The sequence below is a fragment of the Leptosomus discolor genome, chromosome 7, assembly GCF_034619465.1.
Source record: "Leptosomus discolor isolate bLepDis1 chromosome 7, bLepDis1.hap2, whole genome shotgun sequence".
Lineage (NCBI taxonomy): Eukaryota > Metazoa > Chordata > Aves > Leptosomiformes > Leptosomidae > Leptosomus > Leptosomus discolor.
The window spans coordinates 60,559,556-60,624,575 of NC_141397.1; the positions used below are offsets into that span (position 1 = coordinate 60,559,556).

The window sequence follows — 65,020 nt, forward strand, 5'->3', positions numbered from 1 at the left end:
GTAAGGTGCAACCCCAGGCCATTGCTTTCATGCATGTCTTCTATTTAAGCACTGATCAGGCCAAATCCTGTTTTCAATTTGAAAAATTGCAGGTCAGAGCTGCCAGGCTGCAGGCTGTGTGCTTGCATGCAGCGTGTTTGCTTTTCCCCAATGCTGCCTGGAAATACCCCCACGCCCTCGCAGCAGAAAGCTGACAAGGTTGTTGTTAACAGAGAACTCTTTGTTAACAGCAAACTATTTTCTCCAGTCCTTTAAACTGAGCAGGAAGATTTTTTTTTTTTTTTTTTTTTAATCTCTCTCTCCACCACAATCAACTCGATGACAATTCGTACCTCTCAGATCAGCTGCTCCGTATTGATGGTGTTTACCCAGCACAGCCCATGGGTGGGTGGCATTGCTGTAGGAAGCAGTGGACCCTCCACCAGCATGAATCAGCCCAGCTGAGCCGACTTGCGAGGCCATCGGCTGATTCCTGCCAGCTGAGCCTCTGCCTTCGCCTCCTGTGACTCATCCTCCTCCGAATTAAACAAAGAGCCCCCAGACTGCAGGCTGAGTCACATCTGCTTTGAAGGTGGGAGCGGGGTGGCTTTTGTGTCACCCCTTCCCTGCCTCGGGAGGAGGTTTTCTCTGCAGCAGTGAACCTCAAGTCAAACCTCTAAAAATAATAGCAGGAGGAATATGAAAAGCCTCTGAGAATAAGACCACCCTTTCAGCCACCTCCTGTAACAGCACTTCAATCTGCTTCTGCAGGGGCGGGGGGGGGGCGGTGGATGTGTGGTGCAGGGGATGACCGAGTTCCTGAGGAATGTAATTACATGGGATTAAAATGCACAGCTCTGCAGTTACATTTTGACAGAAAATTACGACCTCAACAGGGGGAAATGTCAGGAAAGGGCACCAATAAAGCAGAACAAGCAGGACAAATTCAGCTCTGATTTAAGCACATATGGCTCCGCGGCTGGATGTGGCCACTTGACGCCCACTGACAGCTGTATATCGCCCAGCGGTCCTTCCTACCAGAGGCAAAACCACAAATTTCCTTAGAGATGGCACAGCTCTGGCTCTAGATTTCTGCTTCGGTGTTGGGTATGCATTTCTTCCTTCCCCACAGATACCTGCTGCTTATCCTGCAAAATGGAGCTGGCAATGGGTTCCCCAGCCAGGCACAGCCTGCCAGGGCCATCGCTCCCCTCCTGCTTGCCCCTGGCCAACAGGAACCTAGGTTGCCCATCCCCTGCTGCCTGCATTCAAAATCATTAATTATCATAAGGAAGAACATCTCCTTTAGCTGCACAATGCCAAATGACTCTTCGATTTAAGCACTCATTTGCTTTCATCAATCCAGAGCTGGGCTCCCACGTTGCTGTGTGATGAGACCGACTGGTACTATTCCGCTTGTGAGTATGGAAATACTCAGACAATCCACTGCCAGCAGAAAATAGTATCTTATAAGTCATGGAAAACCCAGAAAAAATGGAAGAGCGACTTGGATAAGCACTACGAATAGGGAATTGGAAGGGTGGGTAGGGACTGTTACTGGTTACCTTTGAGGAACCCATTAGGCTGAACGTCTGCATTTCCAAGCAAGACTAAACCATCCATCAGGAGATTGGGTTTGCTCAGGTGTTGCTTTAACGTCCGATTTCTTCAGAGTAATTTAGCTTCATTTAGGGAGTTGCAAATGCACTGTTACTTGCTCTGTGTCAAGAAAACAGAGTTTCTTGGGGTTTCTTGCCAAAAAAAAAAAAAAAAGAAAGGAAGGGAAACGTATCTCGTCAAGCTGATGTTCTTTGTTCCCTGTCCCCCTCTCTGAACAGCAGCTGGTGGAGAATGACCTGGGGCAAGTCACCCAGCAGTGCAGGTGATGCTCCACGGCAACAGTGTCAAAGCATAACACACCTCCAGACTAGTAGGAAAAGGGAAATTGCCCTGCTAAACAGCAATTTCCAGAGCGGACAGAGGAAAGAGTGAAACACCCAGCAAACTGCATCCCCTCCTTTATGCTTCAACACCAGGAGCTCCACAGAAACCTCAGAATAAATTGGCTTTGTGGTTTGGTGTGGGCACAAGAGGATAAAAATTGCCCACATGAGTGCACATCGACAATGTATTTAAGGAACCAGTGTTGTTGTTTGCCCAATGTGTGGCATGGGGCGTCAGGCAGCTCGTGCTCCCCAGTGAACAGGAAAGGAAAGAAGGAATTCAAACTGGGCGAAGCCTGTTTATACATAAGTTAGTCAGCAGGGTGGGAGAGGGGGATTAAAAAACTGTTACACACTGTAATATGTGCTATCCTACAGCAAAATTTCATTATGCATAACTTTCCTTACTCCTATTTGTGCAATAAAAACACCCCAGGAAATTCCGTAATGCTAAAAATAGCAGCCAAGTCTGCATTCAGATCTCGAACTAGAAATAGTCCTGGATCAGCACAATGAGGTTGTTAATAGAAGACCAATTTTAATTTCTCCTTAAAGCATAGATCTGCTATGAAAAGCATATTGGTTTTAATCCCTTCTGTTGCCATTGGCACTCCTGTTCCTCCTGCCTGAGCTCAGCCCCGCTGTGGGGCTGTGTCTGCACAGGCAGCAGGCAACACTGAAAGCCAAGCAGGTCCCATTCCCGCTGTCCCCTGGGGTGACCGGTGCCACCCCACAGGAGCAGCTTGTGGGTCAGCAGCCACCGGTTGCCGTTTCCACCAAGGACAAAGCACCTTCCCCACCCTGGTCCCTCAGCTTTGATGCTTCTCAGCAGGAAGGACCTGGTAGCCAGCCCCAGCTATCTGGGCTGCAGAAAAGGCAGCGCTGCACCCGTCAGCTCAGCACTGTCCACCAGCACGAAGGGAATGGCCGTAAGAAACTGGGGATTAAAACTGTTTTTATTAGGCCGGTGGGAAAACACTGAAGCATTAGCATTTTTTAATTGCTTGTGATACTGTGTCTGTAAAAGATGATGATGAATGCTAAGCAGAGGGCTTTTCCTCCTTCCCTTTGTAGTGCTACATGATTTCTCTCCTGCTTAGGTTTGTTTGCTTGCTTTCTTGTGCTCCTGCATGGTTAAAAACTACCTACCATTAGTTTTGCCCACCCCGCCAAGCCCCCAGGACATGCCGTGTGTCCTGAGCCTGGCTGGGGCACCTAGGGCCCTGTTGTCCCCACAGGAAGCCACTGAGCTGCGACACATCTCTTTTCCCCGCAGCGAGGCAGCGAGCCCACAGCCTTGGCTCGTGGCTCCGTGCAGGTCATCAAAACGCAGTTCAAATACTGTATTTCCTGCAGGCCGAGTCCAACACAATACTCAAAATTCAGGAAGACTGTGGATGAGGGCAACCGCCAGGATTGTAAACGCCATCTCCAGTGCTGGGTGGTGAGGACCACTGAAGACTCATGTCTTCCTCAAGGAACTGGAGAGGGGATGGAAGGAGGAGCTTTCCCTTGTTTACAGGGATAATTCTATAACCAGCACTTGTATAAGCTGTGAGAAACATGATTGAATCATATGCTTCAGAGTCCTTGCTGATCTCTGTTCTCATAAATCAAGAAGGTAAATATAGATCTGTTATTGCCTGGGTTTATCAGGGTATATTTGAGCAGAAGCCGGGCCATTGATGCTTTATGTGGACAGTGAGGACACACCCCTAGAGTTAATCTGGTTTGTCTAATTGATGTGTTCGTTTCTCTTTTGCTGTCTGGATACAGAAATTACTCATTCGCTCCTCCTGGTTTTTAATTGAAATGTACTTTACTGTACTCAAAAGCAGGAAACAAAGCAAAACTCTTCATTTTCCCATGTGCTCTGCACAGAGGAGATGGCACCAGCTCCTTCTTCAGCATTCATTTCCATCTCCGTTCACTGATGATTTCAGGAGACTGAAAACATCACCTCGGATTAGGTAAACCTTTTCATAAAAGCCATTAACTCCTTTGTAGAAAAGCCCAGTGGATTTTTCCATGAGACATAATTTCTAAAAGCCTGTCTTTATAAATGTGCAAAGTTAAGGGCCAGGAAAATAACAATAAATTAAAAAAAAAAAAGCCGAATGAGTCAACATAAACAGCATTTTATTTCGGTGCAATCCACCAGATTTCAAGAGCTTCATGATGTCTGTACCTGGCTCACTCCAAAACCTGTTCCTCAAAATGTGTATTTTTTAGTGTTAGCTCTAACTGCATTAGAAGCAATACTATTATGTGTTCAGCATTCTGAATCAGCCTTTTTCTTCTCTCTGCGTACTAGTAGAAAATCTTATTTTTTCCTCAACTTTCCAATCCTTTCCCTGCGTTGTAAGAGCCGAATCTTTTTGCACACTAGCTGGCATGTCAGTGATGAAAAACACGCTGCCCTAATATCCTCCCCCAGCACTGCAGAAGCTTGCTTGAAACCTATTTACTGCTAGGATGTGCATATTAATGTCTTGTCTTATTTGCATCAACAAACAGAAAGGAGGCTATTTTAAGTTACTAGAAGAAACACAAACTAACTGAAAATCCAATCTTCATTTTCTAGAGAAGCCATCTGGTTCACGTTCCCTCTTTTAGTTTTAAAGCACCTTTGGGGTACCCTTATGGACAGCAAACCCCGATGTATCAAAGGAGGGTCATTAAAGGATGGTTCCCCCATGCCATGGGTACGCCAGAGACTGGACACGTGGCAAGTCACTGCACCAAAGCCAGCGGAGGTGGCAGCCCACAGCTTGAGATCCCGTTAGCAGCTCATCAGTGAACCAGGACCCTGATCGCTGGTAATGGTATAATGAATACCAAATTAAAACCTAAAACTATGCTGCCCACAGGCTACGATCTTATCAACCTCCCCTGAAAGCTGAGCTGCATCAGGCCCTGCGGTTCCTGAATAGGAGATTTCAACTAATATGCGGCAGGTAATTCAATCCGTGCCACTCCGCTCTTTCAAGCAGCAGTCAGCCAAGGCTGCATTACGATATTAAATCCATGGTGACTTCAGAAGTGTAGGCTTTGGCTCGTCGTCCTTCAGCTGAGACACAGCATCAGGTTGAACAGACCTGGAATGACCTAGCCGAAATATCTTGGCTGAGCTTCAACTGAGAAATCGCGTTTAGTCCAATGAAAACTTCACGGTGGTTTCATCTGGGTAACGGTTTCACCTTCAGTGCCCACGCTTCCCAACACTGCCCTTTGTCTTTAGCAGTAAGAAATCATAGGGGAATAGTAGATCAATAGAAATGTCAATGCAACAAACTATCAGATCGATACAGTCCTCCTTTCTCTGCAGTGCTGCTGGTTTTGGAGCAGATGTGCAGTGGTCTCCTGCTGAATAGCTGATGCTACTTAGCTTCAGTGCGTGGCATGTTCACAAACCTTCCCTTTCCTGCAAGGCCTGCTCCTGGGACAATAGCAGTTATTCTAGACACGCAAAAAGCTACATTTTTTGTGAAAAACAAACAACAGACAATAAACCCTCTTATTGGCATGCAAAGCAAATGCACTCGCACAAACAGCAGCCTCTCTTCAAACTCCGGGATAGGCAAAGCCCCGTCCATTATTAGCAGCAAGATGGATAAATCAAGCAGCCAGTTAAAATGCCCAGAGAACATTCACATATTTTTATTTTCTTTTCTCCTCGGAAAAAAATAGTTTACTTTTTTTTTTTTTTTTGTACTTCAAGCAGAAATAGTTCAGTCTGGGTAAAATTTGGCAAGTGAATGCTAAAATACTCTGAAGACCACTAATTTTGACCTATCACTCTCAGCAGTAGTAAGCAAGCTATTTGTATACAAAACCAGAACAAATTCTGTGGCTTAACACTGCTTTTACTAAGGACAACAGAAACAGCTTCTCCTGTGGGTGGGCAGCCCAGCAGAAAGTAAGCTGGACCTGTCACCGTAGCGTGTCACAGTGGGGACAAACTGCACTCCCCAGGCCTGTGTGCAGCATGGGGGTTACCACTGCCCACCCAGAGCCCAGCTCTGCCAGCCACGTACAGCAAAATGTAGGCGATGGAGAGCTGAAATGAGTCCAGGATAGGGGCAACAGGGGAAAGCAACAGAGATCATACACAGCCTGGTGTGTGCAACATCCCAGCAGAGCAAGTCAGCCCCCAATAGCCTCCCAGAACAAGCAGCCCTGCAGGAACACATCTTTCCTGCCCCCGGCTCAGTGCAGGTGAACCAGGCTACACGTCCTCTTGCCAAAGCCTTGCCCTCAAAGCATTACCACACTTCTAGCAAAACCATTTACGTTGTACTTAGGGACATGGGTTAATGATGTTGTTAGAGCTAGGACAAAGGTTGGACTCCATGATCTTGAAGGTCTCTTCCAACCAAAACTGTTGTATGATTCTATCTGCTTCTACAGCAAAGAAAATAATTTCTCTCTGAGCTCTTTACTGATAAAGTGAGTTTCTGCCTAAAACTAGCCCAGCACAGCTCCTGCTAGAACGACAGCTTTATTGGGATGAGTAGGTGGCTAAGCCAAGCAATCCTCTTCAGCTAGGGAGGCATCTCTTTAAGGGGCACTTGAGGGGTGACAGACACTGTGACCCACCACTCCAGACTAAGCACTGAACCACCGGACAGATGCAGACTACATGTCGTACGTTGCATCAAACCCAAGGTGGCTGGCAGCTTTTGGAGAGCTTAAAGATATCAAATAGGTGCTGCTCTTCTGGGGAGCACCCAACGGGAGTCAGACTCACGCCTAACACAGTCAGAGAAGTTACCCTGTGGTGACTCTGTATCCAGAGTCATGTTCTGCGTGCGATCTGCCAACAAATCCGTCGAAAGTCCCTGCGCTGGTGTCATTTTTGTGCTATGGTACTTTACCCGTTACTCTCAGAACAGGTAACTAAGACCAAATCCTGCCAGCAGCCGCACCCCTGTTACTTTAACTGAAATCCAGAAGAGCTAAACCCATCTGCAGGACAGTGGGAACTCAGCGATGTATCGTTTCGCTTGATTAAGACATAAACATCACAGCATAAGTGGTGTGACCTGGATGGGCAGGTTGCACTTACCAGCTACGCAGTGGCCCAAAACACTAATGTTAAACTACAGGATGAAGAAAATGAGAAGGAAACAAACATGCTTCTGCCCGGTTTTGTCATTAAAAGCAGTCTTCTCTGGATAAGAAAAAAATAGCGTGTGGTCCTTTAAATAACGCAGCAGCTTCCAAACACTGAATCATTTAATCCCCTCTGGTCGGCTGCTTTATCCCAGCCTCCCCCTAAGGCACATCTGCAGCTCTGCTGCAGCCCCTGTCCTGGTGTGGGAAGATGAGCCCCATCAGCGACTCCAGCTCCCCAGCCCCCAAGGCGGGGTGTCCCCACATGTACCCCCACCCCATGCAGCCCCCAGCCCCGTCACACAGGTCTTTCTCTGCTCATGGCTGAGGTTAACCCAGCTGTTTTGGTGCCAGTGGGAGCTCCCCGTTGGGGATGGTGATGGCACAACCAAAGGGCATTGCTTCCTTTGCAGGTGCCAGCAACAGCCTCCAGCCAGGGGAGAGGTCACAGCTCATGCTGGGGCTGGGCTTGGGCTGTACGTTCACATACGGCTTTGAAAGGGATTTCTTTAATGCTCCGTCACCCCATCTCTAGCTGAACTGGGAATGTGTCTGATGGATGCATTACCCGTCTTCTCCACCCAACCTGGCATGGAGGGTGTGGAGCCAGAAAGAAAGAGGCTGGGATAAATCTTAGCTGGATAAAATCAAATGGCAAAGCACCCCCAGGCTTCGCTGTGCTGGGATTTTACCCCAATTTCTCTTTGTACCCACACACCACTGAGGTTCCCCTCCCATGCAGGGGGGAAGTGCCCTGGTAGGGGTTTATGAGAAACATCCACAGAGCTGTTTTCTTTTAACCTATCCAAGATGCTACTTAACAGGGCAGATTAACCCACTCCATTGCCCTAAGCAGAAATTAAGCCCATGGCCACCTCCACTACAAACAAGTAACTTTAAATAATGAAGAGGGTGCCTCGTGATGGCTGGGCTCACTCCCTGCCCGGCTGTGTCAGGGCTGCAGTCCCTGTGCATCAGGATAAGACCTCACGGGGTTAGGGAGGAGGGAGGTACAGCTGCCCACTCCAGGCATGTTCTTTAATCTGCCCAGCTCATTGCATCTACCCAGCTGAATTGCCCCACTGAGGTCAGAATCCCATAAAGCACGTAAAGACAGTCCCTCACCCAAAGAAATTACAGCCTGTGCAACCAACACACCCACTGAGACTGGGCAATACTTTCACTATCATTTCACAGCATCGGGACTGCAAAGAACAACGAAGATCCCACGAAACCTGTTGCAGAGACAGTAACTTGAGTGAGGTTTTCTAAGTCTCAAGTCAGAGCTTTAATTACAGGACTATCCTTCCTCACGCTGGAATTCAACGTAGCACTAGTCATCAACAGGAGAGGAGACAACAAGATTAATCCCTCTTTTTATCCTCCTACACTAGTGCCTCCATCACTTTGACCCCTATAGGGCACTCACTGAGGTTCCAACTGATGCAAAAGACAGAAGAAGAGTGGTCAAGCATTCTGGCCACGTTTCTAAAAATATCAGCCCTTCTGCAGGACTCCATCTGGTCTCTGCTCAGAGGCACCATCAAGTGAATTTTGCACTGGATGTCTGGGATCTACTGCTGTTTGGTGAGCTATCTTGTAATGCCCCAGACTAAATCGGAGCTAGGACGCTTGCCAAATCCCATGGACATGTGTTATCGGACATGCAGAGCAAGGAAGTGGAGGTCTAACCAGCTCCCATCACTACATCCCAGTGGCTGCTTAATAGGATGTCTCTGTGCAGCCTGGTCCTTGCAGAAAAAAGTGGTGCTTTTTTATGAAATATCAATCTTTCCTAAAAGCCAGCTGACACTCTCCAGCCGCCTTCGCTAAATGATGAGCGTGTGATGGCGACTGCCTTCAGCCTCGCTCATCTAACAGGAGCTGCCGGAGGGACCGCAGCCAGCGCACGTGGACACAGAAATGGCGAGGGAAAGATGCTGCGGCTTCTCCCTGTTAGTGCCCAGTGGAGTTCAGGAGGGCGCATTTGAAAATACATAATGATTTCCAACAAAAGCGAGACAGGGTGAAGAGCCAAACCTGATGGGTTGGGAGCTCAATGTAAATCCAAGGGAAACCCAAGCTATTTCCTTTGAACAGCCCATTGGTCAGTTTTGACTGTGTCAAAACATTTTGAGAATCAGCACTAAGGAAAACTCATCAAAATAAAAGAATTAGAGATGAGCCTTTCCTTTCTGAGAAGGTTTCATGAAAGGAAAGAGGGCCCATGAAGTGAGGGTGCTGGAAGTCCTGGAGGAACTTGGAGGCCAGCAGGCCAAGAGTATGTCAACGGCCCTAATAAAAAGCTCTAGACAAAGAAACAGGGCAGAAAACTGCAGGAAAGGTGGTATTTAAATGGCACAATTAATTAGTCATGGATGAGACAAGTATGAGGGGATTCTAAGAGAGGTAAACACACATTTTGATAAAGGGAAGAAAGAAAATCAACTGGGTGGCTTCTGCCCATGCATATTCAGAGTCACAAAAAAGAAAATTATGTCCCATGAAATTGGGAAGGCCATATTTGATGCTGGTAAGCAGAGTATCTGAGATAATGAGGTAGCAGCTGGTGGAGATCCCTGCTATAAGGTGTTACTGAGGCCAAAGCCTTGGTCAAATTCAAAATAGGATTAACTGTCTAAATGACTAGTCAGCCAGCCACTTGCTGTTACAGTAAAATGGGCAGAAATTGTTTTGATTTAGAAGCTAGGCAGTGCCTGGGGACAAAGGAAATTCTGACACACAAGTTTCCTCGTGTGCTTGGCTGCTACAGGAGCTCTCACCCTAATCTGGGGGTGATCTCACTGATGGGACTTGTCTAGAGGGTACCTTGGCCTCATCCAGTTCTTTATCTAGATGGCAGACTTGCATTTAATCAACTTGAAGAGCACCATTAGAGGGGCAGTTGTAGAAATTTATCTTCCTGCAAGATGGGAAGTTACAAGACTCATGAGGATTAATGAGAAAGAGCTGAAGTGAGCCTCTGACAAAACATCTGCACCTTTTATTACTCGAGGCTGTGGCACGTTGTTGCAGTAGCTAATGCTGGGTACCACTGGATAAAACAGAGGCGAATGTATAAAAAGTAGATCAAGGCTGGGCTACAACAGGGTCTGGAAAACTATTATACAGCGAAGTCTGCGGGCGGAAGAAGTCTGAGCAGTAGAGGAAAGGTGGAAGGCAGGGGTGGTATCCTGGTACTGCACAATGATTCGTACCAGCTTGGGTGCCACGAGTATTTGCTAAGAGGACACAAAAGCCCCTCTCTGCTGATACCAACCAAACTGCAACGAGCCAGATGTTCTCATAGCACCAGCCTGTGGGTCAGCCCTTGGAGCGTGCCACCCTGCACCTGCCCCAACGAGTGAATACGACTTGAATGACTCTGGACCCACACACGCAGATAAGCCCCATTAAAACTTGGCCACGCTGACAGTCATGTCAGAAACACACACCCCATGTCCCTTACACAGCTCGCAGCCACAGAGGAGTCAGATGTGAGCACATAACGCTGGCGGTGCTGTCAGCTAGAGTCCGCCACGGTCTTAAAAGTGCTGTGAAACAAGATGCAATAGCAAATGAAGAAGCTTTTCTCTTTTGCTCAGATTCAGTCAAAGGGAAGCTCCCAAGATCAGCCACCCACAGCTGCGTCTGGTGTCCACGGACTGTGCAAAAGCAGCTGGGGAAAGCCAGTGAGTGAGAAAAGAAACAACCATCAAATCGGAAGCATGAGGACTACGGAGAGGGGCAGGAGAGCAGCTGCAGCTCTGAGTGTTGCTTTCAGGCAATCAAAAAATAAGGGAAAGAACAAAAACAGAGGTTTCGAAACTGCCAGTTGTGAGGAGGGCAATCAGCGGGCTGCACTTTGGCTCCGGCGAGGCTTTTTCTGCTGTGTGGTGTGATGTGTGCTGGCCAAAGCGGCAGGAAGGGAACAATGGAGCACCGTGTCAACCTGTGATGACACCTTCTGCTGACCAGCAGTAACCTGGGAGAGGTCTCTTTTGTTCCTATTTGGAAAGAGAGGGGCTGCAAAGACACCGCTGTGAGGGAGGGAAGAGAGGGAGGTAAAGCTAAGCTGGAGAGAGGAAGGAGCCTGGTAAGAAACTGAGAAAATGATGGCACTCATCTGGAAAGCCACCAAAAATGCCACAAAAATCAAGGCTGGAAAGGAAATCAGAGATGACCTGATCCGCTATCCTGCCCAAAGACACAATCATGGACATCCTGGGTAGGTTTATCTGTGCAGTGTTGCTGTCTGCATTTTCCCAGAAGGTCCCTGCCATTGATGCAGTTCCTGTCGGGGTCACTCACATTAGGCAAACATTGGCTTCCCGAACTGCACCGAAGCTGAAGGATCACACCTTTCATTTTTACCAGTAGATGTTTACCTCAGTATTTAGGGAATAAATAGCTTCTCCCCACTTGAGGCGCACCTGTCATCTGGGAATGGGTCCTGTTAGAAGTTATAGCATGAAGCTGTAAGGGAGGCTGAAATCTGTTCCTCGTCAGACATCACTGGAGATGAAACCATTTTGGATTTGATGTCAAAACGCTACGAATACAGACACAGAGAGGGAGTGTTCCTAGAGGGAACCAAATAGCAAGAATTAAGAAATAAAAATGAAGTAGGGATCAACCTTGCACATGAATTCCAGCTATCCGCAAAAGCAGCTATGGATATAAAATATAAAATATACCCTGCACTTAATACCTAACTCCTCCCAGCCGGGCCATGCGGAGAGCTGGACAACACTGCACGCTGCAATACATGAGGCATTATTTTAGTCCTAATTCTGCCTGTTCCGGGATTACAGTATTAGCACCCAAATCTCACAGTGCAGCTCAAGGAGAAAACAAAGCGGGGGGTTCCCCACCCTCTGCCCCTGGGGTGAGGAAAACAAAACCCTGCTCTGGAGGAGGCAGCCAGGAGAGTCATTTTCCAGTAGCCAGGCAATTTGGGGGAGGCCTCCCGCAGCCCTCAGGACACTTGGGCAGGCAGAGAGGACTCGATAGATGGGGACGCAGCCGTGGGGGCGCCATCCCCGCGCAGGGAGGTCTCCCGGGACCGACACGGCACGATTCGGCTCGACCCGTGGGGATTGCCGGGCTGTCACATGCGGCAGGCGGGGAGGGCGCGGAGAGGGGGAAGCGCTGAATAATTGAGGAGCTGCAGCGCCCTCCTCCCTCCCTCCATCCCTCCTCCCTCCATCCCTCCCTCCCTCCGCTCTGCGTGCGCGGCCGGGAGCCGGGGCCGGCGGTGCCCAGCGCAGCGCCCCCCCCCACCCGCCCGCCCCGCCGCCCCCCCGCCGGCTGCAGCAGCGCAGCCGCCCCCGCCGGGGTGCGCGCCCGCGGCGGCTCCGCAGCATCGCCCGCCCGCTGCCCTCCGCGCCCGGCGGTGAGTGCCCCGCGCCACCGGGGAGGGGAAGGGAAGGGGGGTGGAGGGAGGGGAAGGGAAGGTGCTTCCCCGCGCTGCCCCCCTGCTGCCCGGGGAAACGGGGCGGGGGGTGGGGGAGCGGCTCGGAGCCTCTCGGGGTGCGGGGGGGGGCCGGCGGCGAGCCGGCCCGGCGCCCCGCGGGGGAGGGTGAGGGCGGCTGCGTCTCCCCCTCCGCCTCTCCACGCACACGGGGCCGGCGCGGCACGGGGAGCAGCCCGGTTCCTCCGGGCCGCGAGGGACCGATCCCGGAGGAGCCCAGCCCGCTCGGGCATCCCCTTGTCCCGGCCCCTCGTTTATGAAGTGCCGGGGCACTCAGCGGAGGGATGGGGGGGGGGGGGGGGGGGGATGATTCAGGGCTGACGGCACGGGAGTGATAGGAAACAGGGGAAAACAGAGTGAGAGGGGGAAACAGCGGGTGGCCTGAGCGGAGCGGCGGGTCACCGCGCAAAACACGCGAGGGGAAGGTCGGGACGCGGCGGGCGTGGGGGGCCATAGGCAGAAAAGAAACCCGAGCCGATGAACGCGGGGGAAGGACTTGGGGAGCGGGTCCGAGCGGTCGGGGGGGGCGGCGCGGCGGGGGAGGGGGGGGGGGGGCGCTGGCCGGGGCCGGGTCACGCGTGGGGCCGGGCGGGCGCTGTCCGCGGTGCTGAAGCCCCGACGGGGCGGCCGCGGGCGCCGGCTGAAGCCCCGCCGAGCGCCCCCCCCCCCCCCCCCCCTTTCCACCGGAGGCGGCTGGCCCACGCAGATGGACCCGATTTAGGGCTCCGTCCTGTGTGTGTGTGTGTGTCCCCGGCTTGCAAAACTCCCTCCGACTTCACCCTGGTAATGGAGTTAGCTTGCTTTTTACGTCACCCCCGACACGGCGCTGTTTATCGATTCCACACGGGTATTTTGGAACTGCCGAATAACAACCGCCTGCCCGCCTCAGCCCCGGGTAGGTGTGCTTCAGCATCGCTGTGCTGAAAATCCTAATCGCTTTCCTCAGAATTGCTTTCCAGCTCGGGTTCTGTGGCCTGTTAAACGCTGGTTTATACAGACGGACTCAGCGCCTTCCTGTCGCAGGCTGTGCCGCCGGCAGAGCTCTAATGTAGGGCTTCCTAAATCAACACGGGCTCTGGGGAGGAGTGGGAAGCAGTATTACTCTGGTTGACCCCAGAGAAGAGTTTCGGCTCCAAAGGGCCATGTCTGATTTAATCTAGCATATTAACTAATTAATCCTCCCAGTGTCCCTAAGTAGTAGGCAAGTACATTTTAGCATGCCAAGGCATTTGTTTTGTTGCCCAAAAACTGTCATGAGCCTGAAAGTTTGATTGCTAAAGATATTTACATGTGTTCATTTTATTGGTACACATTGCTGAGGCATATGACTTTACAGTATGTTGTTCAACTACGGTAACAAACAAAAACCCACCAACAAGCCAAGAACAATACTCGAGTGAAAAGTTACCTAGATTAAACTGACTAATTATCTGTTCTTGAAACATACTGCTCCATGGGGAATCCTTGTTGCATGAGAACAGAGAAATGAGGAATTCTTGCAGAGTTCCTTCCCATTTTCATCTGTGAAAAGTGCTGAACTTTGCCAACAAAAGAGAGGTTGATGAGTAGTAAATGATGCCAACAAATAATCTTGGGTCCTCTCAAAGTAAAGTCAAATGTAAGTACCTATCTGAGAAGACTGGATGGAGGCAGTATCTGCAACAGGACAAGCTATTGAATAAGACCAAGAAAAAAAAAAAAAAAAAAAAGGCTCGTTCAATTGCTGCTCAGTAAGGGGAGATGTAGGAAGGAAATTTGACCTCAGCCCTTGGAAACTGAAACTGCTAGAATACAGTAGACATCAACAAAAATGACAAGAAAATTAGAAGTGTCCCCTCCCAAAAAAGAAAAACAAAAACAGACAGACAAGCCAAAGCCTGTCAAGGACAGGAGAAAGGCCCTTACAATGGAGGAACTACAGCAACTCACTTCTTTAAAAAGAAAGGTGGGAGGTGACTTGATTCTCGAATCTAAGAGCCTCTACGGAAACAAATTACTGGGCACCGAGTTATTCCTCCATCTGCCAAAGAAAGGCACAACATGAACTAGTGCCGAGATGCTAAAGCCAAAACATTCTGATTTAAGTGAGGGATCACATTTTTGAACAGTGGAGGGCTGATGACCTGATGAAGGAGCTATCAGAAAACCTGCTGGATTCTCCATCTGTTTATGTCAAGACTTGATGTCCTCCCAAAAGATGCAGCTTTGCCAAAACAAGTCATGGCACTTCCTGCAGGAGTAATTGCCTGGAAGCCAATGGCCTGCGATTTTGACAGAATGAGCTCAGTGGACTTAATGGTACCTTTGATCCTTAATTCCCCAAGTTATCCAGAGAGATGTATAACTTTGCTCCCAGGTGCCCCAGCCTCCCCTCTAGACAAGTACAGCGTTCCCAGCAGGTGAGATTTTTGACCACATACCAAAAGCAGAACAAAAGGCTGATCAACTTCTATTTTGAAATTCCCGGTTTTCCAACTTGTTTCATTAACTCTCCCTAAAAAGAATCGCTTTGTGCGTATTGCAGTAAAGTGAAGCAATTTGAAACATAAATCATTCTCCTTACAGAATCAGTTATGAATCCCAAGTCATGACATACTTTTACCCTTCTCTAATTTTTCAGGATCACATGAAAATGATGAAAATTCATGCTTAATGGAGCTTCAGAGTCTCAGATGGGATCGTATCAGAAAGGATTCCAGTCCAAAATATTTTAAAGGATATATTTATAGGCCGACTACTTCCTTCTTGAGCACATGACCGTCTATTTTCTCAGTTCTGAAATCACACACATATAATAAGATTTCATCCATCCTTCTTTGAAGGCAACAGGAGTTTTTATAGAAAATTTGACGAGAACAGCATAACCTCCCAATGGCTAAATCAATGATTTTCCAGTGAAACCCTGAAACATTCAGACAAATAGGATGCATGAACTTACACAAATGTAAATACAATCCTAAGTTTTTCATTAAAAATAAAAAATAAAGAGGATAACAGAGTAGTCTGTAAGAGAAGATACTTAGTCCTTCAGACTTCTTAGCCCCCAATTAATCAAAATCTTGCTTCCAGAGCACCTGAGCTATTAAGAACATCATAAAGTATACGCTTAAGTAACATGTTGTTGCTTGTATTACTAAGAGATTTTAAAATTAAGGATGTAAGAATGTAAAAAAGAATTAAATACTTCTTCATCCATGTGTGGTAGTGGGATCCTCGCGTCACACAAAAAACATTAACAAGTGGGTAACGTTTATGTCTTTCACGTCGATTAAAAAAAAAAAAAAATTAAAAAAAAAAAAATCACTCCCAGACTGGCACTCTCTATAAAATACAAAGCCATGGTCGGGCCTGAACTTGTCATTCTTGTGAGAGACAGTACCTCTAGGCATACCAAAGGATCCAGAGTCAAGGAATATAGCAGGCGTTTTTAAGCTACTTCCTATGGATATGGAAACCTGACCAGAGTCTCGACTTGGTCCAGGGTGAGTCTGCTGGAATCATTAAGCCACCCACAGTGTAAATGGCAGCAGAATCTAACTTAGATCCACAAGCTACAGAGATTCCCAAAGCATTTTTTTTATTTACAAGCAATGAGGTGTAGCTAAGATGGGGTTGTCAACTGGAAATTGCCTTCTAGTACTCAGCAATTTTTCTCTTGTATATGTTTCTTTGGCTCATCGACTCACAGCCCTGCCTCTATACTCTGCAGTCATCAGCACGGGGCTGGGTGCTCTGGCTGGCGTTAACGCTGCCGCCACAGCCCATCCCTTTCTGTCGCCAGGCTGGAACATCCCTAGGAGAAAACTACTTTTCCCCTTGCAGTAAAACCTTCAGAGTGAAGCTCAGGCACTTATGAAACAAAACCAGCGAGGTGGAGCCGCACAGCACGTGACTCTATTGTTTCTGTTCCTCTGCCCAGCGACTGTATCAATAGTTTACTGAAATACATGATACCATAAATTAAATCTACCTAGCAAGTGAACAGAAAAAGAGCTTTCGCAGCGTAGGTTGTTCAAACACCGCATCCTAATTCTGAGAAAACAGTTACAGGATCAAGTGGTTTACTGCCTGTAGGGAAACGGGTTGCTGCTGCCATGCCACGAGTGTCTATGGGGTACCTGTGTCGAAACTTTAGGTAAGCGTCTGTAAAGCCACACGTGTGGGTTTGAGGGCAGCTCCTCAAAGCAGCCACCAACTCTTGCTTGTTGGTGACCATGACCTAAGTTGGTGGTTTGGTCCACTCCTCCCACAGGTGCTCAGCCCCCTGAGTGCAGGCTGCATCTTACTCGACAAAGTGTTTGAATCCAGAGGATGGAGATACCGCCTTGTGCTGAGATACCACTTGCGCATCTGGGCAATCTCCACCCACAGCAGCACGATTAAAACTTAGCTTTAAACGTGTGCTTGAGCATTATTGTACAAGGTCTTAATGGTGGAACTGTTGCATCATACTAAATGAGCAACTGTTCTGTGGTGCTCAGCAACGCCAGGGCGGCCTCCAGGTAGGATTTGGGCACCCTAGTCTGGTAGTGAAAGAAATATATCCTTCTCCTGCCTGTCCTTCAACCTCAGGTGGGAACAGGCACTGGTGACAGGTCTCGCACCGCTCCAGCCCCGCAGCGAGGTGCTCGGGAAGCATTAGGGTATGTCAGTGCCTTGTCTAAGGCACCCGGGAGCCAGCAGGCGTGTTCCACTCATTAACCGGCTGTGGAAGCAACAGGGACTGGGAGATGTGCGATTAATAACTAGGGTCATCAGCTCTGCACAAAGTAAATTAAGACAGAAGGAATATATTGAGTTTCTCTGGCTGAGAGCTCCAGCACAAACAAGAGCTACAGCAACAATATTTCAGCACTTCTACTCTTAATTGCGGGCGGGCACACCAGTTGAGTTATGTTTGCCAGGCAGGGCACTTCACCATGGGGAGACCCTACTTACTGAAGCTGGGAGACAAAGAGTGTTGCCTCAGCGAAAGAGGTTGCATTTTGGGGTCTCACCAGTAAGGGAGGCTAAGAGCTCGTATGCGATTAGCTACCAGGGCTTCAATGGCAAGCAAATTTTAAGCTAAGATTATTCACATTGGCTTATGCCAATTCCCTTGCTACACAAGGATATCTCTGGGCAATGTGTGTACTTCACTCAGGAATATTCTAATACCCTGGGGTTTATGCTATTAGCATTTTTAAGAACATATAATTCTTCATTTAATTGTGCTTCACTAGTACCTTCCTGGATGCTGATTTAGTCTTAGATGTGCATTCATAACTCATTTGCTGGGAAATGTCAAAAAACCCTCATGCTACAACGCCAGGTATTACTCACACTACACGCTGCTTAGGTGTTGCAGTGCATTTGCCTGACTGATGATGATAAATGACTAAACACAGAAACTCTATTCTAAATCATCTTCTTTGATCAACTTGTGCTCACATTACTCATATAATCGTCTGTGTTGAAATGCAGGAGGATTACTCACGTAAGGCAAGGATTTTTTGTCCTAGTGAATAATAAGAATAAGCAGTCAAACATGTAATAAAACCAGCAGGAGCTGCTATTCACTTCCTTGGAAGTGTGCTGGATCTACCTCACGCTTCTGTTGAGGAATTTAGTGACACTGGCTACAACCAGACAAATTACCCCCCCAGCTCTAGGCTCCCCTTTTCATATGCAAAAAACCCCCCATTGATTTGCATATACTACTATTGCTTTTTATGGAGCCTTTAGTAGGCTCGGGATCGAAGAAAGTGTCTTTCCAGTTGTTCTGAGGAAAGCAGTTCCTTGAGAACCTCTCCTGCATTAATTAACTGATAGCCAAAATCATGGAAACAGGGCAGCGAGGCACAATAAATTACACTTGTATAACCACTGATGGAACATGATAACTAATTAATGAGACCATGTGCACATACAAAAAAGAAATGCATTTGAAAACCAGCAAGAGCTGAACCATGTTTGTAAGCCTGATGTGTTTACAGTGTGAAAGACCAGTTTAGACTCCTACTAAATTATTACAGAAATCCAGAAAGACTGCCGGTAAGTGAGAGTCAGCTTTGCGAGGAAAAAACACCAGTTTCTTAGTGGGGAATAAAGGAATGTCTATAAAAACAGCAATCTTCAAAATAAAAGTAGAGGCTTAAAAATAGAGAATTTTCAGATCCTGTATTTGATACACAGGTAATTTTTTTTTTTTTCTGGTTTGGATGACAAAGCCAAAGTGTTAAATCAGTACTTTACTGAAATACTTTTTTGTGGTTTTGCCATTGAAATTCAAAAGGCTACCCTGGAATGAAATAAGTTGTCATAATGATGCATCAGCCAGACTCTTGCAACAGTAAAAATCCATTTTGTTTAGAGAGCCTCACACGTTAATAAATAACTAATTCAGTGAATTATGTCGAATGAAAAATTCTCTCATGGCTGGCCTGGAGCAAACCGTAATGACTTTCATTCTGCGGTGTAAAAGTATGGATCCGCGGAGGAAAGAAAAAGAAAGCACAATGCAGTAATTACAGACACTTTCTCCTGCATGTTGTTAAAGCAAAGACAGTTTTTAAATGAGCATAACTCTAGAAGAGACTGTCTGGTAACCCAGGTTTAACTATTTCAGTGATACAAAGGAAGCCCTTGTCCACTCTGACAATGAGATTTGGTAACAGTAAATGTGTATCTCATCAAAGCAGTAATTACTGAAAGCATAATCCACTACTCAAAAATAGGAAAAAGCCCAGGGCTGCAACCACCCCGCTGAGGCCAGCAGCAATCGTAAGGCTAGAACTGTATCTGCTTAGCATTGCAAACAGGCAACCCACTCCGATCTGGAGAAGACACCATACTATCAGGAAGGTGTCTTTTTCCTCTTGTGACAGCTCAGAGGCTGGAGCTGCTACTGTCAAAACCAGAGGAAAGGCTGCAGAAGGGTGTGCCAGCACACGAGACGAAGCTCGGTTCCCGGGCACGCAGCTCGCAGTGTTTTAAACGCCTGAATTTCAGAGGTCAGCGCATTAGTCCTTCAAACAGCGTGAGCACCCAGACCTGTGAGTACAACTCCCTGTAGGAACTTCATTTGTTTGACCGTGTCGTGGCTCGTGACTGCCACAGGATGGGGGAGGCCGTACCCGCTAGCTGTGAGCGTTGGTAGCAGCACCTGCACTTCAAGTGCCGAATCACGCAGCCGCCACCGATGGGTGTTTGAAGGTGCACAGAGCCACGAGGGTCCTTCTGCAGATGACCATAGGCAGGTACAAAAGCAATACTGTTTTCAATAAGGTATGGCTAGAGGACCATTAATAGTTTTTAGAAGTTTCTCTGCCGCTTCCTTAGAAAACCCAACTGTATTAACAACTCATACACTTCTGTAAGGTAGCTACTTTCTCCATTTTACTGATGGAGAAGCAAATTTACTAATTTCATGTGGTTTCATCACTCTCATAGAAGGAACCTGTCAGAGCAGTTCCAAGAAGTTCTTGGTTCCCCATCTCCTGCTCAGCTCACCCAGCTATTGATTTGCCATTTCCCTGCATCAGAAGTATTGTTATGGTTTTTTAAGGCTTTTACTTTGCCATCTCAAGACAACAATGAAAAACTAGACCTTTTTGAAAATGTGCAAATTGATTATACTTCTTTCTCCGTAATTCTATCTCTTTTTTTTTTTCCCCCCCCTCGGTGATTAAATAGCTTTTTTGCAAACACAAATGGAATACTTCATGCATATTGCATTACTTACAGCTCAGCACTCACAGGCTGTTGTATCTGTCATAAGCACCCTGCACTCAGTCCTACGCCACTCTGCACCATGAGGAATCCTTGGTACCTGGACAAAAAGGGCAGAAAACAAATGGAAAACCAAAATGCCAGGCATAGGACTGCTTCCTATAGGCACAAGCCAGAAAGACAGCAGAAAACTTGATGTCTTGGGGAGGTGGATTTACTGTCTACAGGGAGGCGATGCGCCTGCAGGGATGCCCATGAGCATCTTGGAAAAGGTGAATGGTGCATTTGAGTTTCCATCCCCTGCAGGCTATAAGGGCTATAGGTGCTACACCCAAACACATCCAGCCACTAGGAAGGAGGAAAACACGAATCCCTTCAGCCCCAGGATGTTTCTCACTAGTCTGACACTCCAGAGGATCCCAAGGGACCCTGACAGCCTGGACCAACTGCTTGTGAGGTTGGTGTGTAATTAACCCCGGCAAAATTTAGGACAACCCAGTACCATGGGATCTGCTGGCCTTCAGCACCAGCAGCTCCGATTTCACCTCTGTGCGTGTTGCTTCAGCTCCCACCTGTTCCTCATGCAGGCAGGAAGATGAGCACTCTGTCATCTCAGCCTCCTCGTTGCTCACCTTCATGGACATGCCGCCAAAAATTGGTGCACAAATACTGAATTAGCTACTTAGCTTAGGAAATGGGACCCACCAACTGCAGGACAAAAAAGGAGCTTTGACATCTCTCCCATCCTTCCCTCCATCTTTTCTCTAGTTATTCAGGCAGCCCAGTCCCTCCCCAGAGAAGACAGCGGTTAAACCAGCACACCTTGTCACCTCTCTGAAGACTGGAGAGGGGTGAGAAGGGTAATTTATGTACATGCTAATTATTTTACTGGAATACATGTCTATGCTCTCTTATCTCTTGCACTAGAAACTTAAACTACGAAGTTTAAGAACTCCTGGGGGCTGGCTCTGGATGTGTGGCACCCTTGCCTTATGTCTTTGGTCAAATTAAATATTTCCTCTTTTATTTTGTTTATTTGTCAAAAGAAGATAATGATGTTTAGCCATCTTACAGCAGTGCTAACGTTGGTAAAGCACTTAATGTAACACAGATGGAAGTAACATAGAAAAGTGCTGTTCAACCCCTCCAGTTCCATTTTGCTATGAAGACACACACAAAAAAATCCCTGAACCCATTTTTTTTAGTTGATGCAACGTAGAATGTTGGCCTTAAACCTGAAATACCTCACTAGTTTAATCTAGCGAGAATTTGAGTTTAAATTAACCACAGCTCCACTTGTATTGCTCAAGCAGAGGAAAAAAATGGAAAGATTAAAAATAAAAAGAGCCCAAAATTAACAGCAAAGGCACAAGGCCAGACTGCTGAAGCTGGACCCACGTGAGCGGCACCGGGACTGTCAGGGACCAGCCCTCGCTCTCGGCTCTGTGCCTGGCTTTTAAATCCTGTTAAGGAGGGCTGATGACGGAGACGGAGCCAGCTCTTACAGTGGCAGCCCAGCTGGGGAACAAGACTGTAAAAACAAGGACATAAAACTCCAAATCAAATTGCGCTCGCGATGAAAACATGAAGGTGACGAGCTGCCCCGGCAGAAGGCATCCCTCTGGTTGGCGGCCGCCGGAGCTGCTGCCTGTCTCCCGCCGTGCCGCATCGCGCCGCTGACGTCATTTATCTCCCTGCTGTAGGAGCTGTAATGAAACTCCGTATCTCGTGTCTCTTCGTACAAGTCTGCCTCGCTGTTTCCTAGCTAGGAATTAAAATTAAAAGGGGAGGGGCAGGAGGGAAGTCAGGCTAGCACGTTTATTCCTCTTTCTCTTGTCCTTTCCCTGGGATTGCAGCAGCTTTGCTGCCAGGAGCCATCTCTTGCATCCTCTTGAACCATCTCTTGCATCCTCTTGAGCTTTTGGGGCTCCCTTTCCCCAGGGGCAATGCTGCAGCCCAGCTCGTCACACAGCCCCTACGCGGAGCGGCGAGGGGGTCTGTAAACATCTGTGTCGCTATTTCTGAGGTCCACAGCAGGCACAGCCTCGGAGTTTCATAGAAGCCTGCTTCGATCTCACATTTCTGGGGCACATCTCCGCTGGGCAAAGAGGAAGGGGCTTTCCCCATAAAAACCCCTGCAGCAAACTGGGTGCTGCTGTCCTGCAGGCTGGGGCCAGGACCATGCTGACCCAACTGCTGTTGGGTCATCAGCAAGTTTTCCTCTGTAATAATTACTTCTGTGAGCCATGAAAACCGGAGGAAATCCAACCTCTTCCTCTTAACGAATGCCCCTGCCTGGCTTTCCATCAATACACCAACAGGAGCTCTCTTTTTTAATTTATCACCATCAATGTTGTGTTTCTCGTTGCGTTCCCAGCATTTTTTAGTAGAGGTCTTTGCTTAAAGGATATCCCTATGGACTCCTGGACAGAGGAGAGTCATAAACAGAAAACAAATAAGCCATCCCAAAGCACAGATGAGGGATGGGAAAGCTCATTTGGGGAAGCTGAAGCCATGGGGGGTGACGAGGATGGATGATGCTGGGGGGCAGCGTGCTGCAGCTCACCAGCATGGGGCAGGCACCAGAAAGGAGCTTTACGTCAGGAATCATCCGGCACTGACCCAGACACCAAGGAAGATCCATGCCTGTAAATACCTAGGCCTCTCCTTCTGACTTGATTGCTGTTTTAGTTAATTTACCCTAATGAAGAAGAGTGTTTCGGTACAAACGGCGGTTGCTAACAAGCACGCGGTGGCAGCAGCAAGCGCCAGCCGGGGAAAACCAACCCAGGCTGCATGATGATGGAGAGCTGTGCGGCTCCAAAACCCGGCTGCAGCTCCTCAGTTGGTCTTGCACTCTCCAAGCCACAGCTCCCTTCATCTTCCTGAGTTTATGATGAGGAGAGCAGATAAAAAACACCAGTAAAAACTCGCTTTCCTTCTCGCTGTGTGCTTCTAGCCGGCCAGGGTTAGTGGAACAGAGCAGAAGCAAGCTGTCTCTGCCCCATGTGAATGGTTGCCATCCGTGAGATATTTTTTTATGGTTTCAAATAGAGTGAAAGGATGTTTTCCAAGCTACGGAGCAGCAATATGCTGATCTCGCTTAAACATCTGGAATACTTTCGAATGATCGCTTTAACTGAATATAGCAGCAATTATAGAATTATTTCATTTCAGATGATTTGCAGGTTGTTTTTTTTTTTTTTCCTTAGTGACTTAGGAGGAGCCATACAAATTGCAGGGCTATGTTGGGCTGCCATGCAGGAGGACCTGGTTCCAGCTCAGCCCCTGGCAGCTGGAATAGCTCAGCAGCCTAAATCTGGGCACATCACAGATCCACCAGCCAGTTCCTGCTTTAAATTTAAACCATTTAAAATATTTAAGTTTGTATCATTATTTTAGCAGTTTAAAATTATTCCTGGAGAAGGCTGCCGTGTCTTCCCTTGAAGTTCTTTGCAATGCTGGTGAGAAAGTCATTTCTGTACCCTGACGTGCCTCGAGAGAGAGCTGGGCTGTCTGAGTCAGTCATGCTCAACTCTCTTCAGTTTGGGGGACGCGCTAATTTTTCCAGTTAGATGTGGATCTCTCCAGCAAGACCTGAGCATATGCCACCCTTCCCAAACCCTTCATTAGCCACCCATGGACACTGCAGACAAGATGATGAAAAAATTGCTGATCTCAAGACACATCAGTCCCAACCCCCTTAAGACACAAGGCAGGTCTTCCCATGCCAAAGCCCAAAGCTGCTGATGGGACCAATGACCAGCCCGCAGCCTCAGCACCTCCACCTCACACCATCCTACCTCTTCTAGTGGCCCAGCAGCTCCTCTGCAGCAAGCACAGCCTTCAAAAAGCATCCAGAAATGGTAAAAAGACATCAAGAGACACAAATCGGCTCTTCCCAGTGTTCGTCTCTTCCTATAGTTAATCACTCAGCTTTTATTTGTCCAGCCTCAACTTCCAGCCATTGATTCTCAGTATGCTTTTCCTTACAAGAGTTAAGAGCTGACTCTTCAGTATCTATTATTTTCACCTTGTGATGGGTTTTTGGCATGAGCAAACCAAGGACAGGTTCACTTGGGAAAGATATTTTCTTACAGCTCAAAGTCCCTGAGAAAATTGCACAGAGATAAGAACATCCAAATTGTAACAGTTCAAAACCAGAGAGATACTTCTGCCGGGCTTCTTGGCTAGTTTAAGTCAATTTGGCACAAACCTAAGCATAGCAACCTAAGTCTTTCAAACTCAACTAGGACCATACATGAACTCCAGGGAAAATAATTAAATAAAGGATGGGAAGTGGTTGCGTGAAGCACAGCAAGACCTTTTTGCCAGCCCATGCTTCAGAGATGCTGTGGTTTGGATAAAAGGAAGGTGAATTTTGGGTGAGGGTCACTTTGCTTAGAGGAGCTCTTTTCCCCGTGGTTGTAACACAGCCCTGGCAAAGCAGAGCCACCTTGAAGGTGCCAGCACACAGACACGCTGCCCCAAGGACCGCTCTGCTTCATCCCAGCTGGTGCAGACCCACCGCAGCTCTGGCTCAGCTGCCCTCTTCCAACACAAACCTTCATTTAAACCAGAAAGTAAAACCTAACCTGAGATCCAGCCCATGCCACAAGCCAGATGACTCCTTGAGCAACCCAAAAGCCGAACCCATTTTTTATTCTCAACCCCAAGATGCACATTTGCTCGAGAGCAGCAACAATTTTTCCTTTTTGTTATTCTTAGCTAGAACATCCAGCCTTTCTGCTTCTGGTTGCTCGAGGTAAAAAAAAAAAATCAGCACAATTTGAACTGCGATCAACAAAAACACGAAATGAATGCTGCGTTTTATTTAATAAACTCGAGCAACACAAGGCTGCCTGGTAGACACAACATAATTTCTTTTGGATGTAAAAATGAAGACAAAATGGTTTTTCCAAGGTAATTAAAAAAAAAAATTTTTTTTGTACTAACAGGAAAGAAGCTGTCAGGCTAAAATTCATATTTAATAAACTGTTTTTCCTGTTCCCTTGTATTAGCATGCAAAGATTGTCAATTCTTGTTATTTTGCTCAAAGTCAAGAAGTCATCACGTGTCACTAGGAAGTCGTGGCTGCTGGTATTAGGAGCTCGCCTGAGAACTACAGTTTGCTAAAAAAAACAGCAGAAAGGGAGAGGGTGGGAAATGGCAGCTGCTGAATAGTTCCTGAAAATATGACCTAAGATGAAAAAGCACAGAGAAAGAGCAAAACAAAATCATTTCATTTTTAAGACAATCATGATTTTGAATCATAAGACAATTTTAAGACAGTCTTAAAGCTTCTGCTGAGCTTCTCTCTCAGCTTGCCTTCACTATGCAGAAGCGGGACCCCAAAGCTTGTTGCAGTTACTCCAGAAAAACAACATCTCTCAATTTAAAAAAAAAAAAAGTATGCCTGAAGGAGTATTTAAATAACTACGAAAATGAAGTGATAAATTGAATGAAGAAACCACAGCAAGGACTTAATTTAACCATACAATTCACTGGGGTCTGAACAAGTAGAACCCTTTAAAACTTTCCCCTTTAGGATTCACCAGGATGATGGTAGCACACAAAACGAAAAAAGAACCAGTGTAGCCAGAGAGCTGCAAGAGTCAACTTCTGTAGCACCAAAAAAGTCACCTGTCCCTGTACAGGCCAATTTGTGGTGATCAAGCCCCATAGCCAGCCACAGCCTGGCACAGGCAGGCAGCAGTCTCAACGCACTGGATATAGGAGTAAAGCTGCGGTCCCAGACTCTCCACGAAGCAGATGGAGCACAGTGACATCCCACGCAAGGTCCCTGCATGGCCCAGCATGGTGATGGTGGGCTGACACGTGGTGCCAGCTGGAGCACCCCTGCTGCCGTGCTGCTAACCTTGGAGTCATGCTTGGTCCCCACCAGGACCCGGTGTGCCACGATGGCCACGGCACCTCACGGTTATACACAGCCATCATCGCTTTTGGTGGCAATAAATCCACGTAATGGACACTCGGAGGGTATCAGTTCCATGCTGCTTGTGGGGCTGTATTAGTAACTGGGGCTGAAACCATGCAGACAAACATAAAGGGGGGGGCAGAGCATCTCTGTTGTACAAGACAATTAGGGTGGAGAAAGGACATTTCTCCAGGGCAGCAGCACTGGTGAGAGCAAAGCTCCCCTTGGCCCCCAGAGTTCTCCCAGCACTGGAGTCCTGCCAGAAACTGGCCCAGGGGCCCCTTTTGGTTCCTCCATACGGAGCACATCCCTCTTTCTTTGCTATTTCAGTTAAAAACTGCGTTCCTCTCTTGCAGCCAGGCCGCCAGCGCCGGAGGGAGATGCAGCCGCAGCCCTGAGCGGGTACTGCCAAAACCATCCGTGACCTGCCTCCAGCGAGCCCATCACCAGCCATGAGCAGCTTCTTCTCGCGCCTGGACCCACGGCGGGTGCCATGGGGGGCGGCAGGCCATGCCCTGCGCACCCGCGTCCTGCGCACCAAGCCCGTGGAGTCGATGCTGGAGGGCACGGGGACCACCGCTGCCCAGGGCGCCAGGCTGGCCAAGGTCCTCACCACCCTCGACCTCATCTCCCTCGGCGTCGGGAGCTGCGTGGGCACCGGCATGTACGTGGTGTCCGGCCTAGTGGCCAAGGAGATGGCGGGGCCCGGGGTCATCGTTTCCTTCATCATCGCTGCCGTTGCCTCCATCTTGTCAGGTGAGATGTGTGGGTGGGGTTTTGAGCAATGTGACATCTTGTGTATCCTCTAGCTCCATTCATGGGTGGAAGCCTGGCAGGACCCGTGCTCAGCAGCACAAGGTAGGAGGAGATAGCGACTCCCCCACAGACTAAAAAACCCTTTCACACTGGGCTTACCCAGCTCATGAGGTGCACTGTCTCTCCTTGCCCAAATATCAGACCGAATCTTGTACTGGGAGCAGCCCAAGCATAATTACCCCAACGAGCTGCTGATGGTTTCCCCAAGGATGTGAAGCCTGTGGTCAATACATTTTGAGGGTTTTGCAGTGCGTGCCCCAGGCAGAGAATGTGACACAGCATTGGAGGAAGAGCACAACATGGCTTGTAGGAAACCCTCTTTCAACAGGAAGGGTATCGGTGGCTTGGTTAGCACTGGAGCCAGCTTCTTTTCTTGTGGACATTGCTAACAGTTTAAAAATTCCTCAATTAGTTTTGGAGTTGATTTTATTGGCTCCTATTCATGCAGGGTCTCTCTTTGAATTTCCAAACAAAAAAAAACAACAAACAAATATGCGGAGAGAGAGGAATTACGTATTTCAGTGAAAAGCCTGTGAATTCCATCTCCTCTGTAGGAACCCAGCTGAGCATATGGCTCGAGCTGCGGTTTCCACATGAAGCCAGTACTGCTGGCATTTGTCCTTTCCAGATCAGTGCTAACACGATGATGTGATGTCCCTGCTCAGAGGACTTCGCATGCTGTGTCAGTCTGGTATCCAGCTTTTATCCGCAGGTTGGGTGAGGAAACTTGAGTAAATGACAAAGGGCTTTGATAGAAGACAGGAACAGCAAACACAGCGAAATGACCTGGCTCAGCTTTTCAAGTCTCTGGATTTTTGTAGGGAGAGGTGCAAGCACATCGTGCTCTTTCCCTGGAGCTTGCAGTGCTGATCCACAGAGATCCCACCAAAGTCCATGTGAGTTTGAACCCCTTACACCCCTGCAGCCCAGAGGCACAACCCTGGCACAGCACAGGGATGAGTGTCATGTTCTCCCCAAAGCTGTGCCAGGGAAAGATCCCAGCGATGCTGGCTGGGGACCACCATGCTGACAGTCCTGCCTCCCTGTTCCCCAGTGGCATGGTAGCTTGGACAGATTGACTGCTGGTTCAGCCCAGAACAAGAACTGATAGCATGCAGTGAGATCCAATGCTTATTTGAGATCCCAACACAACAAATGAACAAAAATGCCCATTTTTTAACCAAGACAGTAGATAGCATCAGTGTCATTATCCTCCCCCACTGCCTGCTTTCTGTCTTCTGCAAGGGTTTTGCTGGCCGTGATGCAAGCCAAAAGCAAACGTTGCTTGGGTGGGTCTCACCTAACAAAAACACACTGTCCTCCAAAAGGGGCTTTTTCACCCCAGACACAAGCCCTGCCCTGCAGCGGGGTGCTCCTCCCACGGGAGCCCACACTGCTTCCCGCTCAGCTTTCATCTCCCCTTGCTTTTGTAGCCCTGGGAAAGTGTTTTGTGATAGTCTCCTTGGCTGCTTCCCCACTTCATGGTTGACACTGCTATTGTTTGTAACAGCAACACTTTTTTGGCAAGTAAAACCGAGCAAGGGTTCAGGAGCTGGACGGGCTATCAGGCTCACAGGGGATGTGATTTCAGCTCTCACATCACGATCACTCCTGTTGTGCCGGGCGCTGAGCTCAGGCAAATGAGCACAGACAGATTTTAAGGAGTTTCCTCACAGTTTTAAGGCCAGGTGGGACCACTAGATCACCTGCTTTCCCTTGATGTGTTGAAGATCACAGAGGCACTGCCTGAACAGTGAACCCAAGGTTTTTGGCTAAAAAGCCCCTTCCAGAAAAACTTTTGGCTCCCCTGGGAGACAGCCACGGGGAAGCCCACTGGCCAGGTCCCACCAGTGTGAAACCCCTGCATGTTATTTAGCCTGGTTTCAGATAGGGATTTTGCTAATCTCATCTACCCAACAAATTCCAGATATGCCTTCCCCTAGGTTTAAGCAACATGTGCCACATCAGGGTGCTTACAGACATAGTATAGTCAATTAAACTGATAAATTAAATGAAATCAATCTCTTTCATTCTCTCTCTGGAAGGCCTTTTATTCAGATCTCAATCAGAGGCATTTGCCCAACTTCCCTTCACAAAGCCTCTATCACAGAGGACACCTGAGGCTCCCTCCACCAGCTGCAACCCCTGGGATTCCCCATGCTCACCCCTATGTCTAACCAAAACCCCTTCTTGGCAAAAATGAGCAGTTTGCATCTTACCCAACCCCATTACACTCTCTAGAGCCTTTTCCACCAACCATTGCTCGTCCCTTTGGTGATCTCCTTTCCTAATGTACTACAGCCTTGTTAATCACATTGTGAAACCCCTTACTGTGAGCTCATGCAAGGGTCAGGTCCTCCCCCATGACAGTTACCAGTGTGGGATAGTTTTCTCTGCCACAGGACCCTACGGGCTTCGGTGTCAGGCTGTACAAGGAAAGAAGAGACTCTCTCTCCCACAGGAACCGCTCTGCAACTCCAGCAACCTTTGATGGAGATTTCAAGCCCCAAGCCATGCAGTTTTTTACCACATTACCATGCTCTTACCTGGTACCCACGTGGGAGCAGACTCAGCAACAGCCAGGGTGGATGATGGAGCAGGGCAGAGCTGAGCATGTGCCTCAGGTGCTGCCTGGCTGCAGGACAAGGGCTAGGATGAGGGGCTGCAGCTGCAGCTGATCACGAGCTGCTCGGGTGGTGCTGGAGAGATGGGAGTCCTTTTTCTAAGGAAGCTTTCTTTATGGAGCTGCCTGTTATGTATCTGCACCCGTTGATCATGAAACACAATGGACAGGCTTGGTGGCTTGCTGAAAAGAGGATTTGGCAGTATACCTGCCTCGATAAATTGGCTGCTCTTGGTTAATGAAGGATGGTCCCTCTGGATTTCTTGTGTGGTAGCATGAATGAATCATTGTACCTCCAGCGACACTGAAAGGCCCATCCCCAAAGGCTTGTTTCACCTAAAACATCACTCCCATCGTGCCAGTACCCCATGGGATATCTCATGGTCCCTGTGTGGCCTCGTGCCAGGTGGCAGCGGGAGGGCCAGCATCCACACCACTGCCCCAGCACACCAAAAGCAAGACAGCAGCCAAGAGGGTGCACTGAGTTGTGGTGCTCGCACCAGCTCCTTGTGCCACAGGTTGTGCTGCCCAGCGGCTGTTGTAGCGTTGGGGTTTGAAGTCAGCCGGGGCTTTGTGGTCCCTTCTCCTGCCCTGCCAGCACACAGCTCACCAGCAAAAGTTCCCGTTGGGCAGGTCAAGAAGCTCAGCGTGACCCCGAGCCACCACTAACACAGAAACAGGCACTGTATGGAAAGCTGCTGGCTGCCTCACCTCCTACACCCAAAGAAGATAAACCAGAGAATGGAGAGGTCAATTAAATCTGAAAAATGGAGGTTTGTAGATGGGATCTTGGAAGGGACAAAGTGATGGACCAAACTGCTCAGCTGTGTTTACGTCCTTCTGAATAATGCCAATAACTGTATAATTACACCAGCGTAATGACTGTCACGCCAGTGACACAGTGTAGCTGATATTCGAGGAAAAGAAATGGTCTTCTGTAAAAAGACTGCTCTTCCAAACAACCACTGTGTTGGTCTGTTTTCTGCAGAAAGTTGCAAACACTCTGGATTGAAGGAAAAAAAAAAAAAAGAAATCTGTCTCCAAATTCAAAGAATTGTGGCAGGGAGAGCGTGCCCAGCCTCCGCCTGCAGCCCCGGAGCCAGGCTGACTGCGTGGGGGCACCAGGAGAACTTCATCTCTGCGGGTATCAGGGGACGAGGTGTCGAATAGCCAGGGCTGCCGAGGAGTAACTGAGTAACACAGTTTTATTATGCGGTTGTATTACAACAACAACTACAATAATTACAATAATAACAGTAACAATAGTAATAAAAATACACTACTGATGCAGCAGAGATTAGTAAGATAAAATCTGCACCCTGATAAACTGTGATACTCTCTGCACCCAGATAAAATCTGCACCCTAATGAATGATGATATGATCTTCCCTTTTAAGCAAAAAGGGTAGTGCTGTGAACCCGATTTCTGATGGAGGACCTGTAGCACTGCAAAGTAATTTGATTAATGCCACCCAGTATGGCCAGTGTCAGTTCGGGATGGATGGCAGATCTTGCATCTCATGTCCCCCAGATTGGATACTTCATGCTACAATAAAAAGTAGTTTATTTTCTTAATACATGCTGATACCTAATGCAGATATCCACAATGTGTTGCTGTGTGCAATGCTTAGTGAAAGATTACTCTTCTCTTTTGGGATCCTAGCAATTGAAAACTCAAACATTTTATACATATTAATGTCTTTGCTTTGCCATTATCATTCTGTATCAATAACAATCCTCTTTAAGCCTTATCTTGTCATTGGCTATAAGCAGAACTGCCTCCAAGAAAGATTGTATGATTTTTAAGGCCGTGAACTAGAGAAACTAGATACTTGTCCCCATCAGAGCACCTGTTTCATAAATCATTCAGGCCTGTAGTTATCTATGAATGCCTTACCTTTGCCAAGTGCATGCATTTTTCATCAGCTTTGAATAATGACTCTCTGTGGGGCTGGATGATGGGGGTGCTGCTCCTGCAGTTGAGCCTGCTTTACTGAAATCAAGTTTCGAAGAGTCCCATTGCAAAGCACTGCCAACATCATGCATGCAACTTAAACAGTGAATGGAATATAAAAATACCAAGAAAAGAAGCACCACCAAATTGAGCTTAGGGATTAAATAATTCTGTGTTTGTACTGTGTAAAAACTGCACTTACAGTAAGAGCGGCGACCTCATGACGTTTTTGTAAATTACTCATTCTTCTCTCTATACTGAACTGATTGCAAATTTGAAGCAATTTTTATCTTCTAAACAGAGAATAGTAGTTGACAAAGAACTCAGTCATTACCATGTGTTTACGCAACGATAGTAACTGTCACAACCCCTTAACCTATACGAGCCGAACTGGGGTCTTCAGGGCAGGGGCTTCATCAGCGTTAGACACGCAGGATGCAGTGTGCCCTTCCAGCACTTGTTCTGACTAATATTTGGGGAATTTATGACTAAGTCCATCCATTCCTTTTAAATAAAAGCTAATGGTTGTTTTCAGACAGCAATGTGTCAGGGTCAGGTTTTTATTGAAAAGTGTCCTGACATAGTAAGTACACAAGGAGTTTGGAAAATATTGAAGTCCACTGAAATTTCCTCCCAAACCGTTCCAGTTAAATACTTCTTTTTGCTTTTCTTTTCCTCTTCTACAAAGTCGGTCCTGCAACTATTCTTCAGAATGAGATTTACATGTAACATTTTTAAGTGTTAAAATAACTTACGTTCTCTATGTAAGATGGCTTCAAACTCCTCTTGCATGGGTACCAGTAAGAGCAGGGATGATCAGTGCCTTGCTCTGCATAGAAATAACCCAAAACAGGCATTTGGAGATTGCACAGTCAGGGCAGGGCAGAGGTGTAGCATTGTGTGAGTCCTCCTGTGGGATCTCGCTCTAGGATGAGACTGGGCAACACCGGTCCAGGATCCTATGCAATGGCTATAGCCATCCCTGATCTCCTTGTGCCCCCAAGAAACCCAAACACTGTCCTCTGGCAGGTCTCACTGCAACCACTTCTCCCCTTCAAACCCCAGGGCTATGATGGTTTCTGCAGCCAAAAGCACTGGGAGCTTGTCAGAATATCGATACCATAAATAAAGCTTTTGATAAAATCCCAGGAAAAATAGCAAAAATCATATTACGGTGTCGCTGCTGGATGGAGAAGAAGAGATATCTGTTCACCACCAAAGCTACTGCAGGGAAACGGGTCTCCAAGGACCACACCACCAGTGCTGCCCAGTTCTGCTCCCTGTGCGTGAATTCCCCCCTCAGCTTTGGTTTTGTGTCTGTGGGGCTGTAGTTGGCCATGCCAGAGCATCCCACATCAAAGGCATGCACTTCTGAGAAGGCTTTTCTACAATGGGCTGTAAAGGTTTGGCTAGTTTGAACTGTGTTTCCTAAAAAAAAAAAAAAATTGTTCATCACAACTTGATTTTAATGGGGAAAGGGGCTGGTTTTTAAACCAAGCGATTGGGGAGGGAGGGTCACCATGGCCTCTTGTGATGTCCCTGAGCTCCTGATGCTGAGTACAGCCCTGGACACCTCCTGGCACCTCCAGACAAGGTGGGACCAAGGCAGTTTTACGTTTTTCTTTTCCAAGCACATTTCCCTTACGTTGCTTTGTCTTTTTCTAACCAGGCGTTTGCTACGCTGAGTTTGGCGTGCGGGTCCCCAAGACCACGGGCTCTGCCTACACCTACAGCTACGTGACGGTGGGGGAGTTTGTGGCGTTCTTCATCGGCTGGAACCTCATCCTGGAGTACCTGATCGGCACGGCCGCGGGCGCCAGCGCCCTCAGCAGCATGTTCGACTCGTTGGCCAACCACACCATCAGCCGCTGGATGATCAACAGCGTCGGGACGTTGAACGGACTGGGTGCGTCATGCCATGCGTAGCTACCTGCGTTAATTGGGGCCTCAAAAGTAATTGGAAGCTCGTCAAAAGCCAGACACGGATATTAGGCTTCATTCATTATTTACCATCCTTCTGCCTCTGGTACTTCACCTTTGCAGTCTGGTTCATGGATGGGATTCGAGAGGGTGGGACACATGATGCTTTGAGACCCTTTGGGGTGAGCTGGTGTTTAGTAAGATAAGCACTCAGAAAAATTAGTTGAATGTCAGAGGCTAATGACAGTGCAGGAGGTCTTCACCCAGTGCAAGCACTCTGCTCGGTCCCATTAAGGCACACGCAGAGACTTGTTAGAGAGCACAAGCTGCTATCTGCAGCACTGCTGTGAAGAAACTCAGGGCTGTGATGGCCCTGTATGACCAGCAGTTCCAGCAACAGTCCATGGTTCCTACCGGTAAGTAAAGCAGCTAGCTGTCCTGTACCTGTGTCATGGAAACTTAACATTTGGTTGATTTTTAATCAGTACTTGGCAGATACGTGTTGTGCAAACTGAGACCTGATCATTTGTTTGGTGCCCTCCAAAACTCCTAACAGTGTCTCCAAACAACTTTAGCTAGAGGAGGCAGGGGCATCTGGAGACCACCTTTGCTATGAGACCAAGAAGTTTGCAAAGCCTCAGGGTCTGAAAAGCGTTTAAAAATGTTCCCACAGAGTTTCTGGAAATGCTGACCACAGCTATGGAAGGAGAGTGACGCACCTCTTTTCTCTTACCCAGGGAAAGGAGAGGAGTCGTACCCTGACCTTCTTGCTCTGGTCATTGCTGTCATTGTCACCATCATTGTGGCCATGGGGGTGAAGAACTCGGTGGGGCTGAACAACGTGCTCAATGTCATTAACCTGGCAGTCTGGATCTTCATCATGATTGCTGGTCTCTTCTATGTCAAAGGTGAAAACTGGTCTGAAGGGCAATTCCTGCCATTTGGATGGCCAGGGGTAAGTCCTGGGCGCACGGAGGGACACACAGCACCTAAGCGGTGGCACCCACCTGCCGCACACTCAGCTTTGCTCGTAGTACACACACCCTACTTCCACTGCACTGTCCGAATCTCAGCCCTGCCAAACCCACCTGAGCTTTGGCCAGGGACCTACAACTTCCACCACTGCAGGCTTGGATCCAGACCTCCTTGCTCCACCAAACCCAAATGCTTTGCCCGTAGCTCCTGCCACCTCTTAGAATAAACCAAGAACTTTTCCAAAATGTCCTTCTGGAGAGCCAAACTCCACATGAAAGTGTACACCAGGACATGCCACTAATTGCCAAGCAATGGAGCAAAATGCAGTGGCCATCCAAGACAGGGAGCTCAGGAGGAGTTGGCTCAGCCTCTGCGGAGGGGGAGATACTTGTGTTGGCTGGTTTTCAACAACAATGTTCTCAAGCATTTGTTTTGAGCACTTCATAACGCCACCTGCCAGTACTTATTTTATGGACATTCCCTCAAAGCTTACTGAGAATTTGGACATATTTGGCTTTTTTAGCTTGCTTGCACTGGTTTTTATCCAAGGATGAACAGAGACCGAAAATATCTCAGCTGGCCTAAACCCAAGATAATTTCTCAGATTTACACTGCTCGACTCCATCAGGGTTTTGTGCAGAAAAATAAACAAGAAAGTAAAGTACACCAAGAATCTTGATTATCGAAAGGGTCCCAAGCTGCCATACAGTCCCTGTACCTCCCTTCAGTAATTCAATACCTCTCTGCCATAGAACAACAGTGAGGAGAAGAGCACTGGGGCCCATTTGAGAGCAGAGGCCAATTACCTTTGGATTGTGCTTGGCTTTTTATGCCATACAGTAGGAACGAAAAAGAGAAAACAGAAAATAGCCATTTTGCTCCAATTCAGCTCACCAAATCTCTCCTGGCAAAAAGCCATAGTTTCAAAAGATACATATCCCAAACCCATCAAAACCGGTAGGGTCTTCCCATCATTTTTCAACTGTTTTTTTGCCTCCCAAATTGTTTGTAGAAGTAAATCCATGGCAGCACAAGCATGAGATCCTCAGGAGCATAGGGGCTACTTCAAAAAGGTGGGTACAGGTAGTCCTCTGAAAGAAGTGAATTTTACCATGTGCCCCATCACTAGACAGCTGAGATGACAGAGATGTGATGGACACGTGGTCCCCAGCTAGCTAGCTAGATGTATGTGAGGGTTTGACAACTGCAAATCAGCTCACTCACAGCCACACAGCCTTTAGCCTGGTTCAGCGTTTACTTCCTATAAATGTCCTTGCTAATATTGTATATTTTAAAAAATCACATTAAAAAAAAAACCTAAACAGTACAAATAATTCCTCATCCAAGTGCTCCAATGTGTGCTCCCAACCTGTCTGCAGCTTCCAAGCAAAGCAGAGGCTGTTTAGAAAGCAGTGCACATCTGACTGTTGCTGCTCTCTTCTGCTTCCTCTGCTAACGGATCTTGCTGCCACATGAGACATCTTGCTAAGATGGAACGTGTAAACATGCTCCAAATCCCTACTAATATAAACAGAATTGGGGTGGAGGATTGTGAAAGAAAACATGAAATTGGTTAATTGTCTCTTCTGCCGCTGCCAGGATCTCTCAGCAGATTCGGGCACTGTTCTTGTGGTGCACCACGAGTGAGCTGCAGATGCCTCCAGAGACTCGGGCCGCTTGTTGAAATCTCTTCCCTAGAGCAGGTCCCTGCGTTATGGGTGCTCCCAGGGTCAGTCCCCAGAGGGGAATGGCCAGCTCTGTGTGTTTACCCCCCTGAGCTGCCCCCCACTCACCCGTTAGTTCAGAGAAGGCAGAACTGGGCTCCTTCGTTATTTGCTCGGTTCCCTCTCCGTGGTTGGGTGCCAGCCTCCCTCCTGACACTCAGATGCTCGATCCTCCGTGCAGGTGCTCAAAGGGGCTGCGACATGTTTCTATGCCTTCATCGGCTTCGACATCATTGCTACTACGGGAGAAGAAGCGAAGAATCCCAACACCTCCATCCCCTATGCCATCACAGCCTCGCTTGTCACGTGCTTGACAGCATATGTGTCTGTAAGTACTAGCTATACATACGTTAATATATGTAAATATATATGCATATATATACATATATATGTATGTATGTAGTGTGTCCCTTTGGGGCATCTGTGCCACTCCCCTCCCCACGAGCTGGGGTGCCAGTTTGAGCCTTGGACAAGGGCCCTTTCTTTGGTGGGAACAGAGACATCGCCTGTGTTTCCATGTGACTGCAGTGTCCTGCCGAGACCCCCCCTCAGCCCCAGCCCGGTTTGTCCCCAGGCTCCTGTCCTCCTGTCGCCCTGCCGAGATGCCTCTGCTGGCTGCAGGGAGACGGTGGCAGCTGGTTTTTTCCTCACACCTCGTCCCCATCCGCAGCTATGTTTGCATCCAGAAGTGCAGCAAAGTGGAAGGAGCAGCAGCATGGCAGCAACCTTTTTCTGTGTTTTTTGGGAAAAGCAGCACTGCCTCTGCTGGAGAGATGGGAGAGGGTCCGAGTGTGGAGGAGGATGGGCAGGGGTGGCCATGTGAGAGACATCCAGCTCTCTGTACCCCAATGAATGCACATCTGTACTCAGGGATTTTCCCTGTAAAAGAGCAAAACTGAGTCATGAAGGAGAAAAAATATTGTTCTGATTGTTTCAAAGAAGCTCACCCACAGCCTCTCCTACAGCGTGGTGGGCTTCCCTCAAAATGAATTTCTCTTTGACTCAAATAGGACCACTGTTGCTCCAAGCGATGTCATCTTGGGTTTTGGGTCTGTCCCATGGGGAGTGCACGACTCAGGCAGCGCTGTCCCCTCACAGGAACATGGCCAATGCGAGTGTTACTAACCCCACCGAGTCCCACCAGCTTCCAGCATCACCACTGCAACAAGGTTCAAGCTGTCACCTTGTTGCCTTCAGAAGACTTACGTCTAGCATTTTGCCTCCCCCCTCAGAGTGACCATAGGGATATAATCCAAATCAGACTTGCAATTTTTTTGGCTTTCCACCCTGGAGAGGCAGTCCCCATGCCCTGCGTGTCCCCAGCTGACACCCATGTCCTGTTCCTCTTGCTTTCCCCAGGTAAGCATCATCCTCACGCTGATGGTGCCCTATGATGCCATTGACACCGAGTCCCCACTGATGGAAATGTTTGTGGCTCGTGGCTTCTACGCGGCCAAGTTCATCGTTGCCATCGGGTCCGTGGCTGGCCTGACCGTCAGCTTGCTGGGCTCCCTCTTCCCAATGCCGAGAGTCATTTATGCCATGGCTGGTGATGGGCTGCTCTTCAGGTCAGTCATGCCCATGCTGGCATTTATTTTCTCCCCCTCGGGACCCAGAAGGGAAGCGTGCTGGGAGGGACGGGGACTGTCCTGCAGTCTGACAGCCTGGTGCCATCGCTGCAGGTGGCAGGGGGCATGCAGAAACCCAGTACTTGCAGCACTGGGCACATAACAAATCAAAATCCTGGGGAAAAAATCAGGAGAGATCTATGCAAAAGTTTCTCATTTGATGCTGGTACCTAGAGATTCAGCTTATGGGCAGCTGAGCACTTAATTCAAGAGTTACTTGTGAAGCAGAGCAGCTTACATGCATAAAATCTTGGCACTTATTTGGAAGTGTCCAAGTGCCCATTCCAGAGCTGGTTAGACCTAGATCTAACTCCAAATCCAGTCTCAGCAGTATTTCCAGTCCCTGGCTCCCTAGAGTCTAAGCACCAAAAAGCAATGAGAGCTGAAGGGGTCACAGCTCTGAGCCTGGGCCCTCCAGCCAACTAAAAGTTACTGCTGCAGGGAACTGCTGCCATCTGCAATTTTAATCTTCTGCAATTGTTCCACACTTCAGATTTTTGTCCCACGTCAGTTCTTACACGGAAACTCCCGTAGTGGCTTGTATCGTCTCCGGCTTCCTCGCCGCACTGCTCTCCTTGCTGGTCAGCCTGAGGGACCTGATAGAAATGATGTCCATCGGCACTCTGCTTGCCTACACGTTGGTCTCCGTCTGTGTCCTGCTCCTCCGATACCAGCCCGAGAGCGACATCGATGGCTTTGTCAAATTCCTCTCCGAGGAGCATACCAAGAAGAAGGAGGGCATCCTGGCCGACTGCGAGAAGGAAACTTGCTCCCCAGGGAGCGAAGGAGAAGAGTTCGCTGGCCCACCGACCAACACGTGCGGGGCAAAAAATCTGCCGTCGTTGGGGGATAACGAGATGCTAATTGGGAAATCTGATAAATCCACCTATAACGTGAATCATCCCAACTACGGCACGGTCGACATGACCTCAGGGATAGAGGCAGATGAGTCTGAAAACATCTACCTCATCAAGCTGAAGAAGTTGATTGGCCCGCGCTACTACACGATGAGGATCCACCTCGGACTGCCAGGGAAAATGGACCGCCCCACGGCAGCCACCGGCCACACCGTCACCACCTGCGTGCTCCTGCTCTTCGTCCTGATGTTCATCTTCTGCTCCTTCATCATTTTCGGGGCAGACTACATCTATGAGCAGAGCTGGTGGGCTGTCCTCCTCGTTGTACTGATGATCCTGCTCATCGTCGTGCTGGTGTTTGTGATCTTGCAGCAACCAGAAAACCCCAAGAAGCTGCCCTACATGGCACCTTGTCTCCCCTTCGTCCCTGCCTTTGCTATGCTGGTGAATATCTATCTCATGCTGAAGCTCTCCACAGTCACGTGGATCCGATTTGCCGTCTGGTGTTTTGTGGGTGAGTCCCAGATTCATTTATTTTAATTTTTTAACTGACACTCTTTTGAAAGGATGTTAATAAGAACTTCCCTAATTAGAGTGCTTAGGCTGATGCTTCTTCAGCTGGGACATACCCAGTCCTTTATATTTGCCCCTTGTCATCATGAAGTTCTTAGAAGCCTTGGTTAATCAAGCCCCCGAACCACAGCTAAATGGAAAATTACACCTCCAGAAAATGTCAGTTTGATGCAAGTGAACTATTCCATGCAAAGGTGACTATTTTGATGAGTCTTTTGATGCAAAGTAGGTGGGTTCTGGAAATTGCCTTGCAGGCAGGTTTCCTACAGAAATCTGCCTGCTTTCTTGCTATTTCACCCACTTGATCTCTTCAGCAGCCCACACCAAAATCCCAGCACTGCGTTTCCAAAGCCAAGAGCTGCCCAACCCCAACAGCCCTGGGAGAGACAGAGCCAAGGGATCTGTGGACTGTGTCTCCTTTTCTTGGTCTAAGTCCTTAACTTTGCGGCAGGGGGATCTTGGGATTCACAGGCTCTGTTGTGGACCTTTTTTTTTTGCCAAATTTAGGCTTCCTGGCACATAGCCAGGAGCTTGGCATGCCCATAGTTTCCTTTGGTTTACATTGCAACCCACTTACTCCACAAACCCAAGAGAAAAAGAGCAGCTCTCATAGCTTGTCCTGAAGGCTCCGAAGTCTGGACTACAGAGAACTGAAACAACAAGACAATATCAGAGCCAAGGACTCTTTACAGATGAATAGTAATCCTGTGAGTAAACATGTATTGCAGCAGCCCACAGGAGCCCCAGTTGCAGATAACAGACCCTGAGCATGGTGCCAGCACCCAAAAGGACCATCCCTGACCAAGTATCCCGCCAGCAGCCCTCCCCTTTGGGAGCAGGGTTCAAGGTCCTGGGTTGAGAGGGAGAAAGTGGTGGGGAAAGAGAATGAGGGATGACACAAAGGTCATAGTCAGCTGCCACCTCCCGTAAAGGCAGGAATCGCCCCTCCTGGAGGAGGAGTGGGCAGGCACAGGCCAGCACACCAGGCTCAGCAGCCTTTGTGCTTTTCTCAAGTGCCTCCTGACATTTGTAGATGTTTGAGCTCGGTTGGCAGCCAGGAGATGATATGAACAGACCTTGGATCTCCCTCTGGTGTCTCAGAGAGTTTAGAGCAGCCTCATCGTTTCCATCCTTTGGGGAGAGGCTGCTACCATGTTTTTGCTCCGTTTTGACATTCCCTTTTTTGCTTTGGGGTGAGGACTGCGGTTATCCTGAGTCATTCCTACGCGACTGATGTCTCATAGCAAAGCTCAGTCTCTGAGAGTCCCCTAACCCCAAGCCAAACAGTTTGCCTGTAGCTGCCACATGCGCTCTTTGGGCAGGAGAACACATGCTCAGTGGTATTTTGGCCCTCAAAGGCAATAGGTGAAGCTGCAAATCCAGGGAAAGCCCTTCTACCTGGAAGAAAAGATGACTCCAAACCATGACTTCAATCCACTGTGATTAAATGCTTTCCCCGGTGAGTACATCTAATACCTCTTCAGCTGCCAGCAATGGCAACGAGTCAATTAAGCCACTCCATTAAGGTGTGCTGGACTCCAACAGACCCATCCATGGCTGCTCGCCTCCTGGGGGAGGCACACCCCATTTGTTTTTCTGGCGGAGGTGTGCATTCCTGCCACACAGACCCTGGATTTAACCTCACAAGCCGTCCCCTGTAGCCAGTCCACAGCATGTGGAGAAGTCTGGATTTCTCTATGCACACATCTGGGGTAATCCCAGGATCCACTGGAAATTAGATCTCCAGATACATTCCGGGGAAAGCACTGGTGCAGGAAGGTAAGATCAGGCAGGGCTAGAGGGAGATGAAATTAAACTCCTGAGCAGAGAAGGACAGGATTTCAGAGCTGTTTAAATACCGAATACACTCATCCTGACAACCCTGGGGCACACATGGCTCTGAGCACCAGCAGGAGAGAGACTGAGAGCATGAGAAAACTCCAGAGAGAAAAGGGTAGCTGGGAGGGTTACAGGGTGGAGATGCGGGTTGTTGGCACTTGGGAGCCTCCACACATCTGCTGGGAACTGCTGCCCCACCGAAGCTGCAGATGGCACAGTCACGTGGCCAGCAGCGAACCCAGCTGATGTTTAAAAAGTGCAGCCCTCGGGTCAAACACAAACACAAACTCAACAGCTTCAAAGAACAGCCATCAACTACAACAGACACGAGCTTCAAAAATACAGGTATATTTACTTATGCTTAACCCTCATCAGCTGGAGCCAGCCCAGTGCAAGGTGGGAGGAGGCTGGTGGTGAGCCAGGTTGGATCCTCAACCCATCCCTGATGTAGGGTTGGGGGGGGGGGGGCAGGTGCCATTTTGGGGCATGGTGTGTTTATAGTGGTGTTTTATCTAGGGGGTGCAAGGGCCGGTGGGTAGCTGGGGCCCAACCCTCTCCCTTTCACCTGCCACAGGTCTGCTCATCTACTTTGGCTACGGGATGTGGAACAGCACGCTGGAGATCAGCGCCCGGGAGGAGGCCCTCCACCAGAGCACCTACCAGCGCTACGATGTGGACGTCGACCCCTTCTCCGTGGACGATGGCTTCTCCTACGCCACTGAGGGCGAGGGCTACCCGGGCTGGGGTCCTTCTGAGGACAAGGGCTTCTCATACCAGCAAATGGCGGGAGCAAAGGAAAGCCATCGGACAAGTAGCAGGTCGAAAAGCAAAGGCAGGCACAAACCGCCGTCGGAGGCTCTCATCGCCAACGACGAGTTGGACTACTCACCCGAGTAGCCGGGCAGGCAGCGGGGTGCCGCACCACCCAGCCGATGAGGAAGGGTCCCCGCGGTTCTCCTGTCCTGTCCCGTCCTCCCCGGGTCCTCCACCACCACCCTGCTCACCTCCGGTCCTCGGGACTTGCTCTGCGATTGCCGTTGACCCCAAACCAAACACACTCATGGCCCGTCCTGGCTCCACCAGTCGGGTCTCGCTCTGGTGGATGGTTCCCCCAGCACTGGCTGATCCCCCGGCACTGGCTGACCTCCTGGCAGCAGCTGTACCGGTGGAGGTGGTGCAGTGGGTGATGTGCCAAACTGGAAGGGCGTTGAGAGGTGGAAGGAGCCGCATGACGGGACGACATGAGTTGTCCCTGGGGAATGTCCAGCCGATGGCCGCAGCAGTGGGATGCCACTCTTAACATTTTTGGCATTTTCTTAACACATGTGTTTTTTTTCTTTGAACCACCTTGAAGTAACAGCTGAGCCAGAGGGACAGACGTGTAGGTAGGTACGAAATGGAGATGGACAAACCCATTTCAAGGGAATAGCTCAGAGGTGGATTCAGGGATATCGGTCCCATCACACAGCGTTTCCATGGTCCATTCTGGCACAAAGGCACTTGGTGCACACAGCAGTGCTACCCACTTGTCCATACCCACACCCCAAATCCAAGCGTGATTCAAAATTAGTCCGTGTCTCAATCAAACCTCGAAGTCCCAGCACGGCCAAGCATCCCAAATCTGCGGTTGGGAGCCTGGTCCCATTTCTGATCACAGCGAGGGCTGTGGACCTGCTCTTGGCTCAACACACCTCATGTGAATGGTCAACGAGGACCACACGCCGTTTCTCTGAGCATCACCAGTCTGAGGCTGGGCGCTGTTTCCACCACGCTGTGTCTTTTACAAAAACGACTGCGCTGTAATTCCCTCACTGTGGTGGGCACATCTCAGCGCTCGCTCTGGCCTCGGTGCTTCAGGGACGGTCTGTGCTGCTGCAAAATAGCAATGTCTGTGGGTCAGCGACATCTTGGCAGGGTTGGGACACACACAGCAAGCAGAGAGGACTCAGCTGCTGAAATTTCCCTCCCTGCTGCCGTCTCCACCTTGTACCGTTTTCTCTATCTCTGACCCTGGCTTGGTGGATGCTTTATGAAAAAGCACTGAAACACTGCTCGTTCTATAAGTGCCCGTATTTCGCTTTGAAACCAGAGCTGGTGGCTCGCAGGGCAGAGGTGATCAGCAAGTGGACGTTTCTCATAGTTAGATCCTCCAGTACAGCCCGAGCGTGGCCGTGACCCCCAGCAGTGCCACCAGGTTCCCTGCTGCCAGCACCCCCTCAGCACCGTCAGTGGTGATGGGGTTTGGTCGCAGCCACCGTCTCCCCCAGCACCGAGAGGCGCTGCACTGCTGAGTCAGCGGTTCTGGAGCCCATCACCAACATGCTTAGTTTAAAACACTGCAATGAAGGAACATCCTTTTGAATAAATAATAACCAAGGAGGCACCCCATCAGACAGTGACACTCATCCTCTTCCTGGCTGCTGAAGGCTGCAGCCGGATCCATCCCCCTGGAGCAGCCCACACCACCCCCCAGTACCAGGGGCTGCTGCTGGCATCCCAGGGGACAATTGAACACAAGGCAGATGAGAACCATTAACACTTCGGTTCACTCCATGAGGGTCAGCCCCCTAAAACACAGCACAGAGCCTGCCTGGCACCCTCTGCGGGCAAGCGAGCTTCTGGGTGCAGAGGGTGCCTGGACCCACGCCCGTCCCCATCGCTCCTGGGGCTCAAGGGCTTGATGTAGAGGCTCTGCCCTTCACTGAAAAAGTTTCACTGCAGCTCCTGTCCCAAACAGTGACAAACTACAGTCCTTTTCCCAGCGGAGAAGAGCACCCGATTCTGCAGATCTTAACCTGGAGCACCCCGGGCAAGCCAAGGGAAGTTTGGCCTCTGAGAGGGCTTCAGGATGGGAGCGAGGATTTGGCAAAAGGACCTGTAAGCTTCGCTCTGGCATCCCCTCCCACTGCTCGCCCCTCCCACGCTTCTACAAGCACACAAATCCCAAGTGTGTCCCGCTGAAAAGCTGTTTGCAATGTGCGCAATGCTCACAGGCCAGCTTGGGAAACCTTTCTAGCGGTGCCAGGCGCCTCTCGCGAAGGTCACCTCTCACTCGCGCTTGGCTACTCTCATCCTCGATGCCTTAGAAGTACCCAAGAGAGATGGCACCTCACAGGTCTGGCTTTACATTTTCAGGGAGAAAGATTGATGCTATTTTCCTACCAGCTCTTGTACTACACCGTATCTGAAGTAGTCGTCTTTGTCCTGCTTCTGCACGGTATTTAGGCATCTATCAAACCACAAACTCAATGCCCAAGTACGCCGTCGAATCGAAGCCTGTTATTCCTTTTGCAGCCTTAATCTCTTGCTACAGAGCAGTTACCAGTACCAGTGTCTGTCGTCATGTCCGCTCTAGTTATGCCGTATAACTTGACAAGGGCTTGATCCCTTGCTCTTTGGTGTCTGTAGGAACCTCTCCATGGGATCCATGCATTGCGTGAAGCCCTTCGGCTGCTCTTGTTCCTGTTCACCCATCCTCCTTCCCCTTCCCGAGGAAGCACCGGGGCAGGACGGCTGCACCGTGTCCCCAGGACTGCTGGGAAACAGCGTTTGATGCCATGGCACCATCTGATGGGGATGGGCTGCCGTCAGCCCTCACCGTGTCGGAAGGGTGGGAGCCGTGCCCACCGCATCCCACCTAAAACAGAGGTGCATAAGGAGAAGGCGGCCGAGCCACAGGTTGGGTCTTGCCCAGGTTTGCCAGTGACTGAGCGGATGGTGCCCAGAGAGGCTGGTTTGCAGCGGGGTCACCTCACCCTGCTCTGGGCAGCAGTGACTGGGGCACATGCAGGTCCGGCCAGTTTGGGAGCTCATGTGCTTTCCCTCGTAGTGGGCGTTGGGGTCTTCAACCGTTCATGCGTGTCCATCGCCTCGGGGCACCGCTGGCCTGCGGGTGGTTTCGGATGCTGGGAGGAGGGGCAAGTGCTTGATTTGCTGTAGCCCCAAAATCCAGCCTTTCCCCCTGGGCACCCTCAAGGAGGTTCTTACACCCCCGACCCATCAGGGGGACACAGGCAGAGTGGTACCATCCTGCTCCCACCACCAGTGGGAGCACATGGCCTCTCCAAGCCTGGCCACCGTCTGCAGGGCACGCAGCCCGGGGGGCTCGATGCACGATACGGACGGAGCATAAATACCTCAAATCTTCCAGACTGACTCTATAAGATCTCAGTCCCTCCACAAATTCACTCCACACAGTCACGACCACTCGCTATGAGGCCCAGCACGCCAGCACCCTCCACGCGGCAGAGAAATCACGCCCTGAATGACATGGGATGTTGTAAATCCAGCTTGTAAATGATCATCACTTTGTTTTGTTTGGTCTTTCTGATGTATATCTTGCTTTTTTTGCAGATGGTACTTTCTGGTGTAACAATTCTCTGCAGTTCTGGTATGAAATTGGTGTATTTGTTAAACAAAGTTTGTTCTATTAATTTATTTTTTTGTGGTTTCCAAAAGCCCATTGGTGCATTGTACAATGGGATCTTGTAGTGTGTCATGAGAAAGAAAAAAAATATGCAGATATGTTATGGAGTGATTCTTATTTTCAGGCGATTGTGTTGTTGACAACTATACATATAATATATATATATATATATATATTATCAAGATACTAAGAAAAAAAAATCTAAATTTACCAAAATCTGTATATTTTAATAAATGCATAAAGCTTTATTGTGTGCCTTTACATTTAAAAATCAAACAGGACCTAATGGATTTTTAAAGAAAGCCGGAGACAAATGTGTCTTAGTATCAGTTTCCATAGTAATGTAAATCTTTTACATGAAAGTCTAAACCAAAAAATAATTAAAAAAAGATTTCCCATACAAATTTTGTTAAGCCAATCAGTACCTGAAGGTCTCAATTTTTTTCAACGCTAAATTGAAGATAAGGATGAACAAACCTTGCCTTAAGTGCTTCAAAATTTCCTTTGTAGAAGATCCATTTCAGTGGGCTGACTTTGATATTTACTTGCACTGTTGTGAAAAAAAAAAAAGGTTATCGGTTTACACAATAAAAAAAAAAAAAAAAAAAAAAAGAAAAAAAGCTAATGCCAACGACCACAGGTTGACTACTGCAGTGCGAAGCCCCAGGGAGCGCCGGAATCTTCCCATCTGCTCGCAGTGCTGCTGGCACCCACCTTTCCCTGGAGTAATTGGGGTGCCACGGCACCGCCACCCCGCTGCACAGGCACCGCCACCCCCCTGCACGGGCAGCGGGGAGGCAGGCACCGCTCACGTGGCCACAGCTGCCTCTCCCCTTCGGGGTGCTCAGGGCCAACAGTGTCCCCCCTGGACTCCCTCCTGTTAGCCTTGTTCTTGGGGAATGGGGCGGCTGCCAGGCACGGCCCCCTTGACTCGGAGCTGTAGCTGGTCCTGGTGGAGCTGGGGAGGGCTCCGCTGGGGCATCGGGGTGATCACCAGAGCTCACACCCACCACTCCACAGCTGATACTAGACACGGTGCGGAGCAGTTTTTCCACTCAGGAGAATTATATTTGATGCTATTTCAAGGCTTCGGGTCAGCGAACAAGCACCAAAAGCCTTCAAGAGCCAAAAGCACCGCAGCCAACCCAGCCCAAGAGAACCCCATGGGGGAGAGGGGTGTTTTGGGAGGGTGCAAAACAGGTATTTCACCTTTGATCCTTTAAAAACTAGAAAAGCTTAATGTTCTTTGTGCTTACTCCAAGCACTTCCCCTCTGCAGTGCCAGCACTAATATCCTGTCCCGTTCTTGGCCCCACCTCCTCGCACCCCACGGTTGCAGATGTCCTCTTTCCACACGGCTGCTCCGGGGTTGATTTGCTTTGTTTGGATTTTTCTTCTCTTCCCTAAAATAAAGCTTCACCCTTCCTCCGAGCAGCTTGCCCAAGGCCTTTTAAGGGTTGGAGTTGGGGCTGGCTGCCGGTAACCATGGGCAGGGTGAGCCGAGCCCCAGCACCAGCCCCTGCTGAGGGTCCCCAGCCTGAAGATGTCAAGTTGTAGCCCAATGGCGTGGGCAGCAAAAGACCCCTAAGCGCTGCCTGGCAGTGCTCATGCCTCGTTGGGTCATGCACCACTGCCGGGGCCCCTCCAGCAACACCAACACCTTGCCAAACTACCCCCCCTCAAGCATCTCAGACAGTTTTCCTGGGCTTTTCCCTCCCGATTTGCTCCAGGAGTGTTTGCAGGGCAGCGTTCCAGCAGCTTTCTGCTCTGAGGTCTCCCACGCCGCCATCAGTCCCGGGGTTAACCAGCAGAGCCGCTGCTTGGCTAAAGCTGCTGGCACCGGCACACAATCCACAATCCCCGGGGCCAGCCTGCACAAGCTGGCACATCTGTGCGCCGCCCCTTCGCCCGTGGGCCCCGCACATCAATGGCAGCACTTAGAGCATCTCCCCAGCGCGCACAACAACTGCCTGTGCCCTGCCTGTGATGTCATGGGCACAAGTGTCCTGCCGCCGGCCCCGCGCCGCTGCCCGCCTCGGGGGCATTGTGTAGGACGGGCAGCGATGCAGCGTTCACCCAACAGAGACACATTCAAGGCTGCTCGGTATTAAAGGCAGATGCTAGGGCTGCTGCCCAGCTCTCGTCCGCGCAGGCGAAGGGTCGTTGTGGAGCACAGACACCCTCCTTTGACTCCCTTTAGATGCTCTGCCCTCAGCTTTCCATGCGAGGAGTGGGAGCTGCAGCATCCTTGCCCGTGGCTGTTTCACCCACTTTGGGTTCTCCAGCTGAAGTAGACCAAGATGAAAGGATAGTCCCTAATCCACTGAGGCTTGACTAGCAGCCTTGTTTTCAAATTCTTCTCCACCACGCCGAATAATTTGTTTGGTCCTTCCCTCTGCTTGCTCAATCCTCTCTCCTCCTACACACAACACCTGGGCTCTTCCCCTTGTCCACAGCTATTCCTCTTTCGCTGTTGCTGAGGCCTGGCTTACACAAATTATTTGAACTGAGCTAACATCTCCGGGAACAGGTGGAGTTTTGTATCAACGTAATTAAATTGCTACAGCCTCTGGTAAGGACAGCGTTAGATCTTGATCTTACACAGTTTTAATCAGAGTGACGACTCCAGATCAGACTCCTATTTTAGTTGAGAGCGCTTCCAACAACTTGACTTCTCAACTTCAGCACACTGAAGCAGTGCTGGGGGTGTATCTCCACTGCCTCAGTGGGTTTCTAAGTCTTCCCGATGTGAAGAGTACCACGAGTCGGTACCACTGTGTGGTGGTTTGACCCTGGCTGGACACCAGGTGCCCACCAAAGCCGCTCTGTTACTCTCCCCTTCCTTAACTAGACAGGGGAGAGAAAAATATAACAACAGGCTTGTGGGTCAAGATAAGGACAGGAAGATCACTTGGCATTTACCATCACTGGCAAAATAGGCTCAACTTGTGAGAACAAATGTGATTTATTACCAATTAACTCAAAGAGGAGAAATGAGAAATAAAACCAAATCTTAAAACACCTTCCCCCCAACCCTCCCTTCTTTCCCGGGCTTAATTTTGCTCCCAATTTCTCTCCCTCCCCACACCCCAAGCAGCGCGGGGGGACAGGGAATGGGGGTTGGGGTCACACTGTTGTTTCTGCCGCCCCTTCCTCCTCGGGGCAAGGACTCCTCACACACTTCCCCTGCTCCAGTGTGGGGTCCCTCTCACAGGAGGCAGTCCTCCATGACTTCTCCAGCGTGAGTCCTCCCACGGGCTACAGTTCTTCATGAACTGCTCCAGCGTGGGTCTCCTTCACGGGGTGCAGTCCTGCAGGAGCAGACCAATCCAGCGTGGGTCCCCTTCACGGGGTGCAGTCCTGCAGGAGCAGACCACTCCAGCGTGGGTCCCCCATGGGGATCACGAGCAGCAAACCTGCTCCAGCGTGGGCTTCTCTCTCTCCACAGGCCACAGGTCCTGCCAGGAGCCTGCTCCGGTGCAGGCTTCCCACGGGGTCACAGCCTCCTTCAGGATGCATGATACTGCGGCGTGGGGGCCCTCCACGGGGTGTAGGCAGTCATCTGCTCCACTGCCCGTGGGCTGCAGGGGGACAGCCTGCCTCACCGTGGTCTTCACCACGGGCCGCAGGGGAATCACTGCTCCGGCACCTGGAGCATCTCCTCCCCCTCCTTCTGCACTGACCCGGGTGTCTGCAGAAATGTTTCTCTCACATATTCTCACTCCTCTCTCTCGCTGCCATTACTGCTGCGCAACAAACATTTCCCTCACTTAAGCACATTATCCCTGAGGCGCTGCCACCATCGCTGATGGGCTCAGCCTCGGCCAGCGGCGGGTCTGTCTCAAAGCCGGCTGGCGTCGGCTGTATCGGACACAGGGGAAACTTTCAGCAGCTTCTCATGGAAGCCACCCCTGTAACCGCCCCTGCTACCAAAACCTCGCCACACAAACCCATTACACACGGTGCAAGATGCTATTGGGAACATCGAAAGAATGAATTGGTAAGACAGCGGTCAGTACCATGGAGGAAGATTATTCCAAATATTCCCAAAAAATCCGAAAGGCCCACTTAATTACACAGCAAAGCAGAATCTCTCGTCCTGAACTCGTATTAAAAAAAAAAAAAAAAAAAAGATCTTCACAATCATTGGGAAACTGCTGTCATGGAAAAGCTAACTACGGAAACACACAGGAAGGAAGGAAAAAAGCCAGTGGTTGCAGGTACTCTGTTATTTATTGTACAGTATTTCACTGAAAGTACAAAGGCATCATCAGTATTCACCAGAATTGTATTGTAACAGATACATTACACTGTGTGTTAAAATGGGCTACTTTAATGATGCAAGACAGAACACAAATTTAGAAGAAGAAAGCAAGGAGTTTAAAAAAATGTAAAAATACATTTTTAGTAACTGATCTGTACAAAGGAAAAAAAGAAACCAAACCACAGGATGGGGATTAGAGCCCCCAAAGTCATTTAAAACTGTATAAAAAGGCACTGTTATCTACCGTGTGATTAGGACCTTTGAGTTCTTTTTCCTTCATACTGATGACTGGGGGGGTGGGGGAAACACTGTTACTATAATGATCAAAGTCATACAAAAGTATTTACAGAGAAAGGCAGAAAAAATTCCCCTACTCTTGTTCCAAAAGAGAAACATTTGCCTGGTTGGAGAGTACAGCCTTCCTCCCTACCCTCTCGCCCAAACTGCGCCAAAGCAGTGACCTTGAACAGGGGAAAGCAAATAGTGACATGGTGGGAGAAGCTGCCAGAGTTCTAACAACAGGAAAGTGTCTCTCTCATTTCTGTCTTATTGCTTTAAACTCTCCTACAATCAGGGGAGCTAGAAAATAAAATAAAAACCCTAAAACCCACACGACAACCCCAAACCATCTGAGTCATCCTGACTGCAAGAAGGTGGGGTAGGTGGTCAGGACAAAATGGGGAGAACCAAGAGGTAGGGCTGGCTGGAGCTTTCTTTCTAGAGAAGGGGGGAACAGATGGGGAGAACAACGCTTCAAACTACCAGACATTTGTGCTGCTTTTCTACATCTTCCCCTGGGAGCCTGACAGCAGTGTGTGTCAGTAGAAGTAAACCCAGGGCACACAAACCCACCAGCCAAAGCATCCGACGGCAGCCGTGGGACATCCCCAGGATGCTTATACGTGAGCGCTCTTCGCGTGGGTAGGGGAGCTGGATCCCGAGGCGTAGTAGAAACGGTTCTCACCGAACGTCTGGGCGTCTCCCGAGCAGCAGACGATGACGCAGCCGCCGAAGAGGCAGAGGGCAGAGCCGATCCAGCCCGTGTACAGGGAGTAGCCGAAGCTCATAATGGTGGTCTCGCGGTGGGCGCAGACGGGAAACCAGATCGTCGCAACGACGCCGCACATGGCTGGGGAAAGATGGAAAGGAAAGGTAACTCCAGCGTGCAACCCCGCCACGGGGACACAAAGCCCGCCAAAGGGGAAGGCAGGCTCTGCAGGACAGGGGACAGAGAGGACGCCCATCCCTCCTCCTTTGCCGTCCCGTGGTGGGAGCCAGGAGCATCAGCACCAGGGCTTGGTCCAAGAGATCTCCAAGCAGGCAGAAGCGTGGGAGCCTTGTGGGGAGAGAGATCCAGAGAGAGCAGCCATCTCTCTCAGGCACCACCAAGAAGAAAAAACAACTGCTTCTTGACACAATCTGATATATTTATTGCAAGGGAAACAGATTTGTTCCCTAGAAATATCTTTAAAGGGGAAGAATGAAAGTCATCCCTGAAACTGATGTCCTGGAGAGCTGCAGGATTAGGAATAGATTAGATATGAAACAAGACCATGAAAGCCTTATGCATCGGTGAGACAGTAAAATCCGTGTCCCAGAGTCAACAGGTTTAAATTGCTATTTCTGCATGAACTCAGGTGCTACGTCCTCAGCCCACGTCAATCAGGATCGTTGCGGTTGCTCTACTGAATGGTCACATAAACATTAATGAAATATCCCAGCACTTTGCAAGACATAGCGGGGTTTATAAAATACAAGCAGAAAATGGGCAGGGACAAAACAGTGCAGCATTGTTGGAGGTTTGTTAGGAGAGGGAAATGTTGCACAACTTTGGAAAGCAGATTCCACTTCCCCGTGGAAAATTTCTCTGTATCAAGTGAGGTGGACAAACCGAGCAAAGCTCTCCAGAAGCCTATTAAATTGAATAGAAACGGGACCTGAAAGGTCTGCAGAAGGGAAAACAGTATTCCACCTGGAGTCTACAGCAGGTCAAAAAAGAACTGCCCACTTCAAACTTCGCTTGAAATTCCATAGGGGTTTTTTTTTTGCCACTAAAAGCAGGAAGGCTGCCGCAGTGGTGCTTTGAGGACAGCTGGGCAGGTGAAGGAGATACCCTCAGGACCGTAAGGCGAGTTCAAATTCAGGACTTTGCGGGCAGCCAGGCCGGGGACCGCAGTGTTTCAGTGTGCAGGACCCACACATGGCTTGCCCCAAGCAGGGAGAAAACCTGTGCCCTGCATTCTCCGTGTGCTACTCAAGGCCACGCTCGCTACCCTCACCAAGGGTCCTACCTCCGTCCTGCAAAGTCCCCACATGCACCCAGGGCAACAGGAGTTGATGGTGTTAATCACCTCGCAGGAGCAGATCCTAAAACAATACTCCTTTATGGCCTGTACATCTGAGAAGAATTAATCTGTCAATATTTACTTGCCTCCGGGACAAGCTGTGCAGGACTCCATCCTTGTGGCTATCAGAGAATCAGAGCAAAACAATAACAGGACCGTGGCAGCGTTACAGATTTCCACCGACCGCGTTAAAAGGTATCTGGAGGCAGTGTCAAAAAGTTAAAGTTGCAAGAAGGAATGAAAAAAAAGAGGGTGAGATTAAAAATAAAATTGTTTAGTTAAAGCAGAGAACAAACCATAGCTCCTGGCCGGTACAGCAGAAAACCCATCCCCAATAGCTGCAGTTATTGTGAGAGAAAATATTTTCTTATGGAAAAGAGCAGAACATTTGAAGGATGCTAATAAAGCCAGTAATAATTTTGGGCCTCCTCAAAGCAAGGACCCTGTGGCTTTGGAAGGAATTTTTGGAGGAGGCAGGGAGGAGAGAACAGCGTTTCTCCTGCGTGTGGATCAGTCCTGCAACAGCTCGTGAGCCTCTAATGCTTTAAAACAAAAATGTATCAGTTGGGAATCCGCAAAGCATTCTAATGGGCTCCAGAAAACAAGATGCTTTGTTGTCCGAAAAGACACAATCATCTTTTCTTTTTCTGTCAGCAGTAAATACATACATATATATATTTATGTCCATAGACTATAAGAGCCTTATCTATCCAGACCCTCCCCCGCAACTGAAGAAAACACTTGCACTGGGGTGAGAAGAGCTCTCAAGGATGCTAACACAATGGCATCTCTTGTGCATGTGGCTCAACTACATGTGAAACCACCTTATTTTAATACTGACAATACCAGAAAGCTGTGAAACACAAGCCAAGGACTTTGCATGGGTTAGTTTGACCTCTCTGTCTTCGGAGGCTACCAGCTGCCGTCAGTCACCAGTGACCCCGTTGCTCAGCAAGAGGAACGCCCTGAAACAGGACTGGGTTTCATCGCCCTGCATAGATTAGGTTGGGTTGTAAATCCTCTGAGAAGATGTGAAAAGGACTGCAATCGCAGTATTTCTTGGTGAACTCAAATTTTGGTCTAGCTGTGTCACAGAGAAAGACTGGAAAATAGTTGATTTGCCAAGAAACCCAAAGGGATTGGAAAAGGCCTTTTAGGGCAAGTTTCAAGTACTAAAATAGCTGTCTACAAGGAAGAACTCGTTGAATAGAAATTATTACCCCTTCTCTTTCTTGTTGATGCTGAGAGACTTTTTGCCTCTCCCTAAATATGAATATCTTCAGACAGTAGAGCTGCTGTAGCCAGTACAGCCTAGCAGAAAAATCAAAGACAGACTGCAAACCCAAGGAATATTTTCTATGAGACCAACTATGCTAGCAGGGAAAACAGCATGTTTTGGGGCACAGACATACGGGAAAGCTTGCCTGCTTGTTGCAGCTCGAGTAGGCAGTCCTGCAAAAGTCATCTCAGTCATCCTCAGTACGATCGTCCTCGCCCCGTCAGATCACCATGAACCCACAGGGACACATCCCAGGCTCCCAGCGTTTCCAAGTCCTTTTTGATTATGGACTCGCAGTGGCTCAATCCATTGAGCTGAAACTCTGAATACCCTACTTTGCAGGCGTAATGTAATCAGATGGAAGTACACACAGACAAGAAGCACAGAAGATGCTTGGGGAGGTGGGGGAGATCAAGCAGGATTACTCTGACTCAAGGGACAGTGAGTCCCTGCCAAATTCCTGAACAGTAAGTTAAAAGCTTTCTGTAGGAGAAAGAATACTTTTCTTTCACAGCTAAATTTAATTACTCTGAGCTGCTGGCTCAAAGGCACACAGATTTCTCTTTCAAAGCATTTGGTTGAAATAATAGATATCCATGATTATATTTTTCTGTGTTTGAGGCAACCTTTTTTTCTATGGTTTTACAAGTAAATCTCATGCACTGTCCAGAAAAACTTATTAATGTCCTCTATTTAGTATACAATAGCTAATATGGCCATTTCACAGTGGTAATTCCCAATAACTAACATATTTTTCATCTGTGTTTTCCAGTGTCTCGAGTCCCTCACCTCCATTAGGAAACTGCCCGCTTGGTTACCAGCACGGGGTCCCCTGAATTAGTATCAACAACACAGGATGGGCCAGGGTTTTTCCATCAACACTAGCGTATGAAATGTTTTCATACCGGCTCAGAGCAAACCTCTGCTGACGGTTGTTTTCGGCAATAAATCAATTCTCTCGGACAGATAGGATCAAGCAAAGACATAAATACATCAGCAGGCAGGATAGGAGGGCGTGCACACAGGTTGCACTCCGCAGCCTGCTATTATCAGTGGACACAAAAATCAATGGAATATCTGAGCCTACTGTTTTCCTGGCAAGTTTTCAACTCTTTCTTTTTCTTTTTTTTTTTTTGGCTCCATGCTGTGTTTCAGCCCCTCTTTTCCTTTTTAATAAATTTCAGTGACAACCTCCCATCCCTTCCCCAAGAAACAAGTGAAGTTTGTCGTGGGGCCGGCTCCCCTGTTCACATCTCCACACTCTATTTCTGCTCTGTGAGTGTTTGAGGGTTTGTTTTCTTTTAACCAGAGCTCTGGGAGTTGGTCTCCACTTAGAGGAAAAGGCTGGAGCCTGTATGGTTGGGGAAAACCACAAAGGAGACTTCAGTGGCTAGAGGGTAAATAAGAATGGTCCAGGGCATATTACTTCTAGAATATGATGAATTTTAAGTCAGTATTAGGACTTTTGAGGCCTGATTCGTGCTTACTAAATGCTCTGGAATGGTAACACCTCATTTTACAAATCATTAATCAGCTTAAATAATGTCAAAGTCCCAAGTTCTGTACATTATTCTTCTTCCAAAGAGACTGCCTTGCTGATCAGCCTGGAAAAAATAGGGTTTTTTAAAAATAAATGTGCGTTGGTTTGTTATTTGTTTTTTAAAAAAAAAAAAACACAAAAAACAAACAAACAAAAAAACCCAAAAAAAACAAACCAAAAAGCCCCCAAACTTAAGATTAGAAGGAGCTTATTTATTCTTCATTTGTGATGTGACAAAAAGAGCATTATTGTGACTAAAACATTATTGTAATTGTGACCAAAACATTGTGACCAGGCTGCTGTTCCCAGCCCAGATCATTCAGGACATCACCGACGTAAGCAAACCACTTCACCTGCAGATATTTCAAAACTCACAGGGGTAAAAATTGGTAAGAAGTCCAAACCTGACCCAAAGAGCACCTTTTACAGAGCCGATGTCTCTGTAAACACACATTTCCTTTCCTCACAGGGTCTACTTAGTGGGACAAACATGTTCTGAGGCAGAAAGGAGCCTGGCTTTTGGAGCACCACAACTCCTCTCCTCCATCCTCCTACATCTATTCTCCTTCACGGTGTCACACCACTCCCAGAATGGGAAAGGGGCACACTAGACCCCAAACTCGGGTGCAACACTGCAAGATACGGGTTTTCATTTATTCTAATCCAACGTTACCCAATACTGTGACTGCAAAATCTTTGCCATATGTGTCCTGGTCCTATAGTCCTGTCATCCTGTCGCCCTTCAGGATTTAGGGGCGATTCTCTTGCCTTCACGTCTGCAGCCACGCAAACGGGGCTGATCTACAGCATGGTTCTCCTTGACTGGAACAGAAAATTCATGTCTGCAGCTCTGCTGTGCCTCCCCCATCCCAGGCAGGGGAAATCCAGCAGAGCAGACTCCTCCAACACTAAAATTTCATTCACAGGAAAAAAAAAAACCAACACTTTTTTTCTTTCACTTTGCCAAGCTCAAATACATGACTCAAGGTTTCAGGACAGGGATGAAGGCCACATTCCAACAGCTCTCTAAAGTGGCTGTCCATGATTGGGATGTCTTAAGCAGGCCCTATAAAGCTGATTTTAGACTTCCAGCTGTGGCAATGTGCCCTTAAACCCCACAGGCATCGGAAGGGCCCCTTGGTCTCTATCCCTTAGATTTTGGACATACCGATTTGTACTGTCTGCTTCTCACCAAGGCACCGGAGGAGGGACTGCTTGCAAGGAAGGAGTGTCCAGAGGACAGGCCCTCCGAGCATGCAGCTCTATCCAGTGCCCACTTGAAAAAAAAAAATAAGGAGAAGAAGAAGAAGAAAGAAGACGGGCATGATGTCAGCGCTGGCTGCCAGCGAGCAGCAGCGCCACACAAAGAGGCCACTTTCCGTCACCCCTCCTCCTCTGCCACACAGACGGGTAAAAACAAGGCACCGCAGCCTGTTGCTGAGATGACGAGGCTTCAAGAACATGCAGGTGTTGCACTGGGGACAATGAGCTCCACAGTCTGGGCTGCTCAAAACAATCATCTCCTCCACAGGCACTGAGGACGGGAAGAAATTCCCAGGGGAACTTGGAGGCCAAGGGGAAGGCTGGCCAGAGGGGGTTGGGAGGCACAGGGGACATGCCAGCCCTCTTCCCAGGTCCACGCCACCTCCTTGCTCCCTCCCCTGCTGTCCCCGCAGGACCAGCACCCCCTCAGCCGTGGGCTTCCCTTCCCAAACATCTCAGCTTACTTTGACCCAGCTGCATGCCCAGGGAAAATTTGGAAGCTATCCATTCCCTGTAAAGCAGCTTGGAAGTTTAGACCCTTCTCCAAAAATAGCATCACTTCCACAGCGAACCAGCAAAACCGGTGTCCGCAGGCAGCTGCCTGTGTGCGACAGCTATCGCCCTCCCGCAGGCACAGGTGGTGACTGTGACCGAGGACTCCACCAGACAATGCTCAGGAGGGTTTCGCAGCCCTCTCCTCTTCGCCCTGCTTCGCTCCCTGCCTTCTGTCTTTGTCCTTCCACCCCCATTCGTGCCTTTTGTTCGCCCCACAGACTGCAGCGATGCTGGAAAACTTCAGGGTCAGCCCAGCCTGGACAACCGTGCTTTCAGGTGAACGTGCTCAACCAACTTGCACCATGCCATCCTGAATCGGAGAGAGACCTCTGGCTCTCCACACCTGATGGGCAACTTACCCAGGAGGATGATGAGGATCCCTCCCAGCTGGGAGCGCCGGTACTTGGCAGCTCCAGGCTCATGGCCCATCCGAATGCAGGGCAAGACCGTGATCAGCAAGAAGATAGCGGGAAGACCCAGGACGGAGGCAGCGATCATCAGTGCTCGACATGCTTGGACATACCCTGTTGGCAAGGCAAGGAAAGAGGATTTTCATTATTTGGCACAAGAGAAGGAGACCTTTGGACAAAGGCTCCTGTTTGATTAGTTCCCAAGACTTGCATGGAGAAGGGGAGGCAGGCTCGATCCTTTGTGTAAACATTAAATCTTCACCAGGCATAAGACAACGAGACTTCAGTACGGTGGGTAGTGCATGAACACAGGATGTGTGGGCTCAAAATTTCCCAATGAACCAAGAGCACTGCCTGGAAAACATGAGCTCTTCCCAGCAAGACACTGAGAAACCATGGAGCTGGAAAATACGGGAGGGGAAAGTAGGAGAAACAGCTAGGAAGGAGTTTTCCTGAATCTATTCATAGAGAGATCTTTGATTAAGTAACAAGGATTTAAAGCCTTAAAGAGCAGCTTGCTGTGAGCAGAGGGGGTCCACAGTCATCCAGAGGAAGGCTGAATAGTTCGAGACCCATTACTGAAGCATGCAGGCCCGTGAGGTACTACCACCAGCTGCCCTGAGGAGCTGAGGGCTGTTGAGCTGGGAGGAGAAGGGATGCTCGGCAAGCCCAGCCACATCCCAATGCTGCACCTCAGGAGTCCAGCCTGGCAGCAGGATTTCAGAGGAGACCTGTGGCTCAAGCTGACTGCTGCCACAGCTCTTCCTTAGGGAGAAGAAATGCCTGCACTTTGAGCTGCTTGAGTTGCCATAACCAAGGGCCACGTTATTCCTCTGGGTCCCTACGGACACCATGGGATTCCCTGGCATTTCATCAGTTACCACCCCTGTCCTGCCTGCCTTTGTGCAGCAGCAGCAGCCTGACACAAGGCAGCGAGGAACAACAGGGGATGGGGGCTGTGGGCATGCCGGGCAGGGCTGTGACATTTTTACCACTCTGTGAGGATCTGTGTACAATAATGTATTAAAAATTCATGTATTTTATATATAATGTATATATAATTTAATTTTAATATACTTTATATAGAATTTATAGCGCCTATATAAAACTTCTATATAAATAAATAAACCCGGGTCACTTCTTGCATGTAAAAGAAGAAGAACAAGTGTTAGATTTGCTCCAGTGCCCAATGAGCCTCCACAGGCTCTCGGGACACTCTCAGCAGAGTGAGCATGCCGGCTTTCTCCCTCTCCTCATGTTAACAAAATGAAGCTGCCATGTGCAGACACAGAGGTGAGTGATGCCTCAAACAATACCAGCAAACATCCCTCAAGCAAGTCCAGCTGACATACAGGTAAGAAACCAGGAATAAGGATTTTACCGTTCTTGGAAATGTAGTCTCTGGGCATATTGAATATACGCCTGATTTTTTCCAAGAGGAAACTTAACAAAAAAAGTTACCTGAGGAGTTCAGGGCAGAAAATGAGACCCTAAACAAAGGAGATGGCAGTGCCCAGTGTCATTTCTGTGCAGTCAATCCTGATTAAATGAGAATAAAACCACATTCGTTTTAAAGACTTGTCTCAGGCAATGAAAGACTCTCAATACATTTCAGTTATTGGGCACACCAGGACAAATTTCCCTCTCGTGGAAAGCTGTGAATATCAAACAGCTTACAAGCAGCAGCATCTTGTTTTGTGATTTGTTTCTGCTGGAGAGAAGCATTGCTCTCTGCTGCTGAAAGACCTATTTATTAAATTTCATTCAAGAACATTTCTTTGGGGCAAGCCTTTTCTCTGTCTTCTGTGCCAGATCACATTGAATGATCCTGGCAACAAGGAAGGTAAACCTACTAAAAGAAAAGTATATGTACACAGAGGAAGGGACAATAGGAGCTAGTCTGAGAGATTCAACGCTGCTAAGCACTGTGTGATGCAGACTAGACTCTGTAACAGAGAGAAATTTGGAAATAATCTGTTACTTCCACAACAGTTTAAAGAAATAAATAAGGAAACATGAAAGAAAACTACAAGGAATGGTTATTTCTACCCTGTCAGCTTTGGAAGAGGCATCTCTGACATGCTAGAGGAGGCACAATCCAAAACACAGCGTAATGAAGAAGTGCGACAGAGTTAACAGTGATTGAAACAGGCAAGATCATTAACTAAACTTACATGGACAAGACCACACAAGACTTTGGCAGGTTTAATTAGCTCAAAAGATATATTAATACTGATTAAACACCTTGCTTAATTTTGGCTTTGCAGTGAAATAGATGAAAATTTCTATATAATTAGAAAATATCAAGACAAGTTAAATGTAGTTACATGTTTGCCATGTAAAAGTTCTGTCTTGCCTTAGAACGGGTGAGACCATCAAGACTAATGACAATCTTCCAAAAGATTAAAAGCCACAGCAGCTTTAATAATAGATGCTGGAACATTCATTATACTCCAAATCATTGTAAGGAATAGAACCTTAACATTTGTAACAGTTCATCATCATCTCAAAGCAAAACTTGAAGTACTCTGTTATACCTCAATATACTAGACATGTTTTGCAATGCAATCTGGATGCAAGATGTGAAAGGAACAGCAAGAGTTTACTAAGAGCAACGATTAGACATTAATTGGACTTTAATAGCCACAGAGAACACATGACACTTGAATACGACTAAAACCAGGTATCGTTTAATGAGAATCATGTTAAGAGCTACCAGTCACATTCTTTAGCATATTTAATGGACCATCTCCTGCGCTGATGAAGTTGAAGGAGCTTCAGCATCAGTTCCTCCGGCAGCAGGACCTGTGCTGCTCAGAGCAAGGCTTGGTTCCTCACCTCCGGGTGGGAAGGGGGAGGACGGGGCGCACGTACCTGGCAGTATGAGGATGTCCACGAGGGGCTTGCAGTGATAGAGACCCGTCGCCATGACACAGTCTGCCCACAGCCCCTTGGATCCCAGCTCATCCATTTTCCTGCAGGTGGTGATGGTGTAGCCGCAAGTCACCACCCAGTCATTGGTGGCCGTTGCCACAACCACCCCGATCCACCCTATAAAACTGCAGACAAATCCGGCCAGGTGCAGGCAGGTGGCCACCATATCGATCCCTCGGTGGGGCGAGCTGGACAGGAGGGCACCCGCAGGGGTTCAGCGAAGCCGGCCGGCGAGCTCCCTGCTCCGGATCCCGGCTGCTGGGACCTACTGCGGGCTGTGAGTAGGAGGGACGAGGCTTTGGTAGGACGAGGTCCCTGCTCAGGCACTGCTGCAGGCACTCAGCTGCCTCTGCCCAGCTCCCTCCCTGGGAGGGGTTAGAGCTGCCTCCAGCCCCACAACGCATGGGAGGAGCGAGCGGGGAGCCCCAACTTCTGCCAGTTCATCGAGAGAGTTGGAGGGGAAGGACGGTGTGGAGAGGAGGAGACGCAGAATTACACCCACCCGAGCTTGAAAAACAAACCAGGCTGCTTTATTCAAATGCAAACAGCCTGGCTATTCAAAATTTAGCATCAAGGGAGAAAAATTAAGGCAGTGTTTTCAAGCTGAAGACAAATGATCACACCGGTAGCTCTTCATGGAAAGACAGGGCAAGAAACGGGGCAGACAGGGTTACTCAAGAAGTGGAATCGATCATCTCATCAAAGCCATCAGCACGGCTGCAGTAAAAGGACAAAAATCCATCTTGGGTCTTTCCTGATGTTTTCAGTAACTGCAAAAACATAGAGAGACCCATCGCTGTGTTCTCCGACTGTGCCAGGGTTTGCAGAAGTATTAACTGACACTCACGGAGTCTTCAATGTGTGTTTAACAGCACCTTATTTCCACTTTTGAATGCTGCAATTAAAATGAGCAGCTTTCTGCCCAGACTCATCACGGGTGTAAATTTTAATGTACTTGACAGAACAAGGAACAGCCCACTTCAAGACGTGAAAAGAAGAGAAATTCCACAGCCCGTTCTGCATCAGGAGGAATAGGCAGGCAGGATATTTCCCTCACTTCACTTTGGGTTTTCACCAACACCTCCCGAATGAAATGTCATCGTTGTGCGTCCTTGAGCGCTTGTGCTTTTGCAAAGGGAAGGGTTGGATCTGCGCTGATAAGGCATGGCTGGAGGGACCACTAGTGGGGAGCTGTCCGCATTGCATGGGGAAGCAGAAACTGGGCAAGAAAAACGACAGAACAACGAATTTGATTCATTCCCAGAGCTGTTAGTGAGAAAGAAATACTGGAAGCAACACGCCAGGATGAAGGTGAATGATTGAACTACATCCTGCTCTTCTTCCAACAGTACCTTTTCCCATTCTTCAGCAAATAAAGTGAAAAATATGAACTGGACCATCCTCAGCTTCATTTGTCACATGTTCCTTCGATTCAAAATTCAAGGACACAAGGCCAGAGTTTTGTTTTGTCAAAGCTTCATCTGAACACTGGAGTTACTACATAGATAGTTGGAAATTATCTTGAAGAGGAGCTTTTATAATAAATAGAAATTTAATAGTTGTTTTCACATTTGTTTTATATCGCTGGTTACTCCTTGAGTTTTTCCCTATACCCGGTTTACGGTATTTTTGTGAAGCCGTGCTGCCATCAGCTTTCACGATGCGATTCCACCTTTCTACATAGCTTATTCTCCTACTGCACCCGCTTCAGGTGCAGCAGGCTGTTCCTTGTACCCAACCGCCATCTTCATGTTGTCTAGGGATCAGTTCTAGGCGGATTTAATCTTTCCCCAAATACTACTGCTTATTTATTCTTCAGGAGATAAACTTGCCGTCTCTCTCGAGAAACTAGAGTTGTTCCACTTCTTGCACCACGCAATTGCATCAGGCAGATCCTCCTGAATTTGGAAGGAGATGAGCTGACAAACGGACACGTTCCTGCCTCTCCCCTTCGCCGACTCAGTTGGCATTTTTTCAGTCTAGCATTTCCTCCATCTAACTTTAAATCATCCTGTAAATTAAACATCTGATCTGCTTATATCAAGCACAAATGCACACAGCTCAATCCTGCTTTTTTGACTGATACCAGGCATAAGGATACTTAACCACTTTGGGATGACTGATCCCAGCCTCTGTCATCTAATGGTACCATCACCACACAGTCCTTTGGAGGTTAAAACCCACGCGTGTTCTCCAAACCACGCCAAAACTCCCAAGTATTTAATTTTTTCTTCAAAATACCAGAAAATTTTGCAACATCTTGATATCCCTTTTCATCCCAAGGCTGAGATTAGAAGCATTCTACACGGTGATAGCGCAGGCCCGTCCTAATGCACAAAAAAAGATGTTTTTAAATGCTGCGAGATACGAATTCGCAGGCTGCGGACACACCCTCCTGCAAGTCAGTCTCCCGCCGTTACAGCTCCCTAAACCACAAAACCTTCTTGCACTGCCACGTCTTCCTTCATAAATGCATTTGTCAGAGCGTGCAGCAGCTCAACAGGCAAGAAGGGAATTCTGCACTTCAGTAGCCAGTCCTATTTATTCGACGGTGCTCGACCTGGTGCCCACGGGGCACAGTGTGAATTATTTCATGAATGTCGAGAGAGACAGGAAGCATTTACTGTTTTGTCAGTGTTAGAAATAGCACCACGGATACTTAAGTGAATATAAGTCAGTACAGGACAAGTGAACAATGAGTCACAAGATCAATAAAATAAGAAACCAAGGACGGCTTACCGGTGATACGCCAAGTGAACTGACACACTTAGGGCAATATTCTTAAAAGCTGCTGGTTTTAAAGCAAGTGCTACACACGCATTTATTTCAGCAGCAGTGTGAACACCTTAAAAATCAATCCTTTATCACCCCAGCAGTTTTTCCTTGATCAGCATTGTTTTCTCAGACAAATGACATGTGTTGCAACCAGTGGTACTTGCACAAGCTATCAACACCCCGTGACTTTTTTCTCATACAAATGTCTCACCACGAACTTTTTCTTTGCAGGGTTTTCAGCGCGACAGCTTCTTCCTCGCTTGCGAATACAGCAGTATAAAAATACAACAAGGGATGCAGGAACAAACAGGGTTAATGCTTTAAGTGGTACAGCTGGTTGTCCATTTTCTGCCATATTAAAGGCTAAGCTCATCAAAACATTACCAATTTCATCTTCAACTGGTTAATACCGCTCGTTTCCCTCTTCAGCTGGAAAATACAGGCAAGTACCTGGTAGAACTAAAGGTTTGCAACAATCTGAAACACCATCAGGGTTTCCTACGTGCAAGGACAGTACCTTAAAACAAGGACAAAGCGTTTTCGCTCTGGTCTGAGGGGAAGGAAGAATATCTCAAGCGTGCGTATGTGACCACGCTTATCTGTCAAAAAGACCCAAAATCTTACAAAGCCAAGTGTTCTGACATTACAGTTCTTTATTTGTTTTTGAATCCACAATCTATACAGGTATTTTACAAGGCATGAAAATGGATAACAGCACAAAATACAATTGAGGTATAAGCTAAGAGCACAGTATGTCATGTTTCAATAAATACAATTCAAAATTTGTAAACTAAGTGACCAGATAGATGCATCTTGTTTACTAAAACCATATAAAATATCTGTTAAATCTCACGTGAGGTAGAGGACAGTTTTGTGTGTCATGTAACGCAACCACAGCAACTCTGACGGTAAGACTGTACATCATTGGCAAAGTATTAAAAACTGCTGAATGCACTGATCGTTTTTCACAGGCTTTTTACTACGGTTTCAGAATCGTCATTCAACCTGTTGCCTTGAGCTAACAAAGACGCTTGTTTTGCAGCTACTTTCTGTAATTTGAGATAATTATACTGGCATGTCAACATCAATAAATACTTCTGAGAGTGAGTATGAAAACACAAAAACAGATTTTGTCAATCACAGAAAGCAACATAATGGCAACAAAATATTTTAGACCAACTTTTTATTATTTCCTAGAATTAGTTTAAATACAGTACAGCTGTGCTTTCCTTTAAGTGAGGTATCTATATTCGAAGAAAAAAAAAATTCAATTGTTATTCTTACATTTAATCGATTTTCAAATAGCAAAGTTTTATACCATTTGTTTGCTGTGCTTGATGAAGTGCTCAAAACTCATTTTTCAAGCATTTTCCAACTGAACCACTAACCCTGGAAAAAAAAAACAATCTTCAAAGTAATGGAGACACACTACAAAATTGTCGTGCAATCTGGAAGCAGTAACTGCTTTCACAAAAGCTAAAAAATTAATGTCTTCTTGAAATAGAAATACGCAACAAACAGAAAATTCTACAAGCTTTCTGTAATGAAAACTGATGAATACTCACACTACAAACGTAATGAGCAAAAAGGAAATTGAAATTTGCAGCTTACTGCTGCTTACTATTGACAGCTGAACTAAAACGACTGAAATATTGCAAGCACAGACTAACAGGTAGGTGTAATTACGTCTTTTGTCGAATTCACCACGTTATAGAAAACACTGTTGTGTGGATTAATTACACGAATTAAGTGCAGAAAAAATACAAGGTTGTTTTCTTTACCGACAATCAAAATATATACTCTACAAACAAGTGAATTCTAGGAAGCTGACCGTGACAGCACTTCAAGGCCAACTTCACGACTAATGCTAGGGAAGTTCTCCAAAAATTTCATAACACATTCTAGCTATCCCCTCCCCCAATATAAAACAAGAATGTATGAATAAAACATCGTGACTTCTAAAATATGGGCCAAGACTTATTTTTTCAGGCCACCAGTAGCTTTATGCTCCCACTCAACTTTTCCTACTTCACTAATTGCATTATGCCTTTGCTATATACAAATGATTTTACACCTAAGCTATCAATATATTAAATATAGAATAAAATTAGTTTAAGAATGTGAAACGTAACTACATTTATCTAAATACTCAAACTAAACGATA

At 48.2% G+C, this 65,020-nt stretch overlaps 2 protein-coding genes across 2 annotated transcripts; one reads left to right on the plus strand and one right to left on the minus strand.

Moving 5' to 3' along the window:
- The first annotated feature begins 26,610 nt into the window (after positions 1-26,610).
- Positions 26,611-41,963, plus strand: SLC7A14 (solute carrier family 7 member 14). Its single transcript, XM_009956545.2, has 7 exons — positions 26,611-26,914; positions 33,220-33,456; positions 34,208-34,425; positions 36,351-36,497; positions 37,529-37,737; positions 38,291-39,168; positions 41,641-41,963. Exons 1-7 carry the CDS (start codon positions 26,611-26,613, stop codon positions 41,961-41,963), a joined length of 2,316 nt encoding a protein of 771 aa, XP_009954847.2.
- An 8,688-nt stretch (positions 41,964-50,651) lies between these two features.
- On the minus strand, positions 50,652-60,247 carry CLDN11 (claudin 11). Its single transcript, XM_009955813.2, has 3 exons — positions 60,022-60,247; positions 57,097-57,261; positions 50,652-50,884 (listed from the first exon to the last, which is right to left on the minus strand). Exons 1-3 carry the CDS (start codon positions 60,245-60,247, stop codon positions 50,652-50,654), a joined length of 624 nt encoding a protein of 207 aa, XP_009954115.1.
- Between the last annotated feature and the right edge of the window lie 4,773 nt (positions 60,248-65,020).

Excerpts from the sequence above, each read along its gene's own strand:
- SLC7A14 (XM_009956545.2), top strand. The coding sequence starts at position 26,611 with ATGAGCAGCTTCTTCTCGCGCCTGGACCCACGGCGGGTGCCATGGGGG. Across the intron at positions 34,426-36,350 it reads TGCCATTTGGATGGCCAGGG|GTGCTCAAAGGGGCTGCGAC; the intron begins GTAAGTCCTGGG and ends TCCTCCGTGCAG. Across the intron at positions 36,498-37,528 it reads GCTTGACAGCATATGTGTCT|GTAAGCATCATCCTCACGCT; the intron begins GTAAGTACTAGC and ends TGCTTTCCCCAG.
- CLDN11 (XM_009955813.2), bottom strand. The coding sequence starts at position 60,247 with ATGGTGGCCACCTGCCTGCACCTGGCCGGATTTGTCTGCAGTTTTATA. Across the intron at positions 57,262-60,021 it reads GGACATCCTCATACTGCCAG|GGTATGTCCAAGCATGTCGA; the intron begins GTACGTGCGCCC and ends CCTTGCCAACAG. Across the intron at positions 50,885-57,096 it reads GATCCTCATCATCCTCCTGG|CCATGTGCGGCGTCGTTGCG; the intron begins GTAAGTTGCCCA and ends ATCTTTCCCCAG.